The sequence below is a fragment of the Lepeophtheirus salmonis genome, chromosome 8, assembly GCF_016086655.4.
Source record: "Lepeophtheirus salmonis chromosome 8, UVic_Lsal_1.4, whole genome shotgun sequence".
Taxonomy (NCBI): domain Eukaryota; kingdom Metazoa; phylum Arthropoda; class Copepoda; order Siphonostomatoida; family Caligidae; genus Lepeophtheirus; species Lepeophtheirus salmonis.
Window position 1 is genome coordinate 15,665,018 of NC_052138.2, and position 71,711 is coordinate 15,736,728.

The 71,711-nt window shown below is 32.0% G+C and overlaps 8 protein-coding genes and 5 long non-coding RNA genes across 13 annotated transcripts in view; 4 read left to right on the top strand and 9 right to left on the bottom strand.

Annotated features, from left to right (window-relative positions):
- Positions 1–870, bottom strand: part of LOC121123084 (ubiquitin thioesterase otubain-like) — a 1,123-nt gene extending 253 nt beyond the window's left edge. The window contains exons 1-3 of the mRNA XM_040718167.2: positions 409–870; positions 195–341; positions 1–129 (exon numbers count right to left, since the gene is read on the bottom strand). The exon at positions 1–129 is cut by the window's left edge and continues 253 nt beyond it. Of these exons, the coding sequence (XP_040574101.1) occupies positions 1–129; positions 195–341; positions 409–705 (573 nt within the window). The 5' untranslated portion in view covers positions 706–870. The remainder of the gene's footprint in view (positions 130–194; positions 342–408) is intronic.
- A 1,450-nt stretch (positions 871–2,320) lies between these two features.
- l(3)76BDm (trafficking protein particle complex subunit 8 homolog l(3)76BDm) lies at positions 2,321–7,356 on the top strand. Its single transcript, XM_040718524.2, has 5 exons — positions 2,321–2,441; positions 2,505–4,365; positions 4,424–4,638; positions 4,718–4,931; positions 4,989–7,356. The coding sequence occupies exons 2-5, from the start codon at positions 3,079–3,081 to the stop codon at positions 7,239–7,241; spliced, it is 3,969 nt and encodes a 1,322-aa protein (XP_040574458.1). The 5' UTR covers positions 2,321–2,441; positions 2,505–3,078; the 3' UTR covers positions 7,242–7,356.
- A 210-nt stretch (positions 7,357–7,566) lies between these two features.
- LOC121123405 (deoxynucleotidyltransferase terminal-interacting protein 1) lies at positions 7,567–8,972 on the bottom strand. Its single transcript, XM_040718525.1, has one exon. The coding sequence runs from the start codon at positions 8,970–8,972 to the stop codon at positions 7,770–7,772; it is 1,203 nt and encodes a 400-aa protein (XP_040574459.1). The 3' UTR covers positions 7,567–7,769.
- Positions 7,567–9,647, bottom strand: LOC121123406 (golgin subfamily A member 7). The gene is made up of 2 exons (XM_040718526.2): positions 9,190–9,647; positions 7,567–9,125 (listed from the first exon to the last, which is right to left on the bottom strand). Exons 1-2 carry the CDS (start codon positions 9,535–9,537, stop codon positions 8,976–8,978), a joined length of 498 nt encoding a protein of 165 aa, XP_040574460.1. The 5' UTR covers positions 9,538–9,647; the 3' UTR covers positions 7,567–8,975.
- A 2,106-nt stretch (positions 9,648–11,753) lies between these two features.
- LOC121122512 (uncharacterized) lies at positions 11,754–14,019 on the bottom strand. The gene is made up of 4 exons (XR_011781474.1): positions 13,814–14,019; positions 13,477–13,756; positions 12,393–12,501; positions 11,754–12,211 (listed from the first exon to the last, which is right to left on the bottom strand). It is a non-coding gene; the product is annotated as an uncharacterized lncRNA (long non-coding RNA).
- On the top strand, positions 12,110–12,521 carry LOC121122514 (uncharacterized). The gene is made up of 2 exons (XR_005865807.2): positions 12,110–12,300; positions 12,373–12,521. It is a non-coding gene; the product is annotated as an uncharacterized lncRNA (long non-coding RNA).
- A 39-nt stretch (positions 14,020–14,058) lies between the features above and the next one.
- Positions 14,059–15,039, top strand: mRpL21 (mitochondrial ribosomal protein L21). The gene is made up of 3 exons (XM_040717530.2): positions 14,059–14,284; positions 14,458–14,778; positions 14,835–15,039. Exons 1-3 carry the CDS (start codon positions 14,137–14,139, stop codon positions 14,957–14,959), a joined length of 594 nt encoding a protein of 197 aa, XP_040573464.1. The 5' UTR covers positions 14,059–14,136; the 3' UTR covers positions 14,960–15,039.
- Positions 14,959–17,488, bottom strand: LOC121122510 (uncharacterized). Its single transcript, XM_040717529.2, has 4 exons — positions 16,808–17,488; positions 16,424–16,735; positions 16,131–16,356; positions 14,959–16,068 (listed from the first exon to the last, which is right to left on the bottom strand). Exons 1-4 carry the CDS (start codon positions 17,252–17,254, stop codon positions 15,329–15,331), a joined length of 1,725 nt encoding a protein of 574 aa, XP_040573463.1. The 5' UTR covers positions 17,255–17,488; the 3' UTR covers positions 14,959–15,328.
- An 11,977-nt stretch (positions 17,489–29,465) lies between these two features.
- Positions 29,466–30,802, bottom strand: LOC139906172 (uncharacterized). The gene is made up of 3 exons (XR_011781505.1): positions 30,568–30,802; positions 30,166–30,318; positions 29,466–30,081 (listed from the first exon to the last, which is right to left on the bottom strand). It is a non-coding gene; the product is annotated as an uncharacterized lncRNA (long non-coding RNA).
- Positions 30,803–40,797: 9,995 nt separating this feature from the next.
- LOC139906171 (uncharacterized) lies at positions 40,798–41,967 on the bottom strand. Its single transcript, XR_011781504.1, has 2 exons — positions 41,828–41,967; positions 40,798–41,761 (listed from the first exon to the last, which is right to left on the bottom strand). It is a non-coding gene; the product is annotated as an uncharacterized lncRNA (long non-coding RNA).
- Positions 41,819–46,165, top strand: LOC121123397 (NADP-dependent malic enzyme-like). The gene is given in 6 exon segments (XM_040718520.1): positions 41,819–41,979; positions 43,488–43,715; positions 44,277–44,524; positions 44,588–44,669; positions 44,733–45,832; positions 45,834–46,165. Coding segments are annotated over 6 exon segments (1,857 nt in total). The 5' UTR covers positions 41,819–41,948; the 3' UTR covers positions 46,002–46,165.
- A 2,271-nt stretch (positions 46,166–48,436) lies between these two features.
- On the bottom strand, positions 48,437–50,202 carry LOC121123398 (uncharacterized). Its single transcript, XM_040718521.2, has 2 exons — positions 50,059–50,202; positions 48,437–49,789 (listed from the first exon to the last, which is right to left on the bottom strand). The coding sequence occupies exon 2, from the start codon at positions 49,767–49,769 to the stop codon at positions 48,864–48,866; it is 906 nt and encodes a 301-aa protein (XP_040574455.1). The 5' UTR covers positions 49,770–49,789; positions 50,059–50,202; the 3' UTR covers positions 48,437–48,863.
- Positions 50,203–50,255: 53 nt separating this feature from the next.
- Positions 50,256–52,332, bottom strand: LOC139906170 (uncharacterized). The gene is made up of 2 exons (XR_011781503.1): positions 51,783–52,332; positions 50,256–50,481 (listed from the first exon to the last, which is right to left on the bottom strand). It is a non-coding gene; the product is annotated as an uncharacterized lncRNA (long non-coding RNA).
- Positions 52,333–71,711: the final 19,379 nt, after the last annotated feature.

Here is a 71,711-nt window from a genome sequence, read left to right on the forward strand (position 1 = left end):
AACCTCAGACTTGCAAAAGTCAACAACAGTTTGATCTCCTTCCATAAAATTCTGGTAGAAATCGGCGTCTTTTTGTAGTTGCATTGAAGTTAGAAGTCTTAGAAAGACAACGATGTAGTCGGAAACACCCTGAAATAATAAAGGAGAATTGTCAAATTCACATTAGATGTGTTTTAAGAGAGGATGTCTTATACCTGATCATTAAACATGTTGACAAGTTCCTTATGATCTATAGTTTCTAATTTGTCAAGAGCCTCCATGAAGTTATCATAAAAGTCTTCAAGAACTGTTTCAGAAGGAAAGCCCAAAGTAGCCATAATGTCCTTGCTTGGTTTAATAATCTAAGAAAGTTGTGTAAGAAAATAATAGAGATGACTTTGAAGAGCTGTACAAACAAATTAACAATACCTCCTTGAATCGTTTAAGTTCCTCCGGATCCTTGAGAAGGATTTCGAAGTATCTAAATCCTAGTGCTCTGAAGAAGCAATTTCCATCAGGACGTGTCCGGCGAAAGCCAAAATAATCTCCCTTGAGATTATTAGCCTTTTGAGAAAATAGTGGATCATGGGAGAACTCTGCTTCCAGTCTTGAAAGCTCCTCAACATCTTGACCCACTAGATCCGTATGCTCAGCGATTTCCTTGTAAATGGCCTCCTTCTGGGCCACTATCAGATCATCACGGTTCTCAGAGATTTCCTCAGACATACCGGTTTTTCTCCTTCAATAAATAATGAGCTCAAGACTAGTAGTTCTGAATTCACCAAAGGGATGCAGACTCAGTCATTCAGAATCTGAAGGGTTCATAAGCATCAACAAGCGAATCAGTGGGACAAGACAACTGACGAGTCTCCTAACTTTTTCCAGATTCCCAATTCTAAAGCTAAGCAAGAGAGAGAGAGAGAATTAAAGAATGATCAGGCAGAGGAGAGCGTAAGCAGGCCTTAGTCCAAGAGAAAGAAAAGTATGGTGGTGACAAGGATTTTTCTTGGCTGCTTGGCCTACTTAGGCAGAGAAAGAATAAATATTCTGATCTTGAGATATTTGATTCAGCTGTTATGTTTGTTCTACTGGTAGATTTTATGTTAAAATCAGGAAGAAAAAATATATGGCTGTTTCGGCAAAATACTATTTTGTAAGGATACCAAACTTAACAGCTGAAAGCAATTAAACATTCTTTCCCATATCTTGTCAGTTGTCATCTCTATATTTTCTTACTCTATGGCAAAAGCTAGAATTGTATAAAATATTACGTACCGCTATGTAAAAATATAAGAAACCGAAAAATGACATAGTAATCCCAAGAATTTGAAGAATGTTTTGGAGGAGAGCAGCTTAACTGTCATTACTTTTTAGCTTTTTACTCCTAGACTTGGACAATAAGTTCTTGAAACAATGATATTATTAGAACTCATTGTTTAATTTTTCCCCTATATAAGACCACAAATGAAGATGAGCAATGAAGTAAAAGGACTACAGTCAACAGCTGACTCAATTATCTGTCCAGTCCTTCTCTCTATTAGTATTAATCCTTGGCTGAAGAAATAAAACAAAAATCCAACTCCTCATAGGAGAAGGACATATAGAATTTTTTCATTTGACGCCAACATTGTTCATGTTGGCCATTTTGGGGCCTAAACGATCAAGTTGTATAACAATGAAAATCCGTTTTTCATTCATATTAAGGAAAATAGTGAACTATGGCACAAATAAATAAAAAAACCTTACTGCCTATAAAAAATGTTTCCAATATTGCCTATTTTTATTATATTTCTAACCTTAAAATGTATTAAAAATATGTAATCAGTAATACTTGGTTATACAATCTTATTTCAGTATTGTCGATAAAATTTAGAATTAGTAATTACAATGGAAAGGATAAGATATTTTTCTCTAATTGTCCTACTTTTTTCGTCCCTTATCGATCAAAAAGAATAGTTAAATCGTAAATTTTTAGGGATTTTCAGTACATATTAAATACTTTGATTTAATTCAAATATCAGTGTTTGTCATTTGCATCAAGTAGTATTCAATGTAGATGTAAGTCTTTTTTTTATTCTTAAAACCATTTGATGAAGTTACATTATGATTTCTAGGAAATTTGTCCATTTTATATATTAAAAATATAAACTTTGAGCCTGCAAAATGGTTTCTCCTTCAATTATGATACAATGTATGATTATAATTTATAAGTGATAAGATGTAGTGTTGTATCTGTCTAAAAAGACTTAAACCCTATTAGTCCAGTCCAAATAAAATTTGTCAGTCCAAGGCATTGGTCTTTTACCACAATAGCTAAAGTGACATAGTTTCTAACTACGTTATTTAACCTGTTCAAAATAACATCTTACAAAGAGACAAGGTATTGCATGCAAATTGCCAGATGATAAGATACCTGGAGGTTAAAATTGGATGTGTGTGCGACAAGAAAGTATACCAATCAGGTAGGTATTATAAGTTCTAGCTATCATTCATTATTTTTCTCGTTTTATGATCTTCAATTCTAGCTAGGAGTGAAGGAAATAAAAAGACGGCTAGGACCGACTAATCCGTCTTTAGGACCGTTGAATAGTAAAAAAATCGGACTCAGCTAGATCTCGATCTTATTTCTCCCCAACAAATTTTCATTATTACTCTCCGTTTTTCATGACCACAGGCACTAGTTATTACTTTATATTTAAATGTTGTTACTTCAAAAATTAAATAAAAATGATAGCAGCCCTTCAAATTGCCAATTAGAAGAAAAAAAATATCGTTCGCACATATTTTATACAACTCTAATTTTAATTTAAAGATTGAAGATCGAGCGAAGGAGGAGTTTTATATTTAATGTGACGTCATTAAATAGTTTTGTTCTTCTGACGTCATAATTTTCTCTCAATCATCCTGAATAGCATTCCTGGCTCATAAATGACGTGACTTTTGACTACTACTGAACTGGCTCTGCAGTGTCTCAGTCTCTAATTTAATTTCTAGGTCATCCTAAGACTCCGAGACTCGAGTTGCAAGTAGACGGTTGTGAAAAGGGGTGACTGAGGGTCTCTGACTCACACCTATCTGCGCCTGTTGATCCCTTGGATCATGTTGAAGAAGCCTGTGGGACAATCCCCCGGAGCGGCAGCCTCTCTGAATATCCTGGCTCCTAATAACAGCACAGGTTTGAATGCCACTGGCAATGGTCCTAGTATTGCGAATGGGAGTGGTGCTGCTATGAGTGATGCGGAACTTCGTTTAAGTGAATACTATGGTCCGGTGATATCCGTGCTTGGAACCCCCGAGGCCGAGTGCCTTTTGTCCAAGAGCAACAACTTGTCTCCAGCAGAACTGCTTCAGCCCTTTTCCACGATCCCCTCCTCTATAACGCTCAAGGATCCCGAAGGCGCTCACCACACCATTCCCTCCCTTTCCATTTCCTTCCGAGATTTTAAAAAGGATCCTCACAGACTCATTGGCTCAAAACTCATATCTGACTCTGTGAGTGCTCTGGAAGACGAGTCTTTCAAGGCATTTCAAACACTTTTCCTCGCTTCTATTCCTACTGCTGAGCATGAGTATCTACGATCCGAACTTGCCATTCTCCTTGTGGCTTCAGCTGCTGAAAAGGATCCTCTCACCTCTCTAAAGTCTCTTCGATCTTCTATTATTGAACCTCACCTCAGGAAAAAAACAGATTATCCTCAATTCGCATTTGAAGAGCCTTGGATTGCCTATCTTATCATTGGAGATACAGAAGCCACTCCGGAATATTATCAGACTTTACCCTCTTATGCCCATTATGTAAGAATCAATACTCGCACTCAGCCACCCTCTGTGCATCCATGGTTCTCTACTTCAACATCTCTCAAGTTTTGTGATTTGCACTCGCGCCATAAAGGATTAGGTTTTACAACATTAGCTACGACCACGAATGCTTCTCTCCTTGTAGCACCTCCGCCACCCCAACCCAATAATAATTCTTCTGTGGATCATCCGCTTGCTAGAGACATTGATGATTCTGTTGAAGATAAATCCAAGAATAAGTTAGTACCAGCCACGCCTGACAATGTTGCTCTACTTCTAGGAGAACAGGACTTTGAATCCATTCGCAAATTTATACGGGAATTTGCAATAAGAGGACTCGTTCCCTTTGTTGAAAAACAGATGCGTACATTGCATGAAGTTGCAACTAATCGCAAGAGTCGTTCTTTGTTCAGTGGTGCCAAGAGGTGGTTCGGACAAGGAAAGCCGGGGTCTTCGTCTGGAACTTCAGTTGTGTATGGTAAAGAAGCCCCAGAACTTCTAGTTCGTAAATTGGCTGATTTGTATTTCATGTTTAAACTCTACAAACATGCGTATGGTTGCTATCACTCCATAAAAAAAGATTTTCAGGTATGCAAAGTGTTAGTTATAAATGTACTGACATAGCATTTTACGTTGTCATTTCTAGAGTGATGAAGCATGGAATTATTATGCTGGAGCAGCTGAGATGTCTGCGCTCTCTAGTTTTATGCAATTCGTCAATGTTCAGGACTTTAATGCAAAAAAGTATCCAACTCATTACATGGAAGATGCTATTTTAAAATATCAACAAGTTTGTCAAATGCCTGATTTTGCTCTTCGAGCTACACTATTTGATGCACTATGCCTCCGTCATTTGGGAATGTGAGTTGATTTTTATGCCAAATAATGTTCAAATGATTATAAAATTATATTCAAATGATTATAAAATTATATTCTCAAGGTATGAAGAAAGTGCAAAGTCCTATATTCGAATGACGACAGATGCCAAGGATTTAAGGAGTAGTTTACTCCTGGAACAAGCTGCCTTATGCTACTTTAAATGTAAACCTCCTTTAACTCGAAAATATGCGTTTTATATCATACTTGCTGCCTTTAAATATTCTAAAAGTGGACAGAAAAAACATTCTTCTCGAGCTTATGAAAAAGGATATGAGGTTATTTCTCTTATTTTCCTATTTCTTATCTTTCTTTTTATATATATATACTAATAGGTCTACAAGGGACATAATTGGAATTTAAGCGAAGATCACATTCTGTATAATTTGGGACATTTGGCTCTTCTTCTTAAAGATCATTCAGCTGCTGCATCACTTTTTAATGAACTCTTTAAAATGACGCTTCCAGTTGTAAATCCTCTACAACAAATGTGTCATTTAAGAGAATTTTTCATTGTTCAGCATTTACGAGAAAAAGAAGATAAAAAGGTCTGTGACATTCCCATACCAAAATTTATTCCCCAGGAACTTGTGTTAGACTTAAACAACGACAGAACTACTCGTTACGAATCATTAATACATTCGAACCCAAAAACAGAATGGCAGGATCTAGAAAAAGTTATTATTGAACATATTGGGCATGTAGATAACGTGACGTTTAGCAAATCATGTCAGAGTGTGTATGGACCCAAGAGTGCTAATAACTTGATTCCTCAAGGAACAGTGGATGAAACTCTTCGATATTTGATTCCTCTCAACAATGAATTCCAAACGCCTCTTTTATTAAAGCAGATATATTTACTTTGGAGTTTTATTCCAGACGATAACCCAAATAAGACACAAGTGTTAACGAATGATGATCCTCTTTCTAAAACATTTGTACAAACTGATATTTTAGATACATTTAATTTAGAAAAAAGTGCAAAAATGGTTATGGCACTAACACTGAAGCCTCATAAACCAGGGAAATTGTCAATTACAGGGATCGAATATAGTCTCAAGGCACAATTTTCTCAATCTGAATCAACCGATTATACTATTCGTGGTAAGCAGTCCTTTTCTGTCAAAGGACCCCGCTATACGACTATCAAGGACATGAAATCCGGTACTTATGGACCAGACTTTCGTCTTGAAGTTGCTGTCCGATCTAGTCAACCAAAGTTAGTTGTTAAATTTCTTACTGATCTTCCTGAATATTTATATAACGGAGAAATTAGAGTTTTAGAGCTAGAATGTAGCAACATAGGACACGTCCCGTTAATCAATTGTCTTATAGTATCATACTCTCCTGGACTATTTTCATTTGGTGGAAAAAAAAACATTAATTTATACGAATATCCAATCATTTCTGATCCAAATTTGTCTAAACTACTCGATAATGGTCAGCTTACTCTTAAGAACTTGGACGTCATACCTGTGCCATTGGGAAATAAATCCCTAGACCCAGGAAAGTCTATTAAACTTCGAATCTTTATCAAGTGCCCTCAATCCCTTGGGTTACATTCTCTTAAAATACATTTTTATTATGAAAATGCCACAGCCAATACATATCCGAAACATCGTATCCTTAGTCATCAATTCAATGTTAAAGTCATTCCTTGCTTAGATGTTAAATCCAATTTTAATCCAACGTTTGTGTACAACAATTCTAGAGATCAGACTATGGCACTTGTTTTGAATAACGTGACTGGCAATAATAAAGTTCTTGAGACAATCAGTGTGACTCAAATTGGATTAATTTCTAAGGACAAGTCAATTAGTAATGTATATTTTAATAAAGGAGATGATCTTGTTGTCACAAAAGAGGAGTCTTTAAAACTTTGCGTGAATACGACACTTGAGTGCGAAAACGATAAAAAAGTTGAGGGATTTCATTTTTCTGACATCAAGTCTAAAAGTATTCAAGGATCTTACTCTTTTCATTCGCCTCCTTATCTGGATTTCTTAAAGACAGGATTTCATTTTCCACCCAAATCTAATCCAAAATTAAAGTCCGACCTTGCTGTTGTAATTTGGAGGTCAGGAGAACTAAATGGGCTTGTATTAAACGAGATAAAGCCAGCAGTCGAACAATTTGACGAAGAAATTGCCACTCCAGATATTGAAGAAGTCTCAATGTCACTCAATGAAGACTTTGAAAGTGTAAAAACCAACTTCCCAGTTAAAGTAGAAGTGAAGTCTGATCCCATATGTAACGTGGATTTCGACAAATGCAGGCTATTTAGAGCACCTTTCAAGATTATAATTAATAATTTGGCTAATAAAAATCTGTATATCCACTATAAATGTACAGGAGAGAAAAATATTCTGGGTTGTACGCAAGGCACAGATGTTCTCCTTAAATCGTCTTCCTCAAAGATTCTAAATTTGAAGGCTGCAATAACTGCACCGGGTCTATATCATCTGCGAGGTGGATTCATGTTTCAAGTGTCGGATATGCCGGTTGCAACACAGGATCCATCTGACCTGGATCTCGTACCTATTGACATTACTTTTATCGTAAAAAATAAGTTGTCTGTGATTGAGTAGATATTAGGGACATGTTTTTCCTCTTTCCTCCTAGGATTCTAAATTAAAATGTATTTTTCTTCATTGTTATTTTATTACTTTAACTATATTCGAATTAAAAAAAAGTTTAAAGAAACACTATTTGTTATACTTTACTAGTTACTTATATACTTTGCCTCAACTGTTTCTTTTGTTGTGTAACTAATGTCATGGATATCAATGTTATCAGTTTAACTGTTCTCGTTGTCGGATATGATTAATATTAATATTATATGAATAACCGAATGTTAATAATATAACTAAGGGCAAAAACGTCATTGATGAATAAAATATAAATTACCAATAATGAGGGAAACTAAGATAATATAATAATAATAATCATGTATATACAGATGGTGGATCGCCCAATGGATCATTCATTATAATGAATAAAAATGATTACTTAAAACAACAACAATAATATAATCATGAATATTTTGTAAAAATTCAATAGATTGAGACTAAGAGAGAATGAAGAAGCACGGAGTGTGTGAGTGTCTGAACCCATTTTCAATTAAACTCAATGTTATCAAATGATGACTCAATGTTTTCTTGGACTTCGTTAGACAGTTCAGAGAAGCTCTCAGTGTCATCCGCCAAAGAAAGGATACCCAAATGTTGTGAGCCTGTTCCAGCTTCCATTTCAAATTCCCTCACAAGTGAAGTAAGGTTCATTCCGTGTAAGAAACCTAAATCATCTTCCACACCCACTCCAGAGGTGTTCCCTGTTCCTCCATCTTTGATTCCATTTAATATATCATGTACGTCTGAAGAAGCAACTAATTCGACTTCGCCTCCTCCACGACTAACACCGACATTGTTTTCTTCCACTTTAGGTCCTTCTTTGACTGGATCCCATACTTCTTCGCTTCCTCGATGAAGTAGAGAGGATAATGTCTTATCTTCGAGGGAAGGCTCATTTGTCATTTTTTTCATAAATATTTTTATTTTTTCCATCATAAATTCAGGTATTTTAAAGCCTGTAAGCTCTGAAGTCCTTATGCGAGTACTAGGACAATACACTGGTAAGTTTGAAAGTTCAAATATATCTTCCAAAACCATAATAAATGCTTTTCCACCCGTAGTAGACATTATTAGTTCTTTAGCCAACCATTCTTTATCCTGATTATCTGCAGGATATTTAAATACATCCGGATGCTGCGAATAGAGTTTACCAAGAGTTGTTTGATAGCCAAGAGCCTTATTAGCTTTAGAGCCAAGAACAAAGACAGTCTCAGAACTTATTCTATCAGCACTCCATTGAGGACCTTTTCTATTTATGGTGAATAGATTCGTTGAATTACTGTTGAACTTGGGTAGGATAGTTTTTTTTTTCTTAATAGGAGGAGAGGGTAGGTGCTCTCCTGGATGATGAGGTGAATGAGGCCGTTTAAGTGAGCTACCCTTACCTCGAAAAAGTACTTTAGCATGCTCTAGTGCATTTATGCAGGTTCTTTCTAAAAGATCAGAAGTGTCCAATCCAAGATTTGCCTCAACATTTTTTGCGGCTGGTTGGAAGTAATATCGAATATATTCTTGGAAGAGGGAATGTATTTTTTGGTTAAGCTCTTTTTGCACTACTTTCCGAACAAGATCCAGAGGGTCTTCAATTGAAAGAGATGATTTAAGCCTGGATAGAGCAGGGGCTGATGTAGGTAAAGAGCGTTCCATTGTTTCCAGAGTTGAGAGAAGTGAAAGATGGCGCCGTGACATAATTTATGATGATGTTGTAGGCGGAGGATTGAGAGCAGGCTCAGTAAGTACGGATATCTCGATAACTCGAAGTCCTTTTTCGATAGGATCTGTAATAAGAAGTCCTCGTTTCGTCCAAACGCGTTCGTTTTGTTCAGCTACAAATCGTGAGACCTGGAATGGAGGGAAATAGAAATGTATTAAAAGACGAGACGGATGGATTTAATGGAAGCACCACCTTTTTAAGGCATTTTTCATAGTGTGTCTCTGAGCAGAAATAGATGAGATATGCAGTCACACAGGCCATACACCCCTCACAAAACGTTGAACAGTTGGCTCGCTCTGCCTCCTCATACATGGAGTTCATCGTCGTGATTGTGTAATCATATTCATCCCGAATTATTTTTCCTTCTAAGTCAGAAGGAAATCGGGTTTGGAATTTCACTCCAGATCCTTCGCCGTAGTCTCTTTGTACGTATATTTTTCTACAATTGGAGATGGAAACACAGGGATTTCCGCTGCCGCCTCCTCCTTCAGATGATGGTTTACAGTTGTTTCCGTTACTTGAGGTTGTATTACTCGCCATCAAAGACCTCTCTAAGTTCCACTCCTCTTCGCCTTTCTACTTGTATTTAATACAAAAAAAAACACAATTGGATTTCTCTCCTTGAATCCTCTTGCTCTCAGCTTAAGAGAAGATGAATTCTACGCTTTTTCTTTCTCTTTCCTTAGCTGCAAGTTGTAACTCTCTCTCCCTCAGCTTGCTCCTTCTCTATTTACATAACTTCACTCTATAGCCTGTTTATCTAGCTCAGCTCAACCTCTTAAACAAAATGTACTATCTAAATATATTTGTCTTGTAGCTCTGTTTTTCTTATCATCGGATGGAAAATCGGAACAAATTTGGACTCTTATCAAATTAAAATTATGGGATACATATTATAACATGTCATAGTTTATTTTTATATTATAGATTGGGATGCCATTTTTGTAGAGAAAACATTGTGTAAAGAAGAAAAATTATTGATGCGTGTGCTCTTTTTTCTTTTTCATTCATTATTTAATAGATCGTTGTGGTGTTAACATCTTACGTCTCTCTCTGAATGAACAATTCTCGCTTATCTCTGATGTGTTTAAAAAAAATGCATCATAAAATAATAATAATACATTTAATTATAATTTTTTCCCTGTACTGATGCAACATTTGCAAAAAAAAAACCCTTTTATTGAGGGTTATTTATTCGATGACATTATTCCCCATAGCTTTTTTGATTTTGCAAGTACGAAAAAAAATCTTGGTAATTTTTTGTTCCTCTTTACAATGCCAATACATGCTAGTTAATCATTTTTGGGCAAAATCAGTTTTTTTCAATTTTCTTAGTGAATTTCGATTTGACAAATTATTGACAAAAATAAGAGTTAGACTTTTCAACTACAAAATATTTTTCAAGCATATATGATGGTATGTTATTTGAAGTTTAGAACACTTTTTTTTTTAAATTTATAATAATTAATTTCATATAATATACCGGTGCTATATTATTATGATGGTCCGCACTGAAGCATTTTCCGCTCCCACCTTGGCCCGAGCAATGCCAGGTAACTCTTTGCTAGTTATTTATATATTTAGTAGGATGTCTCACAAAAATAAGAGTATTCTTTTTTTTCAATGCATGCGCCTCCTTATATTTTTTCTTATTACATCTCTGCTACACGAATGTGATAACAGAGTTTATCTCGAACAAGAATAATAGTGTTTTTTTAAGAAATTCAATCACAAAATTTTACATATAGAGAAATTATTTTCTATTAAAAAATAAGATTAGAAAACAAAATTCATAAATTTTGTAATTTATTCACGGTAAAATCGACCCTGACTATAATAAGTGATAACTAATAACTAAAAAAACTGTGCATGAAGCGGCTCTTGCGCCCCTTTGCCAGCTCGTATTTCAATAAAAACTCATATGTCAGTACATATTTTTGTTCAGAATCTCACGATATTACTGTATAACAAATCTAATATATACTATTACACTATACAAAAGAGACTATTACTAATATCAAATACGAATAGTCTATTCATATTAGTAATCTGAATATTGCATAGAAATCATTACAACAAAAGGTGTGAGAGAGAGGGGCTCCTCTGGATTGAATACATAATAAACAGAGGTGTATAATGTATGTTTCAATAAGTCGGCAATTTGGACAAGTTTTTTTATTTTCCAAATCTGTTATGAATAATAACTTATGGCAATGAGTTCTAATTTTATCTCTATAATGATTATAGTTTAGTTCTTCAAGAAAATTCGAAATACATTAGCAAAAAAACAAAAAAAAAATACATAAAATGTATACTGTATATTTTGTTATAAGCTGTTAATTTATATACTTGTTACTCTCTTATTAGTGTTAGCTGAACTTTGATTGGTTGAATACGAATTACACCTTGTTTAGCTGTAAACTATTCTCAACAATTATTATTGGATAATAATTTCATAATTGAGAATAATTGGCAAACTAATTACATACTTTTTCGGTTTCTTTTTAAGGAAAGGTTGTGAGATATAATAAAGGTAACGACGGGCCAATATTTTGTGAGAAACATTCTGTCAAAATGTCCAAAAAAAATTTTGAAAAATGTCAAATGTTGTATTAAAAGAAACAAAATACTTCAAAAAAATTATTAAATTTTTAAAATGTCAACTTGATAATAATACAAATTCCAACCCAGACCTCCCTAGGAAAACAAAGTCACGGCTCTGTTAATATTTTTAAATTTATAAAAAATATGAAGTATTCAATGTTTGTAATGTTTATTTTTTCCTCTCTATAGATTGGGAAACGCTTATTTATGCATATAATACGATACTAGATATTATGATTATCTGATTACCAAAATCAAAAATGAGATAGCACGAACTAATTTAAAAAGCAATAATTCAATAAAACATTAAAGGTATTATTGACAATCAAAAACAACATGTAATTCCTTATATGTCATCAATTTTCCACGACATATCGAGCAATGATCTAAATTGACTACACAGCATCCATGGTAAATGTGTCCACAAGGAGTGGCAACGAGAATAGTATTAGGAGCATTGTCTGGAAGTCTATTAGATTCCCGAGGTCCAGGCCAGGTATCATTTGGTCTTAAAGGCTTCCAACATCTCGCACAGCGTGTCTGTTCCATAAGACGAATCCTTACTGGTTGAAGAAGATTTGAACTCTCCTCACACTCAGCTACATTAGTTCTTAGATCCATTGGGTATAAATATTAAATAGGACTTAAAGTATTTTTTCAAAATAAAAGTATAAATCTTAGAATTGACTAGTAATCAATGTAAGTTTTATAAAATTATAACTTTTGAGTTGATGATAAACAAAATTATTTTATTTTTGACCTATTTTTTAGATTCATGACATGCTATCTACCCACTGGATCCTTCAAAGTGCACATGGACAACATTTTTGCAATTCTCGCACCTCGATTTTGATCGGCTCTCACCTTTGCTTCGCTCTCCCCTTTTCATCATGATTCATCCTATGATTAAAATTATCAAATATTAGCCGACATTATCATATTAATTTTCAATTTTGCAGTTTTTGACGTATATTTTTTTAATATTTTTTGTTACAAAGTTTTAATTTACGATACTCAGTCCCCTTAATATAAATATTAGTAATTAATACTAAAACTAATACTGAGTGATTGTGTAATTTTTATTAGATGAATCATACAACAAATTTCAATGTAACTTCTGATATAGACGAATTTGTTGAATAACAGTTTTTTATTAAATTCAAATGAAATTTATAAATAAAGAAATGTGGATCTAAAAATAATTTGCTCTGATTCAAGGATTTATTACAAATATTACTGAAAATCATATAAATGTCATACCAATGAGTTTTATAATTATCTGGAGTTGCATTAGATCTACTGTGCAACTTCATCGGCGGGTTTAAAAACATTTTTAGGAAAAAATTAAGTGGCAGGTTCTTAGACCATATGAATAATGAAGAACATCTATGATTTCTTTAAAAAAAGATTATAGGCTTGATGTATAGTGATTAGTTCAAATACTCTATTACCATCGAACTATACATTTTATTACCAACTTTCATGTGTTGATAACTAACAGATAGCATAGAAGTATCCTTTCCTTTGATAATAATATTTTAATACAAAATTAATAAGAATGAATAATTAATGCAAGTTTATTTCTAGTACTGACTACAAGAGTGACGTTTTTAGAATAGTACATATCACATCAGGAAATATGCATCTCTGAAAAGTAGCATATTCGCCAACTTCAGAGATGATTGATCAAAATAAGTAGGTAAATAATAATATAATCATGATTATAGAAGGGAAAGCGATGAAATAATAAATATTATCCCAAAATGAAAGAGTTACTTAAAATATCACGTATTGCTGAGATAAAATTACAACTAAGACAAATACAAAATTCCTATGAGTTTACCCGAGGGAATTTATCAAAATGATGGCTTTTACCACAACAGGTTCCGTGATTCGAGCTTATGGTCCTCCAGATATAGTATTAGAATTTAGAACTCATTGTCTTTCCCTGGGAATTAGTTTGAGTCATAGAGACCATGAATCCATGGAGTGATGATATGAAGAAGTAGTTGAACTTGTCAATAAAGAAGAAATAATTGACTTAAACATTCGAAATGTCGCTATGTCAAAGAATTTCCCTTGATATTGCTCAGTATGGTCACTCTATGGCTTACAAGGTAGTTGATTATTATAGATCACCTTGATGGTTTGAGTCCTTTGTAAATTAAAATAATAATTAATAAATTCATATAAACTTTGCACAGTTATTAACCTTTGTCTGACCCAAACTCAAGCTAACAGTCGCGTTTCGCTACTTTGTTGTAAAGCTTTATAATATAATGTATCTATGATAATAGTAATTATGTTTAGAAATTGAACTAATTAATAATAATTCCGAATTAAAAAAAATATATACATTTTTCTTAATTCTCTGTTATGTATGACGGCAGCTGCAGACCATATGACTAACGCAGTAAATAAACTAGCTACTTAATTCTTATGACGTCAATAATTTTTGTAAACAGTTGTATTTCAACAACAGATCAAAAGAGTCGCACGATAAGTTAAAATAAAAAAAAATTAAATAACTATCCAATGTTTTCGTCAAATGCTCTAGGGAGACACATGAGTCGAATAATGAGACCAATAACGGCTGGAATTCGAACTCGCCCTCGAAATTTTACTCCAATGGTTCAAACTTCGGATATTTCAGAGTGTGACTCTGAAGAAGTAGTCAGAAAAGGTATTTAGTTTTTAAAGTAATTTGGAAGTACATGAGGATGATGAGGAAATATAAATATTATTATTATATGCTTTAAGATTGTTCAAGCTATTTAGTATTCTCATTATAAATTGATTTAGACTTTTTAAAATTAATAATATAAACAATTAATCAGGGATTTACTAATATTACAGAAACAATTGGAAGTGTCAATACTCAAATCCGTGATAAGAACCATGGTCGCCTATTTGCTATTGTAAGTCTTAGAAGTCATCAGCATAAAGTGACGGATGAAGATTTACTCATGATCCAAGGAGACATAGGAGCTCCTGTCGGCAAGAAAATAATTCTTAACAAATTATTACTCATTGGGAGTCAGGACTTTACATTAATTGGACGACCTTTATTGCCGAGAGATTTGGCTCGAGTTGAAGCGACAGTCGTAGAAAAAGCCCCATCAGAAACCAAGGTTCGACTGGATTTCATTCGCCGGAATAATCATTTACGCTACAAATGTAAGTACGAATTGTATAAAATAGAAATCTTTTATTTTAATAATACCATCATTTAGTCGCCAATAATATACACACCACTATTAGAATCAATCGCATTTCATTTATAAATGAACTAGAGAAAACGGATGACCTGGCTGGATTTGACGGAAACAACGCACTAGTGGAGAATCTCCCATCATAGAAATTGATTTGGACTTTATTCTATTTGTTTTAAATAAGCTTTACATTAGATTTATGAATAAAAATATTTTCACTTCAAAATATTGAAGGCAATAAGTTTCTTTCAACGTATACACACAAACAAAAACTAGACATTATACATTGCACAGTTAGTAGCAGAACGAAAAGACTAAAAAAACGATTCAACATTCTTCCTTTTCTTGATAAATAATAATCATTAAAAAATATAAATAAACGTAGAATTAGTTTCTAAATTAAATCACTTGCAATAGTTCACTATCATGGAAGAAATTTTATAAGTAAGAGATCATTGGAATTTAATGATATGTCCAGAGAACAGAAATGGAGGGAACAAGTTTCTTTATGTAAATTACATAATATGAGATTTGATTATTTTAAAAGAAGAGGATGAGCAAGCAGAAGGTTGTAGGATATTGGATTGTCTCATGGGAGATTCTCTTTTCTTCTCAAAGGGAATTAAGTTCTTGCCATTATGCGTAGGGCTTTGAACGACAACATTTTTAAAATTAAGCACCTTTATCACCGGATTATTAGTAGTTGTTGATGAACTAGGAACTGAATAGCTCGGTGGAACTGTTGAAAATCTATTGACAGAAATTAACTGAATGCCGTTGTTAATTCTGCTTTGATTATGAATTCGAGGACTGCGAGATTGAAATCTTGGAGAATAACGAGGAGACACAACTTTTTTTAGGTTCAATGGAGAATTTTGAACTTGTTGATGGTACTGAGAAGGTGGAATGATATGAGAAGTTGCATTCGAAGGTGGAGACATGAAATTCATTCGACGCCTCTCTAACTCACAAGCGTTACTTAAGTCTAGTAGGGAGGAGGATCCTTTAGGAGCAATAGGCAGGTTGTCATTAAGGGATACATCTCCATAGCTCCGAGCGTGGGAATGCACTTTAGATCGAATCTGATCCATGGAAAATCCCGTATCAGGGATTGTCCGCTTTTTAACCATTTTTGACTCAGCGTTTTCATCAGTAACAGATTCAGAGCCTCCGTTGAATAGATTCTTGCCAAAAGTAAAAAGTGAATGGCGTTGTCGTGTGGCTGGTAACTCTTGTAACATATCTTTTGTAACATCTGTAAAATAAAATAAAAATTTGAATTACAATTTTTGAATAAGGTAGAGCTAAGGTGCATACCAATGTTATCAACATTTGGACCTATATATTGAAAAGCAGGGCGTTTCCCCCCCTTAGACTCCGTAAGATGAATTTTTTGAATAAGCTTGAGGGATTGGAGTATATTCGCAATGTCATAAAGACGACGGATCCTTGTTTTCATCATAGCATCAGGTAAAGCAGTAGGGGCTCCACCACCAGATGCATGAATGACTTTGGCGGCAAATTCAAGATTCATTGCTTTAGGCTATAAAAACAAAGAATAAGAATATATGAGTCAATAATAATTTAAATGGTTAAACTGAGGAACTCACAGGAGGGGCGACTAGGAAGAGCATTAGGAATTTTTGGCAGGCAACTCCAAGGGAAGTTTTTCTTTCAAGAGGACTAGGGGTGTAAGGTGAAAAATCCGATGAAGGAGTCTGAATGGATGTATTAGAATCTGTTTCTTTTCGAATGGCGTGTCTCATGGGACTAATGATATTGAGAATGGATTCATCCGATTCTGCAGAGAGAACTTCATGATATTTTTCGTCTAACTTGAGCTTAAGACCGAGTTGTTTGAGCCAGGCAAGCGTCAGTTTCTCATGTGTTTTCCCGTGCCATTTGTAGAGATTTTTGCCGATCTAAAGAATAGGGAAAAAAAGAAGAAGAATTGAGTCAAAAAGAAAGAGAGAGAATTAAGAATCTGGATTCACCTTGGTCATCATTTGGACGGCCTCAAGTACATTGACTATGTCATAGATCCGCCTCCTCTCCGTATTCATTTGCTTTGCCAAATCATCGAGCTGAATATCCGGAGATTCTCCATTAACGACTTTTTCTGGAAAGTAATGGATGAATCTCTCGCAGAGGAGTCCCAGACTCTTGTCCTTCCTTGTGTACTTCTGCCCAATGACGGGAGCAGAAGAGATGAGCGGATTTACACGAACGGACGTGGGTGTCCGTTTCCCTTTGGGGGAGGAAAACAGTGCTCGACGACGATTCTGCATCTGATCCGAAGTCTCCGAGGCAACACGGATCAACATTTTGAGATTAGCAGTAGGTGTGAGGATCTCATTGGGACTATTTTCGGCGGTGCCATTGGAGATGTGAGGAGATTTGATGGGTGTATTTGTAATTTCTCCAAAGGGTTTACGAACCATGTTGGTGTGACTAAGATGAGTGGAAGGAAGAACACAGTGAGCAGTGAGGCGTTAGAGTGAACCTCTCCAGTTGCCCAGAACAAATGAGACGTGTGACAGATTCTCCTATCTAACTCAAGTCTCAACTCCAGGGATAGATGACTGAGAAGGGAATAGATAGAAAGAGAAACGAAGCCAAGCTTCCCGGGTATTTCTTTTCTCCTGGCGAGAGCGGGAACATGACGTCACGAAACTATTCCTTTTAGATTTAAATTTCGCGCGCCAAACACCTCATAAAGAAGAATAACAACAACAACAAAAACAAGAAGGAACTGATTTTTCCTTCTTTTTTTTAACGGAGATCATGGCGTCCATTATGTACATATCCATTTTATTTTTATTTTCTAACCGCGCGTACATAACCCCAAAGAATATTATAGTTTCTCTTCCTCATAATGTGAAGATTGAAGACTCATTAACTACATAACTAACAAATGTGCAGTATTGACTATACATCTAATATGAACACCCAAAATATGAATCCAGAGTTGCCCAACAACTTTTTTTTCTTACCCTTTCTGCATTAGTAGTTTCTGATCGGCCAAGGATAATAGTTAATATTATTATTCAATGCAACTGAAATCACAAAAACAAATAAATAACAGATGGCCCCTGCAATGAATTCTTGGGGGTGGTCGGTGAAAGAAGTCAAGGCTCACACTTTGACTTTCACAAGTAAATACATCAAAAATGCAGAATGCTTCATAAATGATAATATACATATTATTTAGTATGAGGAGGAAGACTTAAGCATTCAAAAACCGTTGAGAGCAAATCCATTATCATTAGTGCTACATATGTGGGCCCTGAAATATTATGGACCAAACAAGTTTCCATGGGAAGCCCGCCAATTTTTAAATATATCTATATGGAGTTCTTAATATAATATTATATTTATGTGTAGATAAAGAAAAAACAAATAATAATAAGTGCTACTCATTGTGATGAATGATGATGCTAGCCCACAAGGCTGGGGCTAGAGAGTGAGGGAGGGGGTGATAAAAGGCGGAAATCCTATGAGTTTCATGAGATGTATGAAGAAAATAAACATATGGACGATATAATAACAACTATTTTTTGGGTTGGAAACATTGCCACATGTATGAACATATTTTCTAATATCCCTTTGGGCAATAGATCCTTTGCCTAAGCAGCAAAGCCACAGTCATTATGTATAATAGTGTTGAATTGGAGGGACTGTTTGATTTAATATAATAGCCAATAGGGTACAGCCTGATCTAGTCAAAACCTGACAGGATCTCAAATTTTAAACTTGTAAGAGGGAGCCCAATTTCTGTCGAAAAAATCAAATTACTCCGTGTCATATTTTCTTGTTATATAAGTTTTGTCGCGATACTAACGACAAGTCATGCCGGAGTTAAACTGTCACTTTTCAGGGGTGTCCTCAGGATTATATATAATTTCTTGGTACTTGGTTTCTTGTAATTTTTTGAAAAAATTTAAAAAATTAATATTTTTCCTCTAATGCATAACTTGGTTGAATGGCCTTTGTTTAGAAAATAAATCCTTAATTTATTTAAAACCCATTCCTATTCAAGTAATTTAGCTTTGACAAGTCTCTAAGTATCTTGATTGAGCCTAGATGAGATCTAGTAAATATGTTTTATTTGATGAAGTCCAGGTTCAACAAATAATTATGGCGGTCAATTAATATTATTATCAAACAAATAATGTAAGTAGTTTTAGAAAACATTTATTTGCATAATATAAAATTATTTCTAAAAGTTATATTAGTGTTGGATCGATATTAAAAACTAAAAAGATTGCAGTTATATCAGTCCTGTCGTAATAAAATTTCTTAGTCCTACGTCCAGTCATTATGGGTCTTTTATGTTAACTACCAAGGATAATAGGCATACAAGATTATGCCATCATGTAATTGGGCTTGCCAGAATTTTCAAATTTGATGTACCTCACCGACTGCTGGCCAAGACATACATATTTTGATTTCATAGAGTATAACAACTAACAGTCAAGGAAATTGATATAACAGTATTTACTCTTTGACGTCACTATTAAAAAGCGTGGTGGAAATCCAACATCAGTTGGAAAAGTGTTATGGTATAGCCAAGATACATAGAGACACGGTATGTCACCCATCATTTTTTTTACCTCGCCAGGCAGATATGACGTCAAGGCGATACATAAAAGCGCTCTTTAGCTTAATAAAACATAATAATATCAGCTGTTTCTGTTTACAAGTTCATTAATTATATTTATATATCCAGATATTTTATATATATGACGTCACAGAATTGGATGTGTGTATCAATAAAATTTTCATGAAAATGGCGTCTCTGACCTACCTTGTCTCTAAATATCTTGGGTATAACCTTGCATTTATATTAACCTTGGGTAACTAAAGAGCTGAAATGATGTAGTTACGATTTCTTTTCAGTTGTTCAACATAACCTAGTTCAAAGAGATAAGATACCGGAAATTTATAGTGTGGCCAGAACTTAGTATCATAGGTTCTAGCTGTCATTAATTAGTTTCTTTATTTTCGTTAGGGATGTGCCGAGAGCTGAATTTTGCTGTTCTACTATTTTCGAGTTTCTAGAAAAAAATTATCCATGAATTACGAGCTGTAACCGTTACTCGCCTGAAAAATGGTTACTCCTCTAATACTCGTTAATCGCCTTAGTACTCGTTACTCTCCCTTATACTTTTTACACACTAACAAACTAGTCAGTCTAAAAATCATATTTTTTAAAGATATCGAACATTTGACTTTTAAAAATGGGTCTTCCCTTCTCTAACAAGTAATTTTATGCTTCCCATTAGTTATACTAACATTCTAACACCTTGTATTAAGCAGATTTCTTCTTTGTGTGTACACAAAACTTTTTGAATCTGAATGCAAAAATACTTTATGAAGATTAACATGTAATAATGTGCTTGAAAAAGAAAAAGGAGGAATCAATAGTTCTGACGGATTACAAGTAAATAATTACATTTTCTGTAAATGATCCGAATTTTTAGTTTCTTTTTTATTTACTTCATAAACTCGAGTACCAATGGACGAGTGTTGCTCGTGGCATTTCACTAGTTTTTATATTATTAAATCGTGGATAGGAGTGAAGAAGATAAAAAAGACAGCTTGGACGACGTATCTGTTCTTAAGACCGTTGAATGGTAAAAAAAGATCGGACCGAAAAAACAAAAAACCAAACTATTTAGGGATCTGATTAGGAAAGGGTACTAGGACCGATCCTACGCTAATGATCATTGATTTACCTCATCAGAACAAAGCATAAACAAAATTAATTTATGCCACCATTCATACTGATTAGTGATTAGTCATGAACATCTCAGCCCCATCACTACCAATCATATTTATTGTAAAAAAGACTCTCAATCGGCACCAAAGTTGTTGGAATGGATAAGTATTTCATGGATTGCTCAAACAAGTTTGGAAAGGCCTTTACCGTTCCACCACTTTAATAAAGGTGAGATTAATCTACGAGGTAGTCTGAAATGTTTCCTACCAACTAAGATACAAGATAGTACTCGTTGTTTTTCTCTGCAAAATAATTGTTCAAGACACACTTTTTGCTTTTGGCACAATTATTCCGAGTTGGATTGACTTAGACGTCTCAAATTTTAACACAGCAAGTCTCTATGTGTCTGCTATTGTTTGAATTTATTTAAAGGTTATACTTTCAAAAATAATAATAATGAGAGCTTGATACTCGATTCTGTCCATTTTCACTCAAACGAGTGTTACATAACAACTGCGCGTCCAAAATGGCTGAAACTTTGTTGAGTATCTGTGATAGATATGACGAGCTTTTATTACGAGTGCTGAACATTTACTAAAAAAATGGTCGAATTTTGTAAAGTCGAGCTGTTTTTTTATAGTTGAGTTATACCTGAATCAGTCCAACACTACAAATAATCATCCTACTATTAAAAGGAAGTCGTTAGATGAAATTATCTTCCTGCTATAATACACAAAAAAAGATTCATTTATAGTGCATGTAATTCCAACTCCCATTTACCCTTTTAAGTAGGGTCCTAGAGTCATTTCCTTCAATCATACTAGCTGGAAGTAGGTTGTTTATTTGTTCTTTACCTATCTCTAATCCAGAGATGGGATTATAAGTTCACTTATTTATGAATATTATCTTAAGATACTTATCTTTTTCAACATCATGTCAGTTATAATATGTAATGTTTTGTTCCTCTTCATTTCGAATTCATATAATATTAATCCTTAGAGATCAATAATACACTTGGAGTTGTATAAAATATAACTTTAATGGGTGATAGTTCTTTTTAAGTTTGTAGTCTGAAGAGTGACTTCTAAAGCTGTTATTGTTAGTATATTTTAACTATTGAAGAAGGGACCTCTTAGTATGTAGTAAACAAAAGGACGTGTGCTCATGAAAGGCTGAGTAAGAATGAGAGTTGGCTCGGGAGTTGCGAGTATTGATGAGAATCACGTGTATTTTGTATCTCGCCAGTTTTTTGGGTTTTTTTTTGAATTGGTAATCTGAAGAATGAATTTTATGTTCCTCAGCTGTTGTCATTATCATTTAACTCCGGAGTAGAAAACTTCCATGTCGGTTACATTCGATTATATTCAAAACGTGATTGAATATTCGTGTGTGTTCATATATGTGGAAGGGAAGATATTTTGAGGATTTGTTGCGGGCTTATAAGTCCTTGATGGACTCCGGCGTAATTCTTGCCTATATCCTTTTTTATTTCCTTCTCTTTCTCCTCCTTCGTCACAGCTGATTTAATAAAGCGTCATAACAGCCTAGCTGCTCTCCTACAAAACATTTTTCAAATTTTCAGGGTTCATGCTGATTTTCTGTTTCTTTTTTTACATGCCCAAAATACAAACGATTTTCAGCAGGGGTTATGTAAGTGTAAGCCCTTTTTAGACTTAGAGGAGAGATCGAAATTGGAGTTATTCTAGCATATACAGAGTGGGATTTGTGTTTATTTCCTTCCTCTTCCTCAGCGCTGCTTGCCGGTGATCTAATAAAAACGCCATGCAAATTAATCATCCTCCAAACTGTCAGGGTTGCCACGTTAATTTTGGATTAACTTTATTTTTACTTACCGACAGGTCATTTTTTACGCAACTCTAAATATTCCTAATTAAATAAAAAACCCTCCTACCTACCTACATGAATTTTATTAGGTACCTATGTGCTCATCTGCCATGTTCATGGTTCATTTTCACTCCTACCTGATAAGAGGAAAATGTAAGGTGAAAATCCATTTATCTTTGAATTAAACAATTATAAATGTCGATATATATGTACACATGATGTACTCTAGCGGGCTTTGTTTGTCAACTCTTTTTCAAGTTTGGATTACGAAAAGTTGTTATGTGGTAAGAAAATAACCGATTCAAAATTGTATTGCTCTACCCAGGGGCGTTGCTGCCTTTCATTCTCTGGGCGCTTAGCCACAAAAGCTATCAACACCGTTATATAATTACTTATATAAATATGTTGTGTACAAGTTACGATGTCTGTACAAGTTGCAACTTGTATAACCAAATTGTAAAAGTTACAATTTCTTCGTCACAAAATTAAATATTTAAATACAATATTGGTTTTTGTAATCTTTGCATTATACTCATCCAATGTATTATAAATCCTCATTTAAAAATTTTCATTTCATTTCTTGTTTGCAACTTGTACAACTTGGTTATAAAAGTTGCAAAATCCTAACTTATATAACAAATATATTAGGTTTGGGAAAAAGTAATTTCGTCCTTTTTTTAAAACTAAATATATTTTGTTCATTATTGGTTACATTGGATCATACGTGTTGTAAAGATGTGAGTGCATACTACAAACATTTTTTAGACAGTATTGCGCTTGGCCTGTTCAGTCGTGAATTATCGTGCGTTGAGTATGGAGGTCTCAAAGGAAGAACTTTGCCATATTTTATGGTTTTACTATTAGAAAAGGAAAAATGCGCTGAATGGGACAAAGAGAATTTCCAATGCATAAGGGGCTGGTACTCTATCAGCTCGTGGTCCAAATTATTCCCCCCCCCGGCTCAATTATGACATTGCTGTGAACAATTCGACCGTTTGAAGCTGGCGATTGAACAGAAGTGGTCAGAACTGGTGAATAGGAGATAGCAAGACATCATCAAGATAACACCAGACCACATACATCTTTGATAATGCCCCAGAATCTCTGGGAGCTCGGATGGGAAGTTCTTATAAATCCACCTTACAGTCCAGACCTGGAACCAAGTGACCACTACCTGTTTTTTCTATGGGCAACGCGCTTCGCGGTACAAATTTGATCTATATACAGGCCTGTGAAAAATTGGTTGTCCGAGATTTTTGCCAATAAGGACAAGGGATTCTAAGAAAATGGTATTATGAAGTTGGATTCTCATTGTCCTTAAGTTATCGAACATAAGGGGGAATACTTGGCTTAAATCGAATGATTGTAAAACTTCTTATAAAGCATTGAAATAAAGCGAAAAATAAGAAACTACTTTTTCTCCAACCTAATATATATGATAAAATATTTAGGGGCTTGAAAAACTTTTTTTTTGGTGGGGTTTTTGGTTATCCCCCCCCCAGGCGGTAGCAACACCACTGGTTCTACTGCAATTTCATCTATAGACAGTGGGTTAATAAATATGACCTTCTAATTTGTGAAAATATAAGAAACTTGGCAACCCTGACATTTTGAAGAATATTTGGGCTTCATTCTAACTGGATGTTGTGTTGACATGCCACATTGATCTTTTTTGACTTTTGTTCAAGATTGTAATTATGTTGACGAACCACATATATGTATGCACACGTTTTAAAAGGATCTCTTTAAATTCGTTATTAATATAGTATGTATTTGTTTCGTTGAAATATGAGAGTCTATCTCGATGTAATTTTTAAGAAGATTCTCACTTTGCACCTGGAGTGTGTTCAATTTCTAATAATTTCTTGAGGATTTCTTCAAACGTATGTATAAATATACATTTGTAATATTAGGGTATTTAAGGGTTTTACATCACAATTCTGACTGTATAGTGTTCTTTAAAACAGAGTTCCTTTGATAATGTTATGCGGTCCTCAAATCCATGTTGTATAATTTGGATTTTGGAGTTATTTAATTATATGAGGAATTTTCTTTCGAATATTATATTAGTGACATTTAACTATGGCGCCCTCCATTGAATTAGTCCATGTTGAAATGTCATAAAAGGATAGATTTGAAATATTTTTCTAAACACTTAAACGTATGACGTGAATAACATATTATACAGAGTTCAAATGATGGATTTCAGGGACGTCCAAAGAAATATATATAATTTTTTTTTTGGGAGGAGGGGAGGGGGTGTTCGATTTAAAAAAAAATGAGAAAAATTATATTTATTTTTTGTAAAAAAATTTCAAAATCTACAATTATCACAAAGAATTCAATTTTTTGCAAAAAAAATCAAAAATTATCGGCTGTTCACACAAAATAAAAATTAAAAATTTTTTGAAAAATTCAAACATTAATTTTGTGCAGAAAAAATTCTAGAATATGTATTTATTTGAAAAAAATTAGAAAATTTTATTTCAAATATAATTTTTTTGGGAAATTCTAGAGCTATTCTCGAAAAATAAACTTTAAAAAAAAATTGTAGTAAGAAGTAAAAATGTATTAACTTTTTAAAGGGGGGCTGCATCCCTTCCACCCCAAACGCTGCGGACGCCCCTGGATTTTGACGCAGGATTTACATGACGAATCATATATTCTATAATTTCATACTGAGATAATTAATGATGTTGTTTCTTCGTGACGAACACGAAGACCAAGGGATTTTATGTAATGACTTTTTTTTAAATGTACAAATCACTCAAAGTATCATAACATAGTTTTCTCAAGAATTATACGAACAAATCCTAAAGCTTATTTCTAAGATCCTTCCATTCTTATTTTCTCCTTTTGTTAAGTATCAAATTGTAGTGAGTTAGCACAAAAATTAAGACGAGGAAAAATATCCAATCATCATGTATAGACATATTTCAGTTAATTATAGCCTGTATATTCAAATTTCTGGAATGAGCTTAGATACCCATAAATAATAACTATAGTTTAGAATCTTAATTTGATTTATGAAACTGTATTTGGCTCTGACCTTTTCAAATAATATATATTAATTTTTGACGCTTTCACTCTGACGAATAATTTTTACTACTTTAAATGCAATTTGTGAGTCTTCCAAAGGTTCTATTAGAATAATTTGTTGTTAGAAATGAACGACAGTAGTTATAACAATACAAACGCAGCCTCAATTTTGGGGGAAAACATTCCAGCTTGCTTTTGTTTTGACACATTACAAATTGGACTAATCAAAGTATTATTAGGCTCTGAAATCGTTTTCTAAAACATATGATCAATTTCTTGTACATACCATTAGGGAAAGGTATATCTTGTAATTAATATATGTAGCTTCAAAACATGTAGAATAAGGAAATACCCATATCTTTCCTGACTTGGGTGGGATTGCTATGAATTCCTTAACCTCAAAATTATTTCCTTTCTATGTGTAGTTGAATGCAAAGGACGTATTGTTTCCAGGTAGTTGATTCTATCTTTTATAGACTCACTCGCTAACCTGGTTATGAACATACTATAGAACTAAGCATATACGTGTGCCTACATCTATGTATATTTAATATTATGTACATCAGCTGTATCGACACATGTTTATGAACATATGATTAACTTTGAAACACTCTAAAACCACATCCAGGGGTATAAAGTTTGAGTTAAAGGAAATGAGGGCTAAATTGAAAGCAGTTGGGTTCTATGCTTGACTCAAGGCATTATTTTTATTATTCATGATCCATGTATACATACTATATTCTTTGGCAACGATGAGCATGAAGGTTCTACTACTAAACATATAATTAAAAACTAGGATCATTTGAATTTATTCATTGACATGCTTCGTTTATTTTTTAATGTTTTATCTATTCCAGGGACCAGATGAAGGTAACTAAATAAGTGCCCTTATCATCAGAAGGGCACAATAATTTTCCTTGTTATAGTATAATAACTGCAAGGCATAGTAATGAAAATCTGGAGTATTCAATCTGTTACAAAATAGAAACCGAAAATCAATATTGTAACCCTGACAATTTGAAGAATGGAGAGCAGCTTGGCTGTCATGATGTTTTATTGGCTCAGCTACAATCAGCTGTGACGAAGGAGGAGGGGAAGAAGAAAATAAATAAGGATATTAGTAATAATTACTCCAATGTCGATCCTCAGTTCTACTTGGAGTACAACAAGGACTTACAATTATAACTCTGTAACAAATCCTCATGATTACATCCGAATGTTCAATCAGGTTTGAATGTAATTGTATGTAGTAAGAAAGGAAGTTCACTACTTAGGAGTTAAATAATAATGACAACTGCTGAGGCATAGAAAATTTATTCTTCAGACTAGCAATTCAAAAAAACAAAAAAACTGGGCAAGTTAGAAAATACATCAAATTTTCATCCCTCATGAGGAATCTGTAGTCACTCAAATCCTCCCCCACCATAAAACCATGATTGCAATATAGTAATATCTTGAAATAAGAGTTTTTTTAGATAGCGTAAACATTTGCATTTTCATAAGAGCTGGTCGAGAGTTGGCGACAGGAGTAGACAGCCGCTTCTAGCTTAATTTTTTATGGGATAAATGGCTTTGACTCATGCGATTTTTAACTAACGAGCTCGCTGAAGGTACAAGCTCGTATGTCAAGGTATTACTACACATTGTTGTGTACTATGTCGTCGCCACTTGTACACAAAATACTTATTATTAAAAACTGCTACAACTCCTTTCCTTGAGAAAGCTATAACAACAGTCAAGAGAGGAAACAATTTGAATACAGCGCAACGTTCTACAACATCAGCTGACTAAATACGTTTCTAAACATAACAAGTGCACATTATTCATCACTGCATCTGAATAAAATTATCATTTATCAATTAACTTTCAGATAACTCAACTTCAAAACTCAAATTTAACAGTCATTCAAAATTCGTACATGCTCAAATTATTAACTCTCAGACATTTAGGTAAGACACATTTTGTTGGACTGATTGTGCGTTTTTCTTTTGATTATATATTTTACAATGCAATTTGAAAAAAAAATCAAGAAAAAAAGATTAAAATCCCTATTGATACATTTTTACATCGTATATACAGCATACAGCTCAATATTTCATAGGCATATTTGAATCAATAATAGGCTGAATTTTCAAATTTGTTACTATAGTTTAGAACCATTATTTAAATAAAGAAAACTTATATTAGCCCCGATATGGCCCCTTTCAAATAAAATACGTCACTTTCTCATCCTTTAATTGTGACGAACAATTTTGGCTACAAAGAGAAATTTAAAGACACCACACCATTAAGGGTAAATAAGAATAATGTATTTATAAAATTTGACAAATATTCGGCGAATTATAAAAATGTAATCCACAATCAATTTTGCGAAATCATTCTACCTTATATTTATGGGGCCACATACAGGGGCGTCCTCAGAGAGTGGGCTGAGGAGCTCTCCCCCCTCCCAAGAAAAATAAAGAAATTATTGCTCTTTACTAAAAAATTTAATTTTTCACTTTAAAAAAAAAAAAAATTGAAATTATTTTCCTACAAAACAGCTATGGATTTCTGAAAATTTTCTACAAAAAAAAACTTAATATTTGAAATTAAAAAAAAATGATAAATTTAAACTTTAATTTTTAAATTTTTTTGCAAAAAATTACATTTTTTGTGAACAGCTGGTGATTTTTGAGCTTTTTTTTTTCCAACAATAAATTTTTTAAGAATAACTACGGACTTTTTTAACTGTCTTCCCAAAAATATTGAATATTTGAAATTTAATTTGTAAATTTTTTCAAAAAAAATTTAATTTTTGGATTAAAAAAAAAAGGAAAAAATCCAAAAACCAAGCCCCCTCCCCCCAAAAAAAAAACAACAACAACAAACAAACAAACATATATTTATATATATAATCCTGCGGACGCCCCTGGTAAAAGTGAATTGACTCCTGCAGAATAAATTTCTCCTTAAATACATACATAAATATTGTGGTCTACAAAAAAAAAATATATATCGATGGGAAGCTTTTTGCAAACGTTTTTTTTCCTGGATGCAAGAAAAATGTTTTATCGGAATAAAAATACCTAAAAAACCATCAAATCGATTAATCAAATAAAATGTAAAATTAATATTTTGATAATGTTATTTTTATATAAATAATAACTCAAATTTCCTATACAAATATGTATATAAAATGAATTTGTTTGAGAAATGAGTTTCTTGGGGCAATTGAGGATTTATGTGCTAGGTATGTCATTTCTTTGTAATGAAATCAAATAAAATTAGAAAAATATTTTAAAATGTGGCGCGTCAATTCAAAAGCAATTTTGAAGTAGAATAAGAAATTCCCAATGCATTTATATTTATACATTATTAATACTAAACACACTCCAATAATATTTTATTGAAGTATATTTATTTCAGTCAATTATGTGCATAGTGTATATAATTTTTTGGGATGGGTTGAGATACTTTGGAATGTTAACTATTGTCAACTCTCATGGATTACACAAATAAAGAATAGGAATTTTAGAAAAGATTTTTTTTGGTATGATATACATTAGTCGTCATGTCCTTCTTCTTTTCTATAACTTCATCAAATTACTCCCTTGAATGTATTATTATGTATGGATAACATAATGTTCTTCTTACAGCTGTTTCATTCTAAATATTGATTAAACTTTATAATTTAATTTTTGTAAAGATGTCAGATCGTTGTATTGCCCTGGGAAGTAAAACAGGGTTCTAGGTAATTTTGCCGCATACCTTTTTACTTAAATTACATAAATTTGCTGCATGACATATTTTCAGCCTTTTTGATGTTTGTAACTTCGTACATAACCTTTCGTCTTGAAATATTCCCTTCTTTCTATGAATGGAATTTCTTACATTTCTTCAAGCATCAAATAAGGTCATGAGCATGAATAAAATGCCAATAGTCAATTAGTCTTTTGGAAATAGATCTCATGATCCCAGATCCGTAACTTCCTAATCTTTATAAGCACCTTTCCTTCTTTTTTTTTTCCTCACTATCCACTCTTCTTCTTCAGATCTATAGCTGAGATACAACATTAAAGACTAAAGTTAAAGTGCAAACCTTAAATATGAAAAGGGCCCGAATTCGTTATGCGCCAAAATCTTCAAGATACAAAATGAACATGTATGCGGCAAATTCGCCGTCGAGGAACATTTGCACGGTAAAACATATATATATATCACGCTTCAATAAGTTATCATCGAATCTCAAAACTTTTTCGAGATATTCGGACATTTAGCTCTTTGGGGGATAATGAAAGTAGATATGTCTCATTATGTGGAGGGGGTTATGAGTTCCTCTCTTATGAAGTATTCTGGAGGGGAGGGGAGGGGGGAGAAGGCCTCAGATTCGATCCGTAGACTGGATGACTTTACATTGTATAAAAAGTCTTACATAATGAGATGTAATCTCCTCCAGCCTCATCTCTCAGTCCACGGATATACTCTGAGTTCCTCACCTCGTACTCCAATAATATATTTTACCATCACTTTACTCAAGATATTAAGATAAATATTCAAAGTTAATATGCTTCTTGATTTCATAAAAAATTGCCATTAGAGTTCAGTCCATTAAAAGTTCTTGACACCTTCCAATCCGAATGAACCATTCCTTCTTTATTCAAGGTATCCATCTTTTAATCACTGGAATGAAATAATTATGTGAGTAGTTATCATAAGTTAAGAACAAGGAGTAACATTAGTCATCCCTCGATTGACAACTATCACCTAAATTTGCTATTAAAAAAGAATTTTGGCTTTGGAAGCTTCTTGGTCTTCTTAGAAACACTCTTTGGGCCCACAGTTGTAGGTAAATATAACAATTTAGCAAACTATCACACAGCTTCGAAACATTATACTTTTCTTCCACCTATATGTAGGCTATTAATATTAATAATTATATTATTAATGAACTTGTAAACAAACACAGCTGACTATATTATGTAGGTATGTTACAAAAAATTTCAAATTCTATTTTTTCCCCTTTAAACCTACTTTATCTTATAAATAAGGGTAAAAAAGACATGATTTTGATAGTAAAATCATGTCTTTAGCTTCAATATTCAGGAAGTTATGAATAATTAATCATCGAAATTTCTCGCCTTTTTTTCGTAGAGTTTATATTCTTACCTTAAACAAAATCTGTGATCTAATAAAATATGATATTTCAATGAAACAAAACAACTTTATTAAACATAGAGAGAATTGAATGAAATTTTCATGAATTACATGCAAAAGATGATATTTTAAATACCTGCAATTGAATTGTATAAAATGAAATTCGAGTATAGGAATATCTTCCCACACTCTCCTGACAATAAATGATAATTATTAAAAAAAAAGAAAAAGAAGAGAAGTTAAAAATTAAGACTAAGTACGTTCACATTGCTCAGTATTAAAGATTGAAGGTCCTAATGTCGGATTAAAATTTATGTACTTTGTATAAAAAAGATTAATTAAACACTTTACAAATTAATAGATAAGTAGATATGTTAACGTACATTATACCTTTTGCTTAATCAATTATACTTTAATTGTATTTTTGAAGACCATCTTGAACTTACTTATTTTCAAGCAAATGGTGCGATTGAACAAAGCCACTGATTGAAAAAAAAAAATTAAAGTAGGGGAAATATTAAAAATTTATCTACATTAAATATAAACGACGTCAAATTGATTACCCTGATTCAAGTAATGAAAATCCAGCATTTCTATGGAGATCTCCAAATCTCTTCTAGACTTCCGCGCACGCCTTCTGCAAGATTTTCCCTTTTCGTAAATCCACATTTTGCAACATGCCTACCAATATGATGTTATAATTTTTTCATATTTTTTCATAAGGGAGCACTTTTATTTATCGCCTTCACATCATATCTACATGGTGCAGTTAAAAAAAACACTACTAGTAGGTATCTTGTCTTTACTCAGCGAAGTTATTTCATTATTATTAAAAGGTTGCGATAATTAAATTACAACTTTCCACTGTCGCTTTCTTCAATTTCGAGATAGAAAGATAAAGTATTACATGCGGGTAAACTTATATGATGTACCCAAAAATAAAAAGCCTTTAAGAATTTAAGCATATACTTGAATGTTTCAGAGGAAAATTAATGAATCTGTAGGGTACTCAATTTTGAGAATCCACACAAATGTGAGATTCTTGAAAGAAAAAAAAAAATAACAAAAATCATCCTAGCTTGTTTTTGTGTTGACAAACAACATATTTTTACAGTTATCCATTCGGCCCTTTTCATTAGTATAGTCTATAGCTGCTCTCAGTTCATCCATCATACCCCAATATCATTGATGATGGATCATCATTTAGTCTGTATATGGTCATTGCATTCCAAAATGTTTAATATTAATAATATATATATATTTTTATGGGAATCCTCAATTTTATATATATTTTGAGAAAGATTAAGGACATAATTGCGGTTGAATCGTATCATTTCATATCATATATTTTTCTTTTTCTCCCCCCTCCGATTGGGTTCAAGGTCAATATTTCGCTTTTTACTCTTTCTTTTGGAGGTAAATACATTTGTTGTGCGTCAGCGTAAAAAAATCCTGATTTCTAGAAAAACAGAAAATCCCATTTTATTTTTCTACCTAGAGCCCAATATTTCATGGACTTATTTAGATCAATTATGAATTTTCTAATACCCAACAATCTTGACTATAAGATGAGACCTTTTTTTTGATTTAAGATACTTATATTCATCCCAATCTGTCCTCTTTCCAATAAAATGTGTTCATTTCTCATTCTTATATTTTGAAGATTAATTTTGACTATTGTAAATGGAATTTGCAACGAACCCAATGAACTCATAAGAATAACTTGTTAATAGAAAAGAACATTATTATTCGTCTAAGAGTACAAACACTCAATTTTAAGAAAAATTATTATAGGTTGCTTATGTGTTGATGGGCCACATATATACCTATTAAGTCCTATGTATTTGTTGTTCCTTTCTGAAGGATTATATTATTGATGGGAGCGTGAAAAGTTTCTCCTTAGCAGTTAGTTGCAGATCGATTACTGTTTAGTTAGAAGCAACTTTTCTCATGCGAAGTAAACATTCGTGAATGATCAAAATGAAAATACATAATCAATATGTACATTCAGGGCGAAAGTAGGATTATATATATATATATATTTTTTTGAAGAGGGTGGAGTTGGTTTTTTTTTTTTTAATTCCAAAAAAACATTGGGATTCACACAAAATTTCAAAATTATTTTTTTGGGAAAAAAATTCAAAAATGCATAGCTATTAACAGAAATTTAATTTTTTTCTAAAAAATTCAAAAAATGATATTTCAAATATTCAATTTTTTAGAAAAAAATTTCAAAAATCCTCAATTATTTACAAAAGTTATTTTTTTTAAATCTATAGTTATTCTCAAAAATTTGATTTTTTTCGGAAAAAAAGTTCAAATATTTAATTTTTTCACTTATTTCGTGAGAATGTTTTCATCCTTACCTAAAAAAATTGTAGTAAAAAGCACAAAGACCTTTTCCGCGGGAAAATAAATAAATTTGCTTTTGTTACAGGTTCCTCATGTCATTTTAATTTGAAACTAGAATGGGAATTCAAAGGAGTGCTAACCTCCCCCAAAAAATATTTCCCCCCTCTTATGTTAATGTTAATTATTATTAACATTAATTTCTGCTGAATGTTATTAGTCAAAAGGTTTGGAATGTTGAACATTTATTTGAACTTGACATTGTTTTTTTTTATATATATAGATAGATATTTAGTGTCTTTATTATACCTATTAAATGACACTAACTTGACTTCCGTATCTCCTTTTGTTACGAATGTATGGTCGATTATGTTTTTTGAAAGTTTTGTGTGACCTTGACCTTTTCTTCTACAAAATTAATGGCCTTTTACTGTTAACATATATATCTTCTTACAAAGTTTTACCCAAATTGGTCCGTAAATTTTTCCTTAATCCCGCTCCAAGGTGAATCTACGTTCAATTTTTTTGGCTTAAGTAAAAATTGGATTGATAAAAACAGGGTCTCCAGTGGAGGTAGGCTGGAGGGGTTGTAAAATTAAGGATTTTTTAATTTTTATTATAAAAACTTTTCGTCATTCGGTAAAATTATGCAGCAGAGCGAAATTTAATACTTGATTTTTTTCCCCATAAAATTTTTATTTAAAATTTCTTTCCAAAAATTAAAATTTTTGGATTCTTTTCAGAAAAATTCAAAAAATCTAGCCCCAAGCCCCTAAAAAAGTATTGTGAAACTTGTTTAATGAGTGGTTCCACGTTTTGCAATTTCCTGTTTTATCAAACATAGTGTAACAAAATTTTACCCTAGGTGAAGTGATAACCATAAGAAGAAACATTATTATCTTAATTTGATATAACAGCAAATCGCTGAGGACATCACAATGTATTTTTTATTGAAAAACCGAGTACTATAATACATAAGGCCATCGCATTATATTTAAAGAACTTAAAAGATTGCAGTCTTATTAGTTCGGTTCTGATTAGTTATGTTAGTCATATCTAAGGTTGTGCCTGGTTCAGGGGTTCTATCAGTCCCAGTTCTTTCATTTCAACCAGAACCGCTCGACCGATAAAGGCACAACCTTATAGTAATACGTCATTTCAGCTGTTAAAGTAGTATCATAGTTAGTGTTGTGTCAATCTTTATTTATTCGGTCCAGTCCAGTGCGATCCTTAAGACTCTCGGTCCTTCGGACTATCTGTACAAGAACAGGTTTTTTGTATTTTTAAAGAAGTAAAGTGGAGTGACATCATCAAGGATCAAACTTTATAAGTTATTAGAACTGATGTGCAGGACTGAATGTACCGTACCGAGAGTGAACTGGGTGGGACTGCAGTCTTCAGTCCTAAATAAAGACTGATAACCACGAGTATACATAGATAGACTTAAATCGACAAAGCTTTTACAAAGGAGGTTGTTATCTACTCAAGATGACGTCAGCTGTTGTCGGGTTATTTACATTATAATAATCAATTAAAATAATATCTTTTTTTTTCTTGATTTTCAAAGAATATTTATATAAATACGAGTACATACAGTCCAATTGACCTATTATAGGTTTGGTAATCAAATTTCTGGGATGATTTAAAACAGACAAGAAGTTTAGCTTTAGTTTAGAACCTTTGTTTGATTTAAGAAACTTATGTTGACCCCAATGACCCTTTGTAATAAAATCAGTCAATTTTTCATTCTTTCATTGCGACAATCAATTTTACCTACTTCAAGTGCGATTTTCGGCACACCATAGGATCTATCAGAATCATTTGTTGATAGATTTTGACGATAATTCGTCGAAAAATACAAATGTAATCTCTATTTTGAGAAAAATTATTCCAAAATTCTATTTTTTTAACAACTACTCCCATCTCTTAGTCAGGGCGGGTACTTCTGGTATCATCCCAACATCATACAGCAGTTGATCTTAGGACTGTTGTATGGCAAAAAAGATGGGACAGATTAGAAAGTGACTGATAAGAAAAGGCTTAAAAATGGCAAATTACGACTTCAGTATCCCTTTTTTAAATTAAAATCGTCTCTCGGGCCTCAAATTTTGCTCAAAAATAGTTTTATGATTGTCCCAGATGAAAAAGTCTTTGTGCAAGGGAGGAGGGAGATATTCAACCGAAAACAGAACAGTCTAATGTACATTGAACAACAATACTATGTAGATATCCCAACCATTTTTTTATTCTTAAACAATAAGAATAAAAAGAATATAATAATAATGAAAAATGGCTCCTGGAAAGAATATTTTTTAAAGAATATATAATTATATTTTCCCTCCACTTGACTCTTTTTTAAAAAAAAGAAGAAGGGAAAATTGGGAAAAGGGAAGAAGAAGGTTGGTGGGGAAGAGAGAGAACAAAAAATAAAAACAAAAAAACTCCCCCTTAAGACATAATGTTACTATTATTAGAATTTGAACGTTGGGTCAATGACGTCACAACCCTTTATTGACAAATAAAGTAATTTGACTAGTAACTAAGGGACACCAAATAAATAATAATATGAAATACATATTCAACACATTTTGTAGCCAGTCGAGGCTTCTTTTTTTTTATAGAGCTCATTCTTACAAAATAAATAAAAGTCGTAAAATTTGAGACGAGTAATAAAAAATAAAAACTACGGTCAATTATCTTTTTCACCTTTTTCTTTCTTTCTCTTTATCTTATCTCATCCTTTTTTTTCTTTTTTTTTTGTAGAAGGGGGTGGGAGTAGTCTGGACGACAGCATTTTGCTATAAAGAAAGATATATGTAGTCAAAATGTGTTGAATACAGGGTGGTTGTTGATTTCATTGATAATAATTATTTATAGTATGAGTTATGAACAGTGTTGTTCCGTATATCGGTACCGGGGTACACCAACATCAAAAAGCTACTATACTAAGTAGGTAATACCTTATATAGGGTTGTAAATCCTAAGAATTTTTTAGTCTTCAAGTTTTGTTGTTGTTGGCAACCTGAACAGTGTATTTTTAAAAGATGTTATCATTATTCTTTCTGTCTTACGGAGAGAACATCCAAGTGTAAAGTGTACTCACGAGTTTGTTTCCTCATGAATGATAGAGAGTAATTACACGGAGGAGTTAAAAATGTAAGTCACGATTGGATTTGAGGACTGAAAATAGAGTAATTCCAATAGATTCAAATAATATGAAATGCTGGTATTTTAAAAAAATCACGAAAATTAACGTGGACACCCTGACAATTTGAAAAATGTTTGCGAGGAGAGAAGCTAAGCTGTCATGACGTTTCATTAGATAAGCTGCGAGCAACTATTAGATGAGAGAAATAAACATACACCCCTCTCCGTATCTATCATCGGGAGGAATGGTCTAACTAGCTTCACAATCTAGCATCCCAAATAAATACGTTAAAAACGCATAATCGACAATCATTTTCGAACAAATCCAGATACATAGTCCAAATAAATGTTAATAAAGTTTGCTATTTTATATTTTTGGCCAAAAAGTATTTAAAGACAGTTATGATAATTATTCCCTAATGAAGTATGTAAATATTTTAGTAAGTAGCTATATTTTATGCATGTGATACAACCCAAAAGGCAATAAAATTATCAATACAATAACAAAATGAGCTAATTAAAGATGAAAAATTATAATATCATCATCTCGGGATATAAAGTGACATAAAATTAGCTCCAACGAGAGCCAGATGTGATGTGAAGAATGAACTGTTTAATCAATAAAAATCATAAAAACTTTTTCCGTCAATCAACTAGACAAATAACGTAAATTATTTTATGACAGTTTGTTTTATATAGATATGAGTTATGTACAAGTTGCAACTTGAATAAGCAAATTCTACAAGTTACAGTTTGTAACGTCTTACTTAATTTATAACATCATTCATTTGAATTTCCAACTATGAGTGGATACAATTATGATCTATTAAATACGCATCTACTTTGTATCTGATATAACTGCGGGCATTTGAGCTTTATTATGCAAGAGAAAATGTCTAAAAAATACGTCATTAATAAAGGATGGGAAAAAAGTAATTTCGTATTTTTCACTTTAATAAGAAGTGTTACAATCATCCGATTTAAGGTAAGTATGCCCCGTTCTGTTTGATATCTTGTTCCCAAGGAGAATCTAACTTTATAATGGCCTTCTCGTAGAAGACCTTATTCCCATTTCCAAAAACCTCGGACAACCAATTTAATAGGCCTCTATTGAGGCCAAATTAGTACCCCCAAGCGTATTGACCATAGGCAGGAACAGATGATAGTCACTTAGTACCAGGTCTGGACTGTAGTGTGGATGCCTAAGAACTTCCCATCCGAGCTCCTAGAGCATCTGACGCGATATCTAAGATGTGTGCGGCCTGGCATTGTCTTGATAAAACACGAGTTTTTTTTTGTACCCAGCCTTCTGCAAATGTCTCTAAATGGTTTTATGATCGATGTTCAGCTCCTATGTGATGCAACGACTGCTATTTCGATATAATTCACTTCCACTACACCAGAACAAAATCGCTGGAACTACTGTTGTGCAACACAAACCAAAAGAGTATCGTTCCCGTATACATCGCAAATTTTCTTGGTCACTTTCTAGGCGTTTCTCTCTTTCAGTTAGTATGAATGGTAAATATGTCGAATTTCTTCCTTTGAGACCTCCATTTCCTGACCCACGATAATTCATGACTGAACAGGCCAATTGCAATACTGTCCAAAAACGTTTGTAGTATACACTCACATCTTTACAACGCTATATCGTATAATCCAATGTGACCAATAATAAAAAAGATATACATATTTAAAAAAAGGGCGGGAAATATGAAATTACTTTCTCCCCAACCTATTATATTGTCCATCCCATCATAAGTTAACACAAAAACAATCTTGAACAAAAAGATACCCCATTAATTTTTTTGCACAATCCAATATCTCATAGAGATATCTGGGATAAAAGGACATATCCAAGAATATTAACTATAGTTGAGAGCCCTCCATGGATTTATTATAAGGTTAATTTGGTCCCAAATCGGTATTTCAAATAAAATTAATCATTTTTTCATTCTTTCTTTGTAACGATGAATTTTGTCTACTTTAAGTGCATTTTGCAAAAGATTAATCCAAAATAATCGATTTATAGAAATTGAGGATAATTCGTCAAAGAATTCAAATGTTGGTCATCTCAAGATTAATAGCAATACAAGGCTATGCTATCATGTAATTGGGCTTGCCAGAATTTTCAATTTGATGTACTGTACGGACTGCTGGCCAATACAGACAGATTTGACGTCATACAGTGTAACAGTGGTTCTCTAACAGTAACAGTCTAGAAAGGTGATATATAGCTACTTTTGGTAATAGCTATACTCTTTGACGTCACTATAAAAAAAAGCGTGGTGGAAGTCAAACATCAGTCGGAAAAATGTTATGGAATAATCTTGTATTTCTATTAACCTTGGGTAGTCTAGACTCAATTTTGAGGAAAATCATTCTAGTTTGTCTTTGTGTTGATATAAGTGTATAACAAAGGTAATTTTTCATACTTTTGATGAAAATTGCTTATGGATAAGTCATCTATGGCACATTATAAATTTTAAATGACAACAGTTTTATTACTGATAGATGCATACATAATAGCCAAGTAATTTTCGAATGTATCAAAATGAAATAATTGCATCAAATAATGGTTGCTAATTACAAGGGAGCAGGGGGTGGGCGGGAGGAGCTGTAGCTCCCATCCAATTTAAGGAATTTATGCTTTTTACATAAAAAAATTGCTCAAGAAGAAAAAAAAAATGACGTAAAAATAGGGGTAAAAATATTTTTTCTAAAAATTTAAAATTTCAAAGTTAATTTTTGAAATATTTTGTGACCAGCTATGGATTTTTTTTAAAGAAACCAAAAACTTAAACTCCACCGTAAAAATATATATATATATTTAATCTTACGAAGGGCCCTGAATTACAATGGTTGGTTTTGCAATTAAAAAAGGGATTTGAAAACGAACAATTTTGCAGCTTATTCAAGTTGTACACGACACCTACATATTTATATATAAATGACTCGTGTTATACTATTGAAGTGTACTTGTTGAGAGTCTTTTGTGAGTCAAAAAGAAGAACCAGTATCGTGGTACGTGTAATACTAACATAATAACCACAAGAGTAATAAAGAGTAAACGACATTATTTTTTTCATTCTCTCTTCTTGACTGTTTTTCTTCAAGGTCAAGATGTCTACTACTTTTATAAGTAACTTATAAGAGCAGAAAAAAATATCTCCTGTATTTATTCATGATGTGGCCACGTTGAACTCTTCATAATTAAAGGCCTAGTCTTTATACATAATCATATAGTAACTATATTACTATTGAGTAGGTACAAGAGAGTTGGAGTGCTCAAAATTTAAAATTATTAAACTTACTGCCGAAGGAACATAATATGAGTCCTACTAACTTTATATCGCACCATCTCAGGAGCGTCCACAGGATTATATATATATTTTTTAATTTTTCGAAAAAAATTTCATAAATTAAAACTTTTCATTCCACTGCATCATTTGGTCGAATGACTTTTTTTTTTAGAAGAAAGATCCTTAAAAAAATTATAAATCTTGTTTTCTTCCATAGCAATAATTTTTTCAAGTCCAAAAAAAAATTGAGGGGGAGGGGGTGGCTACAGCCCCTCTAGCTCACCCCCACCGGACACCCTGCATCTCGACTTAAACTAGGAAAAGATTACGTCATCACATTTAAGCCGTCTTAAATTAAAACTCAGGTTAAATTTAAGCTGTCCTTTCTCCCCGGACATGTCCTCTTTTTGCAACCTGTCCGGAGCGTCCGGTGACGGTTTTTAATAAAAAAACAATTATTAAGAAAAGAACCAACAATCTAAATTAATTTTTTTAAAGGTATTCCAAAATATTATTGATGACAAAATATTAATACCAATTGTTCTAAACTCCTAAAAACCTCACTGATCAGGCCACGTCGTTTCCTCTTTTTAAGGAAAACTAAATATGCAATAGCATATTTAGTTTTCCTAATTTATTAATATAGTATTATATTTTATATAATTTTTAATTTTCTTTATCATGAGGATGTTATTTTTACATTTATGATGTACGAGCTAAGGGAACATTTTGTCTGCAGTGTTCCTTCTCCTATAACGGACACTGTTGTCCCTCCATATTCCAATAGCTCTGTACACTAATAGTGTATCCAGGGCTGGGGTTAGGTGGGTAAATAAGCCCCCTGTTCCCTCACTTCTTATAAATAATGGGGACTCGCAAAAAAGGAAAAAAGAAAAACAAATCTTTCCAAAAATATTTTATTGAATAAAAAAAGTGTTTTAAAGAAATATGTTATTTTCCCAAATCTATTGTAAAAAACTCAACCTAAAAGTTAGTTCGAGAGTAAAAAAGGTCTCCGCACTCTATTTTCTTAAAAAAAGATTCTAAATTTAATTTCTAAAAGATAACTAATTCCAAATTTTAAAAAAAGAAGGAAAAAGGTGTCCATACATTTATGCTGGTCCTAGAACCCTGTCAAGGTAAAACCGACCCTGAGTGTACCTAATATTGTCTATTGAAATTCATCGTAAGTATTTATTGGTGTTGGGTTCGGTCTCAAAATCCTAAAAGGATTATAAGTAGTGTTGCATGGGTCTTTATTTATTCGGTCCAGTCCAGTCTTAAGATCTGTTCTAGCGGTCCTATGGAATGCCTCTCCTTAGAATGTTTCCTAAAACATTAAAACTTTTTAACTTTGTTATATAATTTATTCTATTTGGTATATAGCGAAATAATTAAGAAAATAAAAATATCCTCAATGACGTAACGATTTTATTCTCCTTAAGGACCGACAAGTTGGACTGGATGGGACCAGCCTGGATAGGACCACGGTGCTAAATAAGGACCAGCGCTACATTAATTCTAGCTATAGATGAATGTTTGATGACGTCAGTTGTGTTTCAAAATTGTGAAGAAAGACCAAAAATAACGCCATATATGTCTTGCATAATATAAATTATATTTGTACAACTCATAAATCTGGCGGATAGAGGAGGGAAATAGGTCTATAGATTTGAAAACGATTAAATTTCGGTCAATGGTCTGGACCAAATAAATAAAGACCGAACCTGGAAAAAATTCGGTCTTTGATCGAGTCTCAACAATTGTATTTATGTAGGTACAGCTTTAATAGCACACAAAGTATATATTTGAAAAAAAAAAAAAAAATGAACTTATGTACATATTAATGTCTTAAAGATGAATTTTATCCTTTTTTTGGGAACTAAAAAGGAGCAAATAAATCATCCAATGAGAATCCATGTCGATCCCATCTATAAGATTACACACTTTTGATTGGATAATGATAATTAATAATTGTTATATTTCAATCATAATTTATATTTGTTTATATAAATAAGGAGAGCTAGGGACTCACTTAAATTTTGTACTTTGATACTGTAGTATTTTGCATATTATGATGAAGAACAGTGGCTAGAGAGAAAGAGAGAGAAAGAAACCTAGATTAGTGATTAAATGAAAGATAATTATTAATTCTTATCGACTTCTTGATTATTATTTTACATTTACAATCATACTCATAGAGCAATCATAGATCAGCTACGAGCCGGAGCATCTATTCGATACAACTCACAAGTGAGGTAAGAGGAAGGCTAATATTTATTTATTATAAATTTCATGTATTCAGTATTTTACATAAAAATACCATCTACATATTTTTAATTAATGAGTGTAGCCCGATTTGATTTTGAACAAGGGAGTGACTTGTCTATAAATACGGACACTCCTACCTACAAAAGGAAATAAAAGAGCTCTTCTTGATACAATATTATCCTTTATTCATAAGTACTCATTACTTAAGTGCTTCTTGATTCAGTTTTTTGTACAGCGCGGATAGTTTTGAGGAATTAGTCGAGGGAATCGCATCAATCCACACACAATCTGCTACTTAAACTAGCCTAAAAAGTACATACAAAAATGAGTCTAAGAATATGCGATGACGTTGATGGTAAGTCTCTTCCATTATATTATTATCCTAGCTACAAATATATTTTGACAGGATTTTAAAGAATTAATAATATATTTTTCTTCCTCTCATCTCCTCCCTTCCTTTTCTCTTTTTTCTTCTTCTTCTCTTTTCCAACAAGGAGCTTGTGCCTAGCCTGCACCTGGATTCTTATCAGCTGCTGCTTTTCGTTTCTCACTCCATCGTCATTGCAACTTTTTTCCACTCTCTCGCTTTTGTACGTTTCATGAAATACTTCCCCTACTGTCATTTCTACCTGAAAATAACACTTGTCTCGACTTTTTCTCTTTCTTTCCAGCTCTCCTGGGAGCGAGCAGGAGGGATAATAGTATTTATTGTTTTTATTTCCCTCCCTTCTTTCAATTTTTTTTACCGGTTTTTATTATAGTTTCTCCTTATTATTATTTTTTAAAAATATAATGAGGTTTCAAAAATAGATTCATCTGCAACAGCTTATTATTTATTTATTTGTTAGCAGCAGCAGATGGAACGGATACAATGATGATATGATGGTAATAAGAGAAGCATAATCCTAATTACATCACATTTTATTTGTATACTCAATAATATTTCAGATCTTCCTTCTCAATCGATAGGGATTTTTAATAATCATTAAAGAATCAATATTTGTTAAGCTAGAAAAGGATTGAATAGAAAAGAGAGAGGAGGTTTCGTGAATTTAATCCACTTTCAAAATAACATTGTTCCGCCGTTTTAACTTTGTATTTAAAGAATAGAACATAGGAAAGTATTAGTTTTAAAATAGGAAAACATTTCGAATGTGAGTTTGATAATTGATGATGAATCATGTAGAAAACAATATTATTCACAATATATTGAGAAATAATGTAGCCATGATATTTTGATAACATTTGCTTTACCTTTCACAATAGCCATGATGCTCTATTAAAATTGTTAGAAGTGATTTTTGTCTTTGCTCACTAGGATTAAATTTCTCCATAGAAAAATGGATGAATCATTAGATAGAGTATTATTACTATTCTTTTTATTACGTTTACGTCATAATTCTAAGTTTTACATAAATTTAATCGTACCCTTTTGCTGTACGCGTCATTGTTTAAGGAACGGCTAAGGCAGTTCATGTTTATAATGATCAAGGATGAATTCTTTCAAGCATAAACTCTCTATTTATTTCGCTAATGACATTTGAATACTTCAGTTTGAAGTAGTATGTTGCTTAAGGAACTAATCAAATGTACATAGAGACGACTTTTCAATTAAATGTCCAGCAAACTCTCTTGTAACAAAACTTAATTGATCATTGTTGAAATTAATTATTGACAACTAATACTGCCCCCCCTTATAACTTATAAGTATAGAAAGTTCAGCTCTTTATACATATACATACATTGATCACTATTTTGACTTTATTATTCTCTATCTACAAGTCACATGCTACTTCGATTAGTTATCTTAATTTGTTTTACATTAGAATTCTTCCTTAATAATTGGTTTATTGGTCATCATAGGGGCTACAAGTTCTCTAATCTGTGGAAAAGCGGAAGGATCCTCATTCTCTGCTGATAAACATTGTTCTAAAAAAATGGAAAATCTACAAATGGATCGTATTGGAACCCGTCCTCCTTTAAATCGTCATAATGACATCTGTCATGGAACAATTCCAGGACTCGAGTACATTAGAAATCCCAAACTATTCAAAGGAATGGGATTTACCATAGAGGAGAGACAAGCTTTAGGTAATTACATAACAAAATACACTAATTCTACCTTCATACCAGAATATAAATCAAGGGTGCAGTGCAGATATGATTTTTAAACCATGGTAAAGGATACAATAGATTTCTTAATTTATAAAAAAATTAAAAGAAAAAAAAATTTAGGCTCTTTTCATAGCGGTATTAAACTAAGATCTCATCTGTTAAAACCATATTAATTTATGGAATACGGACAAAATTGATGCTAAAGTAATAAACAGAAGGAAATAAAGGCTTTTAGTGGGCCTCCTTTGTATCATAGAGATATAAAATATATAAAAAAATTGTATGGCTCTCATCGGTGTGTCCTGTACCAACATGGTTAAATTAAGATTATATCCAGATTAGGAAAGATTGATGATTGATTCATTAGTAGCTATGTAGCTATTATGTGAATTTAAATCAATCATTACCAGCTACACAGACTCCAAACTGAAAGTCCAATTAAATTAATGCTTATGTTATTGACTTTTAATTTCAATTTGAATAAATCGGATATTTTCCAATTTATTAAAAATGAATGAATCCTTCATATATTCTTAGGTATACACGGTTTACTGCCACCTCGTGTCAAAAATCAATCTGAACAATGCGATAACTCTTTAAGGAACCTTCGCCGCTATGATAAGCCCCTGGATAAATATCTCTACCTCATTGACTTACTCGATAGGAATGAAAGACTTTTCTACAAAATTCTCTCTGAAAATGTGGAAGAACTCATGCCTATTGTCTACACACCTACTGTTGGACTAGCATGCCAAAAATTTGGCTACATATTTAGAAGACCTCAAGTCAGTAAATCATAACTATCCAACTTCATATCTATAAGATTCCATTTTTTCCTATTTCTTCAGGGTCTATTCATTACCATTCATGATAAAAATCATATCTATGACATATTGACTAATTGGCCAGAAAAAGATGTTCGAGCCATTGGTAATATTACTCAGTTTTATACACATAGTTTTCTTTGTTCTAATATTTTTCAATTATAATTAGTTGTCACTGACGGTGAGCGAATTCTTGGATTGGGGGATTTAGGTGTACAAGGAATGGGAATCCCCGTAGGAAAATTGGCTTTATACACCGCCTTAGCCGGAATACGCCCTGATCAAACTCTACCCATCACTCTTGACGTAGGGACCAACAACAAAGAACTTTTAAATGATACAGACTATTGTGGTCTTCGCCATGCTCGAATTACAGGGCAAGAATATGATGACTTTATCGATGAGTTTATGGAAGCAGTTATTCATCATTATGGTCAAAATACGCTTATTCAATTCGAAGACTTTGGAAATCATAATGCCTTCAGATTTATGGAGAAATATAGAAATCAATATTGTACTTTTAATGATGATATTCAAGGCACTGCCGCTGTTGCGGTAGCTGGGATCTTTGCTGCTCTCCGCAAGACTAATACAAAACTCCAAGACCATAAATTTCTTTTCCAGGGAGCAGGTGAAGCTGCCATCGGTATTGCTACCTTACTAGTTATGGCAATGGGCGAGGAAGGAGTATCTGAAGAAGAAGCTTGCTCCAAAATTTGGATGAAAGATTCTCGTGGTCTTATAGTGAAAGATCGACCAGAAGGAGGAATTTCTTCTCAAAAAGCAAGATTTGCTCAGAAACATGACACCATGAAAGATCTTCATGAAATAGTCAAAGAAATTAAACCTACTTGCTTGATCGGTGCTGCAGCAATTCCTGGAGTTTTTACTGAAGCCATTATTCGGGATATGTCCTCATTCAATGAAAACCCTATTATTTTTGCATTGAGCAATCCTACTGCAAAAGCCGAGTGTACTGCTGAACAAGCCTATACATACTCAGATGGAAGAGCTGTTTTTGCATCTGGATCACCTTTTCCAAGCTTTGAAATGAATGGAAAGAAGTTTGAACCAGGTCAAGGTAATAACGCATATATTTTTCCAGGAGTGGCACTAGGTGTTATCACAGTTGGAATCAATCATATATCAGACAGAGTATTTTTATCAGCTGCTAAAGCTTTGGCTGAGACAGTGAATTCCGATGACCTTGAGGTTGGGCGTATGTATCCACCTTTGTCTAAGATCAAGGAAACCTCCATTCAAATTGCTCAAAAAAATAGCTGAAAATGCTTATGAAAACAACATGGCATCATTTTATCCTAGACCTAACAATATTTTGAAGTTCATTACGGATCAGTTGTACGACTTCAATTATGATGAAGTCTCATCTCTACCTAAGCTATATTCCTGGCCAAAGGAGGCTCTAAACAAATTTTAAACTCAATGGAATGTTTGAAAAAAGTAATATATGTTATTGATGATTCATTCGGCCTAATTATAGCCAATGAATTCGTTACTTATTTATCATTTTAATTTTCATAATTTTAAATAAAAACGACGAATAAATGTTAAGAGAATAATGAAAGATCTTAATCAAAAATACATCATGTGTACTGTTTCCTTATAATCTTCTTTTTGGTCACTTATTCTTGGTCACTAGGATTGACACTAGGGTACGAACAGCGAAATATCCCTATAGATTCACGAGGCATCCCTAGTTTTAAAAAAATTAGAAAAAAACTTATGTATTGTTCTTAACGTATTTCTGCATTTTTCTTCAATAAATGAATCTTTCAAAATATCATTAACCATAAATAAAAAAAAACATATACATTTTCATAATATAATCAAATGTTATCTATTATATTCAAGAGTTTAAAAGCTTTAACTAAACAAGTTTTAATTTTAAAAAAAAGAAAAAGGATTAGCTTATCTACGTTTCCTGCTAATAAACGCGATCTATTTGCTGTCATAATATCGGATCGAATTACGCTTTGATACTGTATTAACCGCATCGATGAATAAAATATGTCCTGCCAGTATGTAAAAATAAAAGGAACATAAAATGAATTTGAGGAATATTTGGGAGGAGAGCAGATTAGTAATTTCCAAAAACTCAAAGGATCTCGTTTATATAGACACTAAGAAGTTGAAATTTTTTCAAAAATTCAAATTACTCTGTCACTGTAGAATAAATATTGAAAAATATTGGCATCACATTAATTGGTAAAAAAGGTTACATCAAGTAAAGTTAATTATTGCCTTCAAATCTTATGCCTTTTAAATTGCTTAACATACTTAATAATAAATAACAAATACAAATGCACGTGGTTTTCAGTGGATCTCTGCCATAACTTGTCCGAGATCTTCAACAATAAGGAAAGACTGTGCTCTCAATCCAACGAACCATTTTTCAATGTTCAATCATTTTTCTGTGAGATTTATTTGTCTTACACTGAAAATGATCCCCTTAAAAACAGACATCCTTATTACACACGTATGCCAATTAACTATTTATGTGTGCAAAAACTGCACATCTTTATATTGCTAAATGGTCGCACAACATTTAATTATGTAATTTGATGAATAAATTGGGAGGTATTTACTTCACCTTAATTCATCCACACTTCAGTAGTTACTAATTCTTCAATACAGACTAAAGAAATTTCATAAATAATAGATTAAACTTATATAAAAATTTCTATTGTTTGTCATAACTTATTATATGTTTAATTAATTTGATAGTCACTTAAGGGCAAAGAAAATAATTTCTCTTGGTAATTCAATATTTCCATCTTTGAATGGCTCTTTCCACATAAATATTTATCGAATCTATTTTGTAGCAAGCATCATATTCTTGTGATATGAACTTTTCATTGAGCTTGGATTTTTCACTTTTCATTATGTTTTCAACCGTAATTATCGTTTCAAATTATGTGAGTTTTTGCCGCGATAATAGCTCATGGCATAAGCTGACAGTCGTGTAGATACCGAACGTTAAACAATCCTTATAGACACTGTTGAATATGTAAGAATAATCAATTTAATCTATACCTGACAAGATCTTAAATTTTAAACACTTTGGGGAAGTCGATTTTCAGTCAAAATATTCAAACTACTCTATATGGCATCGTTTTTTTTTGTGATATAAACTTGGCTTTGAGCATGGATTTTTCACATTTCATAATGAGTTCAGTCATTATTATTAGTGTTTAAAACACTGTGTTTTGTTGCGTTTCTAGCGCCGTGCATCTTCAGACAAGTCATGCCAGACGTTAAACAGTCCCCATTCCTTCTTTGAGTTCATAATACGTAGTCAGCTACTTTAAATCGTACAAAAATAAACTTATGTAAATTAAGAAAAATACACTTGATCCTTGTTTATTTAAAAAATCTAGTCCTGTCCAGTCCTGATTGGCAGTGATGGAAATAATATGATCTGCCAGTTTAAATAACGTTTGAGAGGAGAGCAGTTTAGGTGTCATGACGTTTAATTGAATTAGCTGCGAGCAGCTATGAGATTAGGAGATTAGAAGCGCAAACTCTTCACTCCATAGCAATGATATTGGAAGTAAGTTACACGGATCTTCAATTCTCAGTGTTACTCTTCATCTTTTAAGCACTAACAATTACTTGATAATTAGAATTTTTTCTCTCCAAGGATAAAAGAATAATGATAACAGCTTTGGAAAATAAAAAATAAAGCTTTGAAGGTTGTAAATAAAAAAAACCCTATTCCATTATGATATTTTTATAGTATATATAAACCAATCATTTATTCCCGATTGAATTTTCTTAAATGTATTTGTGGTCGACTGATGTCAGCATTCAAAATTCTAGTTTATCAGGGTCATTTAAAATAAAGAACGGATATGATTTTAAATCGTTTTTATTTAGAATTGATTCATATATAAGTAAATAAGCTTCGAAGGTTATCATAGATCATGGTAAATAATTATCAAATAGGCCGTGATGATTCGATACGCATTTATATTCTCCCCAGGAATATTCTGTCACTGATGGTTATAAACCTTATTTGAATCTTATTATCATACTCCATAATTCCTAAACCTACCTTTATGTATCTATGAATTAATCTTATATTTTTTAAAAATTGTTTTTTACTATTTTTTTAAAAGATTTTTAAGTAAATATACTATTTTTGACATTTGCTAAGACTAACAGTATACGTAGCGTCTGTAAGTTGGAAACTATAGTTTTGAGATGGAAGAAAGTCATAAAAACCAAAAAAAAAGTGAGTTAAATTTGCTTATAGAGGAAGTTATAAACAAATCAACACTTAGCCCAATCTCCATTGCATGTACAATCCCTTGAAGGCGTCGAAACCAGAGAGTACACCAGCACCAGCTACACCTCTAAGGATGTTAGCTCCAGCTCCCTTCATCATCGACATGAAGCCTTCGTTTTTGAGGATTTGTACTCCACAATCAATGGCTCCCTTGTATTTAACGGCTTGACCAGAGGTCATCATCATTCTTCTTCTGATGGTGTCAATGGGATAAGACATGAGACCAGAGGTGACAGTCACACCCCAACCCAATAAGAAAGACAACAAAAGACTGGCATCTTCTCCCAAGAGGATGGGCTTGAGGGAATCGTAGAGACCAAAGTACATACCACGATAAATGAAGATACCCACGCAGGAAATGGTGAAGCCTCTGTAAAGTCCTTGAATTCCGTCAGTCTTGAGGGTCTTCTTGTAAACATCAACTAAACCATTAAATTGACGTTCACCTCCCTTCTTGCTGGATTTAGCATCATTGGCCAAACGAGTACGAGCGTAGTCAAGAGAATAAACAAAAGTGAGAGACATGGATCCAGCACACCCACCAGACAAGATGTTCTTGGAGAATTTTTCGGTATAGGATGCGTTCTTGCTGGTTCCAAAGACGGACTTAATGGAATCCTTGAAAGCAAAGTTAAGGGCTTGAGTCGGAAAGTAACGGATGACATTGGCCAAGTTTCCTCTCCAGAAAGCAGCCATTCCCTCAGTTTGAAGGGTTCTCTTGGTACAGTCCACTACACCAGAGTATGGCTTGTCCAGAATACCTTGTTTCAACATTTCTCCTTGATTTTGGACTAAGAGCTTTACTCTCTCAATGGGAGCAGCGGCGGTTTTGGACACACCGGCAGCTACACCAGAGAGCATAAAGCTTTCAACGAAACTCAATTCCTGTTTACCCATTTTGAGTTTTGTTTATTTTACTATAAATGATTAAAGAGTTATTACTAGTATGTTAATTATAATTTGTACTTCATAAATAAGGACATTGACTCTTCTCCGACATTTCAAAATGGCCTCCTTCTCTCTTTCTATGCATAATTTTAATACTTGCTAAGTCTAATTCAAATCATTAACATTGATATTTGACTTGTTAAATAAATAAAAAATCTATATATATTTTCATATTGTAAAGAAAAAACGACCATTTTATCAAGGAATCAAAATGTTTGAAAAAAGAAATATCACTCACATGAACTGCTTCAAGACGAATTCACCTTCTTTTCCAGACTGAAAAATAATTTCCCTCTTATCTTCATGTAATAAAATGCTTTCTCCATATTTTCACTCAATGGAGAGGTAGACTCTATGAACTATTGCCAAGTAGTGACGTCATCACTCATATGTCTTCCAAAATGGCTACTCGCATGAAATAAAATCATTAATGTGTTTGGTTTTTTGGTCAATATGACTCATTTATTAATTCATTATTAATAATTGGTTATATACAATTATGAGATCATGGAAGAATAATTCTAATAAATAATTTAATATTTTGAATAATACTATAAAGATATTAATATATAAATAGGAAATAAAACTTTGCTTTTGATTTGGTACAAGCTTTCTTTTTGAATGTATTGAAACATTTTCCTTTTTTATTGATTCCGGGCTCCTGAAAATCAAATAAATATAACATGAGTATGCAAAAGAAGGTGAAACCAACTTGGCTATTAAATATTTAATCTCGTTTCAGTTGGTACTCCTCACCCTTCCTTTCTCTCCTTTACAGAAAAGCAGTCTGGACTGTAATAATTAATAATATAAAGAACTGTAGGGTTCAAAATGGCCCATTTTCCATTTTCTGTATTTTGTAAATTAAATTTTTTTCTCTAAAACTCTGATTCAATACTCTGAGTCCATCCTTTTTTTCTATTTTGTTGGGATGAACAAGATTCTTGAAAAAAATACAAGCTAGACTCAGTCAAATAGTTACACCCTCCATATAGGATGAAATGTATCTTTTTAATTGAAATTATTTACTTATTATATAAGTTATGTACAAGTTATAAGAAAAAAATGAAATAAAATAATTTTTAATGAAGGATTTATACAGTACTTGGTATGATAATAATTCAGTAATTGATCATTCCATGGATGATCAATGTATTAATCGTGTAAACTTTTGACTATTTTAATACAAATTACTCAAATCTAAGTATTATGTTGGACATTATAAAAGTTCAAATATCCACAGATATATAAATACATAATAACCATGTAATTTTAATAGCTCAAAAGGATAACACCAATGTATAGCTTGTAATTAGAATGATCAATTTTGCAAATAAATAATCTATTTTAAGAAGAAGAAATTGTAAATTGTACGATTTGCTCATAAAAGTTGTAATTTTTCCAAGCAAATTCATTTAAACTTTATTTTTTTGACGTGTTCAATTCTTTATTTGTTATATAGCCACATGGCCACACTAAAGACAATATTACTCTTATGTAAAAGAAAGGTACCTTTTGGAGTATATTAATGTAATTCGAGGGTTGAGAGTGAAATTGTTGTCACTTAAAAAAAAAATGTTATTGTTAATGCATATCCAGTCATCCTAATACTATCTAATGTTAAAAACAGAGAAATTCAAACTGTTAAAATGAATTTATCAGATCCATTCAGATTTATTCATAATGAAAGGATGGAGTTTCCAGGCTCAGTTCTCTAAAGTTAATATTTGAGTTACGACTATTTGCCCCTCACCCCACGAATTAGAGCTGACATTTTATAATTATGAAAGATATCTCATGACATTGATTTGATAATAACGGAAAGCTTGATCCCTCACGTAACGTATTTTTATCAATGTAAACAGATAGGTACAGTTTACATATATTCTGCATACTTTAATGAAAGTGAACATCTGATTTTAATGGATAAATGACTCTAATATAATAAGATACAAAACTTACATATGCGCCCTCCGGTTTCAAAACATACAGCAGCAGGCTCCACAAATAAAGGACACGACAAAGCTAGATAGCCACGTAAGCATCATGGTAGGACCACAGCCCATGAACAAAGGTGATAGACGTCCCCACATAGTTAGTTATATGATCAAAAATAAAGGTTTTATCTTCTTTTTCCTTGATGGATCAGACAAGAGTTGATGAAACACTGAGGTTTAGATTCGTTGAAAATGTTTGAACAAAAGTTTTCTTCGAGGAGGGTAAATCTATTTCTCAAATTCCATGTGCCTCTTTAAAAAGAATTATGGTTTTATTTCCCACTTCTACGATATTCTGTACGTAATATGCGTATATTAAATGTTCCAATGCTGGGGGTAAAGTGTGGCTAAGAGTTACTATGAGTTTCAAATTACCTAATCATATCATAGATATGTTGTTGAGAACTGAGTAAATATGTATGTACATTAAATATTATGGGTGTAAAATGTTCATATGAGTCATTCATTAATCACTTACTAAACAATATAAGGAGTACCTACACGATTAGGTGCTTAGACTCTTATTAAAAATGTTTTAAAGAATGAGTCAGAATAAGATATAATAAGCATTTAAGATTTTTAATACATCTCAGGGGCGTCCACTGGAGGTAGGCTGGAGGGGCTGTAGCCCTATCAAATAAAAGAATTTTTCCTTTTTACTAGAATTTTTTTTTGGTCAGGATGAAAATAGGGTTAATTTTTTTAAACATTTCTTTTCTTAAGAAAAGAAATTCGGGCCAACAAAACAGCAGAGAAAAAAATTTTAAAAACCAATATTTGAAAATTTAATTTTTTTCAAAAAATAAAAAAAAACCAAGCGCCTGTGGACGCCCATTATAGCAAAATTGTATTTATAAAATATATGAATTAGACTATTAAAGAAACGTAATAGGGAATTTTTTACTAGAATTACATCGGAAACAGCATCGGAATTCTTTTTAGAAACGTCCCATCACTAGAAGCTGCGCATGTTCACTGCCCATTTATTAATTTATATTCCATAAAATTCAGTGGGTACTTTGTATGTTATTTACTTCTTTGAACGTACTATTGCACCGATTATTTTTTTTAACTTTCTGAGTACTGGTGAGCTTATATTTTAAAGCCAAACCTGTCGAGGTTGACAGTTTCAATGGTCATTTTCGTGTTTTACGACTTAAATAACAATTATATATGTGGGATCCTGCCTGCGGGTTCTCCAAGACCTTCATTATGTTGTTGCATAGTGTTATAAAGCAATATCAATATTAAAGTTAAATTTTGTTTGGGAACTTCTCTGTTTTTTTAAACAAAAATAGGTATATATTATAATAATTGATCATTCATCTTTAAAAGAGTATTTGGTACTTATAAATGCTTAAATTAACATATTGTAAATATTTTTGAGGTTAGTAACTAAAATTCTAATAATTTTGTCGACTTGAATGTCTTGTAATGTATTCCATGGTTCTCGCTAATACAAAAACAGTTTATTTTGTTCTTAGCGGTCGATTTTTTGCTTCTTTTATCCATATCGGTATTATGAACGCTGATTTGTTGAATTAAAATTAGCTCTTTTTAAGCTTTGAGCAATTACCCACAATTATTGAATAAGAATTCCATTTCGGGCCTTTTTTTATTTTTTTCTGGAATGAAATAAATGTAATGATGAAAAAAAATATTAATAATTAATTTATCCTTTAACTAGGTTTGAAATTATATTTACTTTAACTAAGGATTCAACCAAACCAAGGCTTTGATCAAGCAAAAGTCCCGTGAAAGATATTGTCTGGTTCTTCTCAGATGATAATTTTTTTTTTCTCAAACCTAGAAGCATAACTCGAAGAACACTAAAGACAAAAAGTCGTTATAACATCCCTAAGATCATGAAAACCAAGTACCCACAGCAGACTATGGTTATTTTTGTTATTAGCAGCAAAGGTAATGTTATGCTGCCCTTCATCTTCAAGCAAGGCCTGAAGGTCAGCATCATTGTTTCGTCCACCAAGGTCTTCCCTGGATCTGTATTATTATGAAAGACCAGCTTTGGATCTAGCAGCAAGATGGGGCACCCTTATCATTTACCATACTATCAAATATAAAAAAAACCGATTTTATTGATTCAGAGAATGTGATGGTCGTCCTGCAGAGATATTGGCTTCCTAACTCACCGGAATGAAATCCTATAAACTATTTTGTTTGAGTAACGTTGAATTGGTTTCTGATGAAGGTTCCCACATCACAACAAGATCCCTGACAGATGGGTAAGGAGGGCATTCCGAATTTTACCCAGTGGTACGGTCAAGAAGGCAGCAGAACGTGTCCGGGGACATTGTGAAAGTTTGGTTCAAGCTAACGGCTAATTTATTCATTGAGTGTCAAATACGTCATGCTGTTGATTTTTGTCAAAATTTTAATAACATTGGTTAAGAAATAATGTCACAGCAGCGTTTTATTTTATTTCTCGGCTAGCATACGTTTAGATGAACCATCCTTTAGTTGTTAGGAATTTTTCACAACTTTACAAGAGTTTATTTGAATTCAACCAACGAACCAACCAACCAACGTTCAGAACAATGATTATGATAAAAGAATCCGAGTATTGATGGTTAACAACAAAATATGGCAACTACTACAACAAAAAAACTCTGCTTTTGTTAAGCTGTGAACGATTCCCAACAATTAATGATTGATAATTCCATAGTTGGGAAGAATTAGCCAAGTAATTACTGATTTTGGGCCATTTTTTTTTGTTTATTCTCAGAGAAATGTTGTATGATACAATAAAGATAACAAGTAACAACAATAAACAAAAAACTAAAAATAACAAAGTCAACAAGAATAAATATTTTGTTAAGCTCAATCTATCCAAGGTTAATAGAAATACAAGGTTATACCATAACACTTGTACGACTGATGTTTGACTTCCGTCACGCTTTTAATATTGACGTCTTAGACTTTGAGTGGTTGCGTGTTTTGTCAAAATCTGAATGTCTTGCTCTGCAACTGGTGCAATTCATCAGATTTTAAAATTCGAGCAAGCCCGATTACATGATGGTCTAACCTTGTATTTCTATTAACCTTGAGTCTATCATCAGGGGCGTCCGCAGGGTTAAATTTTGGGTGGAGGGGGGGGGGGCTTGACTAATTAATTTTTTTTTTTTAAAAATTTCAAAATAATATTCACAAAAAATTAAATATTTTGCAAAAAAAATTTATTAATCCATATTTATTGACAAAAAATTATTTTTTTTTGAAAAAAAAATTAAAAAATGAAATAATAAAAAGTAAAAATTCCTTAATTTAGGGGAAGGGGCTACAACTCTCCCCCTACAGACGCCTTTCATCATATATATCAATTTGTGATATCATTTAATTATGTTAAGGAGATAGTTTTTTATTATTCATTGTTAAGATTATATAAATAAGGTCCGGAGTAATTATGTAATTTGGTAAATAAATAAACATTACAGTTTAAACTTAGAACTTCGGTGTAGAATAATATCTACCTTAAATATACAAGTAAAACAAATTCATCAAAACTCTAAATTAAAACCAAGACAATAAAGTGAAGTTATAAAAAAAGAATCTAATTCAAACATTTCATGCAATTATGTTAAAAAATCTCCCTTAGTTGGAAGCCATAAATGGAAGATTGGAGGATACTTGATCTCTTCGCTGTTATAAACTATATATCAACGGTAACCTGTTATGTTTATATATACATTATTATGTTTTAGTGATGTAAACAGTCTGCGTTTTAGCAAGTCCAAGCTTTCAGCTTGGTAAGAATGTTCATTTCCAAGCTTGAAAGACTCAAGCAACAATAATAATACTACAAAAATGCTATTATTTGAATGGATAAAAGGATACTGTTCGTGCTCCAAATACTGAAATAGGCACACAGGCTCTAAAACCCGAAGTTGCTTTCCCAACTAACTTATTTCATCTTCTATAAAGGCCTCAAATCAGTTTGCAGTTGGCCAATTCTTCCCAACTATGGAATTATTATTAAAAAATGATGGGAATTGTTAGCAGCTTAACAAGATCCTATTCGATCAAGGTTTTTCTCATTCAAAGGAGACAGACAAGAAATATGCCGCAGTTTTGTAAGGAATTACATAATCTCACAGTTACTAAAAAATGAAAGTACATCATTGGTCAGAAAGCTACAAAAATCTTCGCAATAGTACCACATGAAAAGTAGGTAAGTAATACACAAATTACACACTGAAAGTATTTTATTGAATATAGAGCGTTTCCACGTGACGTACCAATGAATAGAAAGCACCAAGTAGATGGAAGTCTTTTAGTTATAACATTGAGTATAATTCTTTTACCAAGGTATCGCTGCTGTCTATTTATTTGTGACGTCAAGTGAGAAATCTTTATAGCTATATCAAATATTGTAAGTCCTAAGTTTTCTAGGGTGCGAGTTTTGTTGTTGTCGGTAGCTTGAACAGTGTTTTTATTGTCTAAAGCTGCTATCATTATCATGGGGAGAACACATAAATATAAAGTGTAACCACGAGTGTGTATGCTCATGAAATATGTAGAGTCACAATGAGGAGATGTTGGGGAGTTATAACATATAAGGGTTGGACTCAGAGTATAATTGAGGATAGACATTAAAGTAATTCCTATTTATATCCTTCCTTGAATTCCTAATTTAATGAAACGTCATGACAGCTTAGCTGATCTCATCTTTTCTCAAATATTCTTCAATTGTCACTTTTGGTTTTCATTTACATACCGAAAATACTTACGATTTACAAAATTACGTATGTGGTACAGCATGCATTGAAGGGTTTGACTCGATTATGATCTGTTCCACTCAAGTCGTTTCATATTTTGCAATTTATGGAGTTACATTCGCATCTTTCGGAGGAATAAGTTCATTAATTTGAAGCCCTTCGCTTTACTTTATTTAAAAAAAAAAAAATAACAACATATTTTAGATTTTTTGTCCTGAGCTCGTAATCAGACATTATTTGATTTACATTCTTGTCATAACAAAGATTCAATATCTAACGTTTATATTTATGAATCTTTAGAATTTTTTTAAAGACATTCCTATGCATGAAGGACTCCTGACTCCTCAAGTACATAATATCTACATTTATTAAAACTTGTTTTGAAGTCTTAAGTAGCTTCATAAAAATATTGGAATCTTTGCAGTTACTAGCTATTAAAAAAGGTTTATAAATTATATGAAATCGTTATGATTTTTAGAGGACCAAACTAATTAGGTTATTTAAATAAATTTGGTCTGGAATGATCCTTAAAGAAAAGTTCGATTTTCATCAATCTTACAAAAATCAAGACCACAATTTCAGACCGTAGACAAAGGTTGCCGATCCCTAGGATAGACTTATTCTATAGATGAATTGTTAATCATGTCAGTTGTGCTTCAAAATTGTGAACATCGGCAAAGTAACATCACATGAAGTTTAATGTGTTGTATTTATCAAAAATCAGCATAGGGGAGAAAATTGGTACATAAATTGAGACCGAAAAGTCCGTATAGGATTTGAAAACAATTAAATATCCGTCTACGTCAGGGAACGGCAACCTTTGACATCTTAAATGACGCAAACACTGTATGTTATACTTTTTATATTCACTTTGTAATTTACTTTTTAAACTAATAAAAAACGCCAAGTTAAAGATTTATTTCAAATGAATTAAAAAGTTGTACTTAAATTCAAATTATATATGTAGCAAACAAAAAATGCTGTCAACTATCATCCTTTGAGTGTTTTCAGACGTGTATCGGATCCTTTACCTGAATTCTAAAAACAATGATTCACTGAACTGAAATGTTACTGTTTACTGATCCCCATCACAGAGCTGCAGCATATTGACGAAAGAGTCGCATGTTGCAATGCCTTGTCTATACGGAATTTTAAATGAAACTGATGCATTCCTATTTTTTATAAGACTGATCTAGACCAAACTTCTATAAAGAACAGAATTGGTTTGGTGCACTAATTATCATATCGCTCTCAGAAACAGTCTAGGATTTTCAGATCGTTTGCCTAACACTTATATTGATGTAGATATATTACTGTAATGCAAAAAAGGTTTTAATTAAGAATCTAATATAATATAGCATGTTAATTATACAATCATTTTTATTGATAAACGGATAAATACGGTAATGTTCTACTCGTATCCATAAACCTTTAGTAAATATTATTTCACTGTTTATCATAATATACAGGGTATGCAAGCGAACTGTGCCACGAAAATGATTTTTTTTAAAAGAAATTTTCTCTCCAACCAGTTAACAGATTAAAAAAATAAACTCAGATTCTGAAAGCTTGAGGGATTTTGATTTATTTCATTCAATAAAATCCCCTCCAGCCTTAATTACAGTCTCTATACGAGGCCAAAAGTGCAAGCAGACAAACGCAATTTTCTGTCCATTGGCAAATCTTGGAATTCATGCTTGATCTGAAAGATAAGTTCATTTTGTCATTGTTGCAGGGGTTTGGTTGGTTTGCCATTCAATCACAGCCCACACAAAAAATCCAACAGATTCAGATCAAGGAAGTGTAGAGGTCAAAATTGCGGTGAATTGTAGTCGTCAAAATTGTATAGGAGCCATATTATATACCTTTTTGGGAGCCGAGTCCTGCTGCCGTATGTATATGTCTCCCATTGGCAACTGTGTCGATCCAGGGATTCACCTTGGTCTATAGCACGTCCAGTTAGGTATCAGTATTGCTCCTTGGGCCAAACACAATCACTTCGACCTTTGACCTCATTCCACATTGCTATTGCTTCAAAATCATCTTTAAAGGCATCGAATTCCCTCCTAATCTTGCAAAGGAACGTCTCACTTAGTCTCAGACTTCGAGCAATCTTTATGTTGTTGCTGTGGGCGCTGATTCCAAGGAGGACTTCGTGGTTTTTGCAAATATTTCGGACAACGAATTCGTCAATTGATTTCATATTCTTCAAACTGGTGCAAGTTTAACAAGCTATCTAACCAAAAAAAATCAGCTGCCCAAGTGTACATGTTTGCCCAAGATAGCGTGCCAGAGTAGCAGTATAGATAGTCTCCGCACCCTGTACAATACTTGATTAGTAATTGTAATACGTTAATAAAAAATGAGCAGAAACGGAAATATATATATTATGTATTACATTATATGATTAAGCTTTTGAATCAATGTAAAAATTAGATTACTATATCAACATTGAAAATGGCCGGAAATGTACCTTTGTTAATTAATAAAAATGGAGGGAGTAATTAATTCCTAATCATTTAAAAACATTATGTATCGGACAAGAGTCAAATCTATATAAAGGTTTGGATTATAGAAAATTATAAATATTAAAAACCTTACATAAATAATTAAGGGATTATCATAAATAGTATACAACTGAATATTACGGAACATAATTATCATTCACACAACCTCGTCATGACATGTATCATATTAACTTAATTTAAAAAAACAAACAAACAATATTTATCTATTTAATTACTTTAGTCAACAAAATTTTACTTTCTCCAATACTCTTTTTATTCCATCCTAACAGTACTTGGGCGCTGATTAAGAATCTAATTTGTTTTTTGTATCAAATTTGGTTTTAGAAAATTTATTATAATTCATTTGAGAAAACGTAAAAGTCAGAGGATTCAAGGAACTAAAGTGCGGAGGAATCTCAAAAATTTTATTTCAATTTAAGAATCAAATAATTGATTCTTAAATTGAGTTATAGTCAGAATAATCTCCCAAATCTATTATTAATATTTTGAAAGACTAAATAAAAACTTAAATTTAAAAATTGAAATAAATATTAATATACTTCATAACATGATCTGTTTAAAAATATTTTATTAACCTATATGCTTACATATCTAAATTGATATATGGTAATCATGATAATAAATTATTACATTAGAATACACATTAAAAAAAAAAAAAATATTTGAAGCGCCCTCTATGTTTTTAAGATACCCAAATATTACCATTCGAATGTTGATTGGTTCTTAGAAACGCAGCAGTGATAGAGTTTAAACTATCTTTTAGCCCAGCCTTTCACCTGTACAACCAAATTCGGGTATATTTATGATATTACTGGGGTTCTTTGATGGTCAGGGAAGCGGTGGTGAAATAATTTAACCTGACTTGTGGCCTAGCAGCTCATCTACACAACCTGTCGGACGTGGTGTATTATAGCATATTAGAAAGGGTCCTTGCTTTGGAGCCCACTACTTAGTCTTAGCAGTTGTCACTATTATTTAAAATCCTTTTCTAAATATATTAAATTATATTCAAAACCTGATTGAGTGTGTGCTCATAAAAGACGGAGCGTAACCCTCAGGATTTATTACAGAGTTATAATTCTAATTCGCAACCAACTTTCAAAGGGTAAATCTGAAAAAACAAAAATACAAATGCTAGTTAGCCTTTTGTATTTTTCTTATGATCAATTAATTATTATTTATAAATAGTGATTAAAATCGTGTGTATAATGGGCATGTTAAAAAAAGAAACCGAAAATCAACATGGTAACCCTGACAAATCGTGGACCATAATGGAAGAGATCAGCTACAATCAGCTGTGACAAGGGAGGAGGAAAAAAAAGAAATAAACAAGAACATTTGCAAGAATTACTCCAATGGCTGTCCTCAATTCTACTTTGAGTCCAATAAGGCTTACGATCTCTAGTCTTGACGGATTAGCTGCTCTCCACCAAAACATTTTTTTAATTTTCAGGGTGACGACTTTCCTTTTCGTTTTCTTTTCTTTAACATACCGGTATATAAAATTATTTTCATCTCCTTTGCAGTTAAAAAACATTAAAAAAATGATTTTTTTTTGAGCAGAAACTTATCGCGGATAAGTGCAGTAATTTTGAAAATTCTATGAATTACAAAAAAAGGAAATAAATAAATCAAAATATACCTAAACAAAAAATGAAGTTTTTATACAACTTTATTAACCTCTTAAAGATTATTTCCTTTATAAGTTTAAAATAACATTGCAGCTGACCTAGACCTTTTATAAGCAAATACTCTTTAGTAAATGAAACCTTAATTAGGCATACTTGAAGTAAATTTATTCGGTGTTAAAGCAATTGATAAACCGAGACATTGTTCTCTTCAATCAAAACTCTTTTAAATCTTTAAGTTGCATTTTCTCAAAAACTAGATTTGATACCACAAATTTTATTACAGATTTGTAATCAATTCACCAATTATTATTGTTATAATGTAACATGGTATAAAAAAAAAGATTGTTTTTTGTTCACTTCTGCTATTATTATTAAGAATTCTTTGACAATGATTACTGTGATTGTTGAAATTCTTGGCCTAATACTTTGTTTACGAATCTAATTTAGTATACATGTATATTTGATATTTTGCAATTAACAAACATAGGAGTGTCCTGAACAATACTATTGGTTTGTTTTATTTCTTCAAATTCAGTTGTAAGTGACGGTCTCCCCACAAAACATATCCAATTACAACCATCAGACCTATGCATACAATATATTATATAATTATCTTTTAGCCGATTTTTTTTTTTGCTATTGTGTATTTTGTAATTAAGGAGAGCCTAAGGGATTTTTCACTTCACATTCATTGCAATATAAAGGTGTGTATAATTGGTTTAGCTCCTAAAAGTAGGTAATAGATCAAATTAAATAAAAATTGTAATCAAAACGATTAGAGGTTAACAATGTACAATATACTCTTCATTTTTTCGATTAATATTTTATACTTTAGAGAAGGACCTTAAAAAAATGACAATATAAAACTGAATTCAGTAAAGTTTGAGGTCTTTCAGTCCTTTTTATTTTAGGAAAAGGGTATTTTCGGGTCAAAATTGGCGATTTTTAGGGCTTTTGTACTATCCAAAATACGGGTTAAAACTTGTATTTCTATAATTTTTTAGTTTTCAGTTTATTAGTTACAAATATTGTGCATCTTTTTTTAACACATTTCGAGGCTTAACTTGCCAGGCTTATACTGGCATTTTCCCAGTTTAATCAAACATAATAAAACGAAATTTATTTATTATTAATTGAAGAGATAGTTGTTGAACAAAAAGAAGGAACAATATATTGTTTTTCGTTTGATTAAACATGAAATTGTAAATTATTAAGCACGTCTTAGTACAATGTGCAAATATATAAGTCGACCCAGGCTGTGTATCTTCAACCTGTAGTTTCAACAAAAATCGGGTTGTTCATCACAAAGTAATTAAGTTTTTTTTTAATACTTTAAATGTCCCATTTTTTACCAGACAAAAAACAAGTCATCATTTCAGGGCTCTCAAGTAACAAGTCTCTAGTGATGTAAACAATTAATGTTTTACCTACCAAGCCCAAGATGAAAAACTACGTAGGAATGGTCACTCCCAAGCTTGGAAGATCAATAAGTCAAGTCAAAAATACTACATAACTGCTATTATTGAATGTAGGAAGGGAAATTGTTCTTATTCCAAGAATAATCGGAAAGGTTACATGTTCAAAGATCTGAATACCTCCTCAAATCACTTATTCCATCTTTTAAGGAGGATGAACAGGAAGAATTAAAGATCATGATTGGTTGTCCAACAAATGATGTCAATTTTTCCTCGTTATGGAATTCTTATTTGATCCTTAAAGATACTACTATTTCCCGCTCAATGGTCACATTGGAACCAAAATAGTTAGATCGGAACTACTTAGGATCAATAAACACTGTTAAGAAGAATTGACTAATTACTAGCAACTTATTTTGGCTTTTTTTAATATTTCTTTTTGGAGACAAGTTGCGTGATATAATAAATGTAACGACGTGAAGGATGTCGTGTAAGAAATAACTAAGTGTTATGTGTTTTTGTCTATTTTCTGTAGTTTTCGAGTTATATCAAATATTGCGAATCAGGTCGCGTTACAGAGTTCAAAAGATGCCTAAAAAGTTGACCTGCCCTCAATTGACTATTTGCTTTTGAATCAAAATATATTTTTAATGTACAGTATCCAGTTGTAACAATCTTTCCAACATACTTGAACAGGAAGATAGTCCATTCTTTTACGGATTCCAAATGAAAGACTGATGAGTAAATGAGCTATATGAGTCCAATTTACTAAAGAGCACCCATTTTGACCTCACTTTCCCCCCGGAATCCTATTCTGAATGTGATTGTTAGAGCTCAGTCATATTTTACTATTTGAAAGATTTACCTCCATTGTCTTTTTATTTATTATTTCATTCTGCCAAAGAACTACAAATGTGGGCAGAAGTACTTATAAAAAACTTTAAAACTTTGTGTTTTATTTTTCCATGATTGAGCAGAGGTTTTTTACAATATTAATTTGTAAGGACCACCTCTGGAAACTTTTTATTCGAGATGGAGGCTATTAGGTTTATTTAAAAAAAAATGCTCTGCTTCAAAATTTGTCATTTATGACCTTTTTTAAAGAAAATAAATCTTTCTAAAAAAATTTTATACCACAATTTCGCATTAAAGTTTTTAAACCTAACACCCCCAAAAAAATGTAGTAAAAAGCAAAATTTATTTAATTTCGGGGGGGTGGGGGGAGGTAGAGCCCATTCCTTGCAGACGCTCCTGGATATGTGAAATACTTATTAAAAACATTTCACATATCTTACAAAAAATATTCATATTTTCATTATTATACAATCTAATATCTAATACGAACATATTATATTTCTACATACCTATATAAGTTATTTCATTATATAACGGAATAGTTATTAAGTCTTATTATTAAGACCCTTGTTAATATCAGCTGCCTGCTGTATGATTTTTTATAGGGAAAAAATAAATAATTGTTATAAAGAGCAGAATCTTTTATATGGGAAAATATACTAATTATATTGTTTTATTATATATTTTTAAATCAATTTACAACAAAGATAAGCGAGAATTCTTCCTTTAGAGCAGTGGTCAAGGGGACATGGGTAAATTACCCCAAATGGGGTAATTTAGAAATTTTTGGGGGTAATGGGAATTTCCATACTATAAAGAAGGACTTTCACTTCCTAGTGTTGAATGAAATAAACAATTAAACCTCATGCTACTAGTTTGGGGTAATTTAATGTTATTACAATTTCTGTTAACTAATGTTACTCGACCCCTGTTTTAGACGGAGATGTTAACACAGCCACGACTTATTAAATAATGAACAAAAAAGAAGAAAGAGCATACTCGTCCACCGTTTCCCCTTTTCCAATAGCTAAATTTAGTTTTTTCTTTACCCATATCTCCTCTTTACCCATTTGTGATGCATACTCAATCTTTTCCAATCAAATTTATTTACAATATAATACAATTATGAAATTTGTCATTGTATATATTTCAAAAAATCTAAGAAGTCATTCCAGAAATAACAACTCTATGAAACTTGCTTAAACATAAATAAGACAATTAATGGCCAAAGGCATTTTCTTAAGTTTTTCATCTCACCCATTGATAAAAGTTATTAAATCGTTATCCAATTATAAATTCTTTTTAAGGAGTTCTAAGTTACAATTAGATTAGTTGTACCACTCGATCTATTTATCTCCTTGTATATAATTTAATATATACAAACATACTATATTATTTTTGTATGTTTGATGTAACCCACAAGGTGATATTAATGAATATAGAACCTACGTTTCATCTTTGAGACAAAATTTAATATATTTGAAAAAAATAATAAAAACTTATTAAAATAGTAACTACTCATATAGTTATAATTTGGATAATTCTTCATATTTTTAAAGGACTTATACTAAGGTATAATACTAATAGTTACATTGTACATTCCCTGAAATGAAAATAATATGCACTTGGAAGAGGGAGTGAATATGTGTTTATTATATTTATTGTTCATATCCCGTCTCTAATGATGTATACCACAAATAAGGACTCCCCCACCCACCCCACCCCCCTCCGCCCATTCAATGAGTATGTCGACTCAAGGCTTCTTCAGTTGTGATCGATGTACAATGTACATACTGATACGGGGTGAAATTCAATGATGATTTCATGATTTTGACGAACTTATTTGAGAATGGTTCAATTATATGTAGTATACGGGGGGGTGTTAAAAAAATAAGGTGACTTTTAGAATTTTGTGGCTATGGTACATTTTGTATGCTCGATTTATCTATTTTTTATGTCACTACAGTATCTACGAACCTATATCTACTCTATCAGCTATGTAATATGTTTAGTTTGTTTGTAAAAGGCAGTACGGTTTTAAATATTTTGTGTGATCGGCGATTTTTTGCTATTGAAAAACATGAATCAAAGAATTTGCATCATATTTTGTGCTAAAAATGAAATTTAGTGCTCCAAAACACTTGAAATGTTCAAAAGGGCATACGGTGAAACTGTTTTGAGTAAAAAAAAAAAAAAAATACAAGTGGTACAATCTCTTCCAAGATGTGCGGAAAGATGTCAATGATGAGCTTTGCTCTTGACTCCCAAGCACGTCAACAACGGATGAAAACCGTCTAATCTTTATCAAAGAAGTATTTGAGGATATTGACCTATCGGTTGGCTCGTGCCATAATTTTTTTCAAACGTTTTGGACATTAGATGAGTGTCAGCAAAGATTGTTCCGGAACTGCTTAATTTTGAACAAAACAAAATCGCGCAGATTTGTTACCCCAAAAAAACCAAAAAAAACCACCACAATCATGCCTCAACCACCATATTCACCGGATTTACCCCATGTGATTTTTTCTTGTTCCCAAAACTGAAGAGACCTATGAAAGGGAGGATATTCTTACCATGCTTGAGGAGATAAAGACTGCATCGCTGGAAGAGCTCAAGGCTATACCAAAATGTGATTTTGGGAAGTGCTTCGAAGATTGGAAAAGCGTTGACACAAGTGTATTGTATCTGAGGGGGAATTACTTTGAAGGGAACAATATAAATATTGATGAATAAATAAATAATATATACTCCTGGAGAGCCCCTTCTAGTGGTCGAATTCGGAAAGTAACACCGAAGATTTGTTGGAAAGTTATAAGTGTAAGTCCTCGTTGGACTCAAAGTCGAATTGAGGTATTGATATCGGTGTAATTTCTGAAAGGTACAGAGTGGAGTTTGTATTTAGTTCGTTTATCTCATAGCTACACACCTACTATTTTCATAAAACTTCATGATTGCTAAGCTGTTCTCCTCCTAAACATTCTTCAAATTGTCAGGAATACCATGTTCATTTACGTTTTCTTTTTCTAGGGAGATCATATTATTTTCAACTATAAACGTATCCTTGGGATTGCATTCTTATCTGTAATTCCAAATGCTTTACCCAGTATTCTTTCTTTTCATTTGGATAGTTTTTAGATGAATATATTTGGTACATATATTTATCTATATAAATAAAGCAAGATTGTAAAATTTTGTCATCATTTAATGGCGTCTACAATAACAAAAATTTGCATGAATGTAAACATTTATCAAGGAAAGTTTTGAATGTATTTTTTCATTTCAATTTTGAAGTCTCATGGTGACCAAAATGGTTAAAGACTTCATAACTAATAAAAAAACACCGCTAATCAAGTTTTTGAATAAAATATAAGTTGTAAGAAATTACAAATAAGGGTGGGGAGGAGTAAATGTAGCTATAATAAACCTTTTTGGTTGACAATTTCCTCTTGACTTATTTATTTTCTTTTCTTATTCATTGATAATATTGATTGTAAGGTCCCCTCTTCCTTTTTACGTGAAATAAAATTTGGTTCCTTTTTGTACATGTTTACTGATAATACTGTACTAATGACTAAATCATATCTCGCCCTCTTTTATTGTTATTATTTTCCTCTCTCCTAAATTCTTCGGCATCTGAAATAAGCCCGAATCTAATTCACATTAAAAAAAATTTTAACAGGCAGCAGGGGCGTTGTGATGCGGGGAGAAGCGACCTTTGGAGTTTCAGAGTCGAAAAAAATAGGATGTCACTCACAATTTTTGATACGAAAATCCTGTAGTTAGTGATAATTTTTTTGTATAGAAAAAGCACAGTTTAAGGATTACATAAGGGAAAACGTGGTGGGTACGTGTGTTCTTTTTTTTTTTTGTTTATTCTTTAATATATCATTTTTGTGTTAAAATCTCCCGCTGAAATGCGAATTCTCACATATCCTTGTTGTAAATTGTTTTTAAAAAAAGGAATAATATAATAAAAATATGTTCATGTATTTAAATATAATTATAATATTTTCACTATTCAATGGGTATTCATTTAATAAGGGTCTTAATTCATTACTTCCATAAGTTTCGATTTGGCCTTCTCCTCGCACTCTCCAAAAATAACATCCCACGAAATACTCTGATATCTATACTCTATTCTACTTTGAGTCTAATGAGAATTAACACTAATAACTGCACAATAAATTATTAATGCTACCCTCTGTTATTTAGTGATAAAGAGATCTCTTTTTAAGAATGAAAGAATAACCATAGCAGCTTTTGAAAATATAAATGTTGCAAGCTAGATCAAATCTTTCACGTGTTATAGGTAATATTTTATACAACTCTAGTCGTAGCTATTTTAGTACTTAAAGGTGGTAATTCAAAAAAGTTATACATAATCATCAATCCTAGAAATTTGCTAGAAAATTGAAGTCTACAGTCAGGTTACCACATCTATCGGGCTTTTAGACGTATATGTATTCATCTATTAGTAGATATGATAGTGGGAGAAGAGTTGCTCTCAAAGAGACTTCCTTTAATCAACTAACAAGAGTTGATATATATATCTAATAGGTTGGGGAATAAATAATTTCATATTTTTTGCTTTATTTCAATGCTTTATAGGAAGAGTTATAATTATCTGGTTTAAGCACTGTTCTGTTTGATAACTTGTAGCCAACGAGAATCCAACTTCATAATGCCTTTTTCGTTGAAGCATTTGTCGCTATCGGAAAAAAAACTCGGGCAACACATCTTCACAGGCCTCTATTGAAGCCAAATGTTAGCCCCAAGCGGGTTGACTATAGACAAGAATAGGTGGTAGTCTCTAGGTTCCAGGGGTAGACTGTTAGTTAGATGCATAAGAACTTCAAATCCGAGCTCCCAGATGTTTGATTTTCTTGATGATGTCTTGTTGTCTCCTATTCACCTATGCTGACCGCTTCTGTACGAACGGTCGAGTTGTTCACAATAGAGAGACGAATTTGGCAGGAAAGAAAATTAATTGCTTTTACCATTGTTGTGTAAAACGAAACGAAAGAGTATCGGCCCCGTATACATTGCAAATTTTCTTGGTCGCTTTCGACATGTTTTTCCCTTTCAGTTAGTAAAAAGGTAAAATATGGCGAATTTCTTCCTTTGAGACTTCTATACTCGACGCACGATAATTCACGAAGCGCGATAATGCCCAAAAAGCGTTAGCAGTATACACTCTCAACATTACAACGCCTTATCGTATGATCCGATGTGACCAATAATAACAGATATACTTAGTTAAAAAAGGGGTGGAAAATACGAAATTACTTTTTCCCCACCAGTATACATGCATTCGTGTTGACGAACCATAGATGTGTTAAATTACCTATGTGCCATCAAGACCCCACTTTACCTTACTAAGCTTTGATTTTTTTGAACACAAACTAGGTAAATTATGTAAAACATTGTTCATTTTCCTACTATTAACTAAAGTAGTTATGGATAATGCTATAATTGATCAACGACCAATTCATTGAAGGCATTCTTTAGATCTCTTTTTGCGTATGGAAAGGTTGAGGAATAGCCTAAAGATCTTATTATGCTAGAACAGAGGTTCCCAATTCCAAAAATAAATGGTTCAGAAAATAAAATTGGATTTGTAAGAAGTGTTTATAAATTAATCAAAATATTAATCTATATAAATATATATCTTTCTGTTGATGTCTCATTTTTGAGTGTGTGTTTAATATCTTAGAACTGATAATTGACCACTTAATTTAAGGAGTCATAATATAGCAACGAGTGTGCATAGCTAAAGCTCAGCGCCTCATATTAAAAAGGAAAGAAACGCCCCTTCTCTTTCCTTTTTAATATGAGGTCAGGTTTTTGATTTGTTTTAAATCAAAAATTAAAATTTTTTAGCAAAAAAGTTGAAATGTTTTTTTTTTATGAAAATGAATTTGCAAAAATCAATTTTTTTTGCCCAAAAATTTCAAATATTAAATTTTTTTGAAAAAAAATTCAAAAATCTATTGCTATTCACAAGAAGTTAGATTAAAAAAGCAAAAAACAATTCAAATATTACATTTTTTCCTAAAAAAATTCAAAAGTATACAGCTATAATAAAAAAATTAATTTTTTTGGGAAAAAAATTATAAAGTCTGTAGTTATTCTCAAAATAATCAAATTTTTTGGAAAAAAAAATTCAAAAATATACATCTTTTAATAAAAAATTTCAAAATTTAAAATGAATAAAACGTTAAATTTTTTTTATGAAATTTCAAAAATTACATTTCAAATATTAAATTTTTTCCAAAAAAATTTCAATAGTAAATTGCTATTTAGAGAAAATGAAATTTTTTTCAAAAAATTTCATTTATTGAAAAAAAAATTGAATTTCAGATATTAAATTTTCCAGTAAAAAGCAAAAAAACTCTTAATTTGGTAAGGGGTGGTAGCCCAACCCTGACGGACGCACATGGTCCATAGTGTCAGTACTTATTTATTTGGTCCAGTCTATTCTTAGGACCGGTCCTTACTACTGTCGGTACTCGGAACTCTAAGTACTAGTACTGATTATAAAAAGAAGAAATAAAGTTGAGTAACATCATAAAGGACTGGACCGAAACTGAACTGAACGGGACTGCAGTCTTCAGCTCTAAATAAGGACTGATAAAGTACTTCATTTCTATATTATTAGAGCAAAGTTTGTCTGTTCATTCTTGCTCAATAATACCGAGTTATTCCGAGTATTCCAGCTTGTATTTAATAAAATAACACAATTTAAGGTTGCTAACGAATCTTGGATTCATATTTCAACCTCATATGCTTTCTATCTCAGTATCTTATCTAAGAATTCTATGTTTAATATTGTATCAAAATACAATAAAATGTATTTATAATATGTCTATGCTGTAATGCTTTATTCAGAGACAGGACTACGTATGTAAATCCATTTTGATTTGAGTCATAAACTAACAGGAGCTCTGCAAGTTAAAATTACTCTGCTTTCGACTTATATAAGATACCTCAATTCTTGCAATAGTATATACTATTCTGTCATATAAATTTGTTAGTATATAAACTTATGTGTATCTAAAATCGATAAAATTATAAATTTTGAAGAAGTAAAAGGCCTACAGGAAATATATGAATAACGTCTTGTCCTTCATTGTATCACGCAACCTTTATTGCAAAAGAAACATAAAGAAGGCTCAAAATCATATGGTAGTTAGTCAAATAAGTAAATCATACCAATTACTATTTATTTATAATTATTATAATCATTCTCATATAATTGATCCACAATTTTTAAAATGTATTATTTATATATATATGTATATTTCATAATATTAAAATCCTATATATTTACATGGTATTAAAATAATTTAGTTGTGTGGCAAATACGTCCTGCTTAGAAAAACATTGATAAAAACGCATTTATTCAAAAATGGAGACAGATACAGACTTTAGATAATAAAAAAATTTCAGAATTTTGAGTTACGTACGTAAGACTATGTTTAATTCTGATCCGACCAGATTCCTGGGATCTGGAGTGAAAGTTTGATTTCTCGCTAATAAGTTGATTTTTTTTCCCATAAAACAATATCGATTCCCCGTGTCTCAAAGTTTTTTTAAGGTATGAGTTGTCGATTCGATAATTCACCAAAAAAGATAATATTTAAAAAACGAATGATTGTACAAACAGAAAAAGGGAGATTGTAAACTAAATACGAATTAAAAAAGGAAATTAGGAAGAGGATGAGGGATTTAATCTTATTATATATCTTCAATCTTCATTATGGTTTAAGGTTAATAATAAGGTTTCTATTAACCTTGATTATGGTTGAAGAAGGAACATGACAAGTTAGCAATGGCAATGACAATAAATAAAACACAGGGTTAGACATTTGAAAGAAATGCTTTATATTTACCAAAATATAAATATCTTGCTCATTTATATGTGGTATTTTCAAGAATGTTAAAAGGGGGTGCACGTTTGATTATATTTGGATAGAAACAGCAAAAAATGTTGTATATAAGGAGGTTTTACAATTTAAATTTACCTATTATATAATTATAGTTTATATTAAATCGTTTTAGTTTAGAATTTTAACTTAAATAAGGTATATTTAAGATAAATTGTTTAAAAAAAAATTTTAATTACTAATTTTTGAATTTTTTTTCCAAAAAATATAATTTTTCAATTATTCTCTCAAAAACTTTAATTTTTCAAATACTTTTTCAAAAAAAATTATTTTCTGTAGATAGCAATAGATTTTTGAAATTTATTTCCAAATAATATTTTTCTGTGAACAACTATGGATTTTTGAAATTTTTCCCAATAAATTAATTTTTCTATATATAGCTACAGATTTTTGAAAAAAAAATTCAAAAATTTTTTATATGAATTTTTGAAGTTATTTTTAAAAAATCTAATTTTTCCGTTATTTGTCCAAAAAAAATAATTTTTCCGTTATTTTTTCAAAAAAATTTAATTTTTTGTAGATAGCAATGGCTTTATTAATGTTTTTCCAAATAATTTAATTTTCTGTTAGTAGCTACGGATTTTTGAAATTTAAAAAAAAATCAAAAATCAAGGCCCCCTCCCCCACTCCACAATATCATCCTATTTCATTCATACTTCTGAGTGAAAAAGAGGTCAATACGCAACATGAAATTGAAAGCTGAAATGAATTAAGTGTACTACTTCCTTTTTGACCTTGATTCTCTCAGAACGAACAAAATCTATGAGCTTGTTTGTATACGTTCAA

Excerpts from the sequence above, each read along its gene's own strand:
- LOC121123405 (XM_040718525.1), bottom strand. The coding sequence starts at position 8,972 with ATGTCACGGCGCCATCTTTCACTTCTCTCAACTCTGGAAACAATGGAA.
- LOC121123406 (XM_040718526.2), bottom strand. The coding sequence starts at position 9,537 with ATGGCGAGTAATACAACCTCAAGTAACGGAAACAACTGTAAACCATCA. Across the intron at positions 9,126-9,189 it reads ATGAAAAATGCCTTAAAAAG|GTCTCACGATTTGTAGCTGA; the intron begins GTGGTGCTTCCA and ends CCTCCATTCCAG.
- mRpL21 (XM_040717530.2), top strand. The coding sequence starts at position 14,137 with ATGTTTTCGTCAAATGCTCTAGGGAGACACATGAGTCGAATAATGAGA. Across the intron at positions 14,285-14,457 it reads TGAAGAAGTAGTCAGAAAAG|AAACAATTGGAAGTGTCAAT; the intron begins GTATTTAGTTTT and ends CTAATATTACAG. Across the intron at positions 14,779-14,834 it reads TAATCATTTACGCTACAAAT|TCGCCAATAATATACACACC; the intron begins GTAAGTACGAAT and ends ACCATCATTTAG.
- LOC121122510 (XM_040717529.2), bottom strand. The coding sequence starts at position 17,254 with ATGGTTCGTAAACCCTTTGGAGAAATTACAAATACACCCATCAAATCT. Across the intron at positions 16,357-16,423 it reads TCTTCCTAGTCGCCCCTCCT|CCTAAAGCAATGAATCTTGA; the intron begins GTGAGTTCCTCA and ends TTGTTTTTATAG. Across the intron at positions 16,069-16,130 it reads TCCAAATGTTGATAACATTG|ATGTTACAAAAGATATGTTA; the intron begins GTATGCACCTTA and ends TTTATTTTACAG.
- LOC121123398 (XM_040718521.2), bottom strand. The coding sequence starts at position 49,769 with ATGGGTAAACAGGAATTGAGTTTCGTTGAAAGCTTTATGCTCTCTGGT.